Source organism: Cricetulus griseus (assembly GCF_003668045.3).
Source record: "Cricetulus griseus strain 17A/GY chromosome 1 unlocalized genomic scaffold, alternate assembly CriGri-PICRH-1.0 chr1_0, whole genome shotgun sequence".
NCBI classification, from domain to species: Eukaryota; Metazoa; Chordata; class Mammalia; order Rodentia; family Cricetidae; genus Cricetulus; species Cricetulus griseus.
The window spans coordinates 38,389,976-38,462,064 of NW_023276806.1; the positions used below are offsets into that span (position 1 = coordinate 38,389,976).

General features: G+C 39.7%; 1 pseudogene; it reads right to left on the bottom strand.

Moving 5' to 3' along the window:
* Positions 1-35,046: 35,046 nt before the first annotated feature.
* Positions 35,047-41,477, bottom strand: LOC100760365 (annotated as a pseudogene).
* Between the last annotated feature and the right edge of the window lie 30,612 nt (positions 41,478-72,089).

Below are 72,089 nucleotides of genomic sequence, written 5' to 3' on the forward strand. Positions count from 1 at the left end.
CTTTTTAATTGGATTGTTTGGTATTTTGGTGGCTAGCTTCTTGAGTTCATTGTATATTTTGGAAATCAGTCCTTTGTCAGAAGTGGGATTGGTGAAGACCATTTCCCATTCTGTGGGCTGCCGTTTTGTCTTGTTGACTGTGTCCTTTGCCTTATAGAAGCTTCTCAGTTTCAGGAGCTCCCATTTATTAGTTGTCGATCTCAGTGTCTGTGCTACTGGTGTTAGGTAACCATAAAAAATTTAGACTTACTAAATAAATATCTCTTCTAATTAAACATTTCTATAGAGAAAACAAGCAGCATCTATTGTTTCTTTGAGCTAATTAAGTCACAAAAAGACTTGGTTTGTGAAATCATGATGTAGCAAGATGACTCTATTACTTTTCTTGCTATGACAAAATATTTGACAAAAGCATCCTAAGGAAGAAAGAGTTGTTTCGGCCTCATGTTTGTGGATACAGTCCATCATGGTGTGAAGCCATAGCAGCAGGAGCTTGAGGCTGGTGGTTGCATTGCCTTCAAACCAGAAAGAAACTGAATGCTCAGCTGACTTTTTCCTTTTCATTAGGCTTGAGATACCAGCTCATGGAATGGGTCTCTCCCCTCTGAGACCTTCCTGGAAACATTCTCACTGGCATGTCTAGAGGTTTGTATCCTTTGTGATTCCCAAACCTACTTGAGTTGACAATCAAGATTAACTGCCACAGAGACCCTATACACTATCATAATCTCTCACAATGTTTCATCTCTCAATTAATCAAGACAGAAGTAATGTCATCGCAGCAAGAACCAGCTTTTAATTGGATGTATAAGCAATATGGTAGTTACAATGTAGAGTTATTACCCTAGATTGTTTATGTTTGCCATAATAGTTTCAGCTAGATGTCTCTATGAAAATGTCAAAATTATTTTTGATGTAACAAAATACTCCTCAATAACTAATAAAGTATTCATTAATATCTTATGCTGCCATCGTGCCATTATTGGTTCTAATAATACCTAATTGCAATAATAAATACCCAATTTTAGGGATTTGCTTGTTTTCTAATTAGACATTTTTCACATTTCTATTCTTTAATTATTCATGAGTAATTATTGTTATTCACAAAATAGAATTATCGCTAAGCTTTAAAAACTGCAGTCAGCTTCCTATTGGAAAAAGGAATTAAACTTTTTCTGTTTTATGTTCTAATTAACTTTTTTCACTATTTCGTAGAATTACTCAAAACATTGTTGAAGAGCAATATAAAGTAGAGGCTGATAACTCAAGACATTTTTATAATTACAAATATACTGTGGGGAAGTTTAAAGAATCATATAATTGGGTTTTTATTCCCATGTGCTTGTTTGGAATCTGCTAAGCCATTCTGGAAAGACTCCCGTTGCCAGGGTTTGCTGCTGGGCAACTTGAGTCCTTGTTATGATATGGTGAGGTGCTGTGCACACCATAGCAGCACTGAGCCTTGCTATGCCTGCCGAGGCTTCACCTCCTCTCTCCCTGGCTCACCCAGATGTGACTCCCATCCACAAAGCATGCCGACAAACTGCCAGCTGGCCTTCCACCTTCCTCTGTGTGTATTCTTCCCAGAATAACCTCCCTTCTCTTCACATTCAAGGAACTGTATTCTTCAGTTCAAGTGACTAGTTCTCCCTGAAACTGTCTTGGCATGTTTATGAAAACTCTTTTCTATTCTTCATGCATTATAAATGTACCTCTGCCACCTATAACACTGGGCTTCCTACCATGTCTTCATGAAATTATGTACTGAATTTTGAGCATACTAGTGGATGATATGTATGTGTATATATAATATACGTATATATATGTGTATGTGTACATACCATATATGTATATTCGTAAGTGAGAATGCATATGTTTACATATGTACATATTTTTCTCATGTGTGTGTATATGTTTACACATGTGTATGTGTGTGTGACAATATGTAGTTGTAGGTTTAAATGTATATTTATACAAACACACTTGAATACATCTAGAAAAATCCTCTCTTGAATATCTAGGAGTTAACTTTAATTTCAAGTTTAATAATGTCTCCAAAGTTCCATTTGCCACATAATGTAGCAGGTTCTGGAAACTGGGATGTAAATATCTTGGTGCTGGCAGGAGGAGGTCAGTTATGCAAGCTACTATATCTGGGGTTACATTCAAAATTAACTCAAACAGGTTATGAGTTTGGGAGCTTGGTCTTGGCTGGTGGTATCATTTAGGGAGTTCCTGAAAATTTTAGGAAGTGGGACCCAGATGGAGGAAATAGGTCACTGGGAAACTGGGAACAGGTCTTTGACAGTATCTTGTCCCTGGTCCTTTCCTCTTTCCTTCTCTCTGCTTCCTTTATTGCCTGAGGTAAAAATTCTCCTCCACCATACACTTCCACCACTCTGATGTTCTGTCTAAACTTATGGAGTAAAGCACTCTTGGACAAAGTTCACAGATAACATTAACAAAATAAAATAAAGCTTTTGTCCCTTTAAATTTTTTTCTTTCAGATGTGTCAAGCACAGAGAGGCAAAAATAATGAATCTGATAGCTCTGGTTTGTTTTTCAAAATCCCCAAATAATTCTTGTGTTCCTATGGATAGCCGTAGCTTAAGAACTACTGTCTAGTTCAACTTCTCATCGAGCAGATAGACAAACAGAGGTAGAGAAAGGCTGAATTAGAACCAAAGCATAGTGAGTACCTGGTTGAGGTGGGAGCAGAAACCACTTCTTAACTGCCCCCTGCAGTACTCCCTGCTGCACAGTGAATGCAGAAAAAAAATGGGGGAGACCTGTCTGCATTTAGAAGCAGTCCAGGTGATCCCAGGGAGTCAGTCAGTGAGAGATGACTGAGATGTGAATTCCCTGCTGGCTCCCATTTTCATCCCCTTGGGCAGTGTGTAGGAGAGGAATAACTGCATGAAGAGAGCATTGTCAAAGAAAATATCCTGGCTGATCTATTTTAGTTAAAACAGCATTTTCCCCCCCAGGTACTGTGAGACTGCTTGTCTGTCAGGGTGTTGGCCTTGAGCAGGAGCTGGGCACCAGGGAAGGTGTTTTCAGTGGATGCAGAAAATAGAAATAAAAGGAGAGTTGAGCCACAGGGTGCTGGGAGCAGAGGGAGTGAGTGCTGTGGGCTCAGTGGTGTGTTCTTCATTACAAATATCTCTGGGCTAAAGCAGAGCCTCGGCCCAAAGCAGCTCTGGTTGAAATTAGCATTTCTCACATCCCAGGATCCATCTACTCTTCCTCAAAGTATTGCACTAAATTCACTCAAGTTGTTCTTAATTTGGGGATGAGTTATTGTTCATTTTAAAATAGGCTGCTTTTAGGAGGAGGGAGTGAATCTGAACCAAATTCCAGATGTCTGACCAGGTCTCTAAGGGGGAGTGGTGGTGAGTAAGATACACAAAACACATCTGAATGTACCTAGAGGCACCTATGGCAGCGTGAAGCAGAGGTTCCACTGAGGAAAATAGAAAATCAGGGAGAATAGATATTTGAAAAAGAAAAATGTGTTAGTGAGCTATGTACAGTGGGATGTTTCCCCTGACTACCTGGAATTCTTACCCTGAAAAATGGCTCTACCCTCAAGTCAGCTAACTTCTCAGTATGGGACCAGCTATCTTGGGTACCAACATATAACTGAATTTCATGTTGTTTTTCGGTTAATGTAGAAGATATCCACAAATGCTGCCTACTCTAACTCTGAAACATCACTGGGCCCCTTCTTTTAGAAGAGTTGACTTCAGAATGTTAATGATCCTTTTCTTTTCTGGAAATAACCTATAGTCAAGTCATCCTTATCTACTTGATCTTGTCCCAAACAGTGTTTACCTATAACAACACAGAAGCAGAGTTTATTGATTAATTGTTTACCAGGGATGCTATGCATGCATGTACTTGGATCAATGGTTTCCCCATATGCTCTAGTTTTGGGGGCAGACCCTCCACTCCATGCACTATTTTCTTTTCTGTTTGCTTCTTCTGGATAAAGTGATATGAGAACTCACTGTCTACTATTCAGTGAAAATCTGGAGAAATACATTGTGTCTCTTGGAAAGAAGCTCATGTTAAGAGTTGAAGTAGAGATTCTCCATGTGTTTAAATCATGTGACAATGAAATGTCATATGCTATTTCTTGATTCTTTCATCAATGATTATTTCATATGTGTTCAGAAATTTGCTTTCTTTCCTATGTTCTTGGGTATTCTCTATCACATAAGAAGCACTTTAGAGTGTCTTAAAGTAACAAAAAGAAAGTGATTCTTTGAAGTGTCTGAGGCAAGAACTCTTTCTAGATGTTGCCAGTTGTGTGGGAAAAGTGTAGGAATCTGTCATTGCAATGTTGGAAAATAGAAAGGGTAATAAAAAGGGTGAGAATAATACCCTCGAGTTACTATGATCGAATCCCTGGCAAGAAGCAACTTAACAAAGGTTTGTTTTGGCTCATAGTTCAGGGGATACAGTCCAGCATGGTAAGAAAGGCATGAGGGTGGAACCAGCTCCTGCCAGTGACAGCAGGAAGTGCTTGGTCTCAGTGAACCAGGAAGTGAACAACAGGGAATGCTCTATGCAGCAGGTTTGTTCCCTCTTTCCCCTTTCAAGCAAGTCTGGGACTCCAGCCAATGGGATCATAGGATCGTGCTGCCTATGTCCAGGTAAGATCCATTAATCCTTCTGAGAATACCCTTACAGGCACAAAGTTATTTCTCATGAATGTCCTAGATGCTTATTGGTCTGGTCAAGTTGACAATCAAATGTGACTATAATAATAAATAACTTATAGGAGGCGAGGAGGGGAGGAGGGAAGAGAGAAACTGTGGTTGGCTTGTAAAATGAATAGAAAAATATAATTTAAAAAAAGAATGCAGATATCTACTGATTTAAAAACCTAAAGAGAATTAACAAATATCTAATGTATATGAAAGTAGCCTCCAGAAATGGTTAGGGAAAAATGAAAATATCAGAAAATATGGATTGTGGAATGAAAGGTCATATTCACACAGAGAGCAGTCCCCATCTATGTGCCAGGCCATGCTAGAATGTGTACCATGGTGTGCTCTTATGGCATACTGACATATGACTCCTGTACGTTAAGACAGCCATTTGAGGGCAAGTATGAGATCCTGAGTTCAAATCCCTAATACCCATGTAAAAAGCCAGGAATGCTAGTGTGCACTACTACTGAGGAAAGAATTAGAGACAGACGGATCTCCAAAGCTTGCTGGCAAGACAGTACAGCTTAACTGGTGGCATCCAGGTTCAGTGGGAAACTCTTTCAAGAAGAAAGATGAAGAATGGTTGAGGCACACACCCAACATTGAACTCCAATGTGAGCATATGCACCCCAGGACACATACACAGGCATATACCCACACACATACCCAGGCACACACACCCTCATACACTCACACACATAAAGAGAGAGAGAGAGAGAGAGAGAGAGAGAGAGATTTAATACCCTTCAAAACAAACTACTGAAATGTCAGTATGTGTTCAAGAAATATTTTGATCATGCAAACTCCAAACTGCCACTGACTTTGAGCACAGAACAATCTATAAACACACTTGCATGCACTTGTGTAACACTTAGATTTTAGAATTCTTCTCCCAGTGCCTATGAAAATAAAACTAGATCCTACTTGAAAGTGTGTTGTGTTGTTCTTATTTGTTTAAACCACAGCTAACAGTCCTGGGAGCTCTGAAACCATCACAGCCCTCTTGGGTTTCAACGGGCATCAACCTTTTCCAAATAAGAGTAATCAGACGTTGATCAGCATGTGGACTGAATCTTATGAAAGGAAGTTGTGTCCTTCTGCCTTGCACACCCATAGGTTTGCTCTTCTCATTTCAACCAGTAGATACTCAGCAGAAACAGTGATAGTGTACAAGGCATGAAATTCCACAACAGGGACACAGAAGACCAGACTATGCAATGGGGCAGCTTTGAGGGGAAGATACCCTTGACAAACTTATATGGGGGGCATTATACTTCCCAAATGCTTCCAGTCCCTTTTCCAGTTTTGCCCAGAATTTGAAATTCTGAACAGATGAATGACCTAGAAAGGTTAAGACATTAACCAGTGAGTATTCCTTTAGTTTTACAGACTCCATAACAACTGAATACCACTGTAAAGACCCTCTTCTGTCATTAATCCAACACACGTAACTTGATATGATACATAACTGGTCTCCAGATGTATCAGGATATGGTTGGAGAAAGCACAGGAACTTTACCAGGCATGGTGATGCAGGTCTGTGATTCCAAGCACTTGGAATGCTGATGCAGGGGGATCATGAGTTCAAGGTTGACCTGGGTTACCTATTGATACTTTGTCTCAAAACAATGGAACAAACAAATAAAACAACTCAGGAGCTAATTGCTGGAGTTTGAGGTTCAAGGTAAAGCTCTTGCCAGAGCCCTCCCTGTCTTAGCTTTCTTGCCTACTGCCTGGCAACAGTAGGACTCTGTATAAAAGTCTTTTCCACACCCATGTTCCAAAAGACAAAGGTTTGAGGTGACAACCTTCTATCCTCTCAACAGGGCTAGACCGTGACTATACCTGATACCTGATTCCTTCTTGTCAATCCCCATCTCCTCAGTACTGCTCTTTGAATGGTGCACACCCCAGATCTCTCATTCCAGTAACAAATACGTGGTCCCCAAATAATTTTTCAGTATTTTTATTATATTTTAACTTCAATATGTTTTCAATGAAATATACTTACATCACTTACCCCCTTTCCTCTCTCCAGCCCACCAGAGCTATTCTCCCTCAAACTCCTTCCATTCCCCCCACTATCAGGTTTCTTTTATTATTATAGTTATATACAAATATATATACATATATGTATATATAAATACTGAGTGTCTTGTTTTTGTTGGTGTGATTTTAAGGCTTATCACTCTTCATAAGACAATCCATAAAGGGCTCATCCACAAAAGAAGTTAACCCTCCTTGTCCTGTCAGTCTCACATTGCCTATAGCTCTTTGTCTAGGTCTGGGACCCCATGAAATGTTTCCTCTGGAAGGATTATTTTGAGATGATTGTTTTCAGAAGCTATAGGTGATAAAAGAGCATCTCTGACGAGTTACCTAGTCTTAAGAAAAAAATATATCTATAAAGAAAATCACAGCTTGTAAAGGCATTTTTCTCTCTATGCCAAGAAGAAAGGAAGGACTAAAATGCCAGAGATTCTTGGAGAATAAGGAGATGGCTCAGTGAGTATGAGTACTTGCTGTGTAAATATGAGGACCTAAGTTCAAATCCTCAGAGCCCATGTATCCACAGAGCCTATATAAAAAGGCAGGTTCACCTATTAAACCTGTCACTGTAGAAGTCTGAGCTAGGAGGATCTCTTGGCCTTGTAGGCCACCATCCTAGCTCCAGGTTGGGTGAAAAAGCCTGCCTCAAGGGAATAAGGTAGGGATTAGTAGAGGAAGGCACACAGCATCTTTCTCTGGCATTCTCTTTGCCTCAGTTGTTGTGCACATGTGCACAAACGTGCAACACACAGATACACACACATACAAATAAGTGAATAATACATAAACAAATACTACAGATTCCTAATAAGAAGATATTGGCTTCCAGCAGAATAACACACTTTATTTTTGTTTAATGATAATTAAGCTTATCACTTATTGACTCTTTTTAAAAATATTTTTCATTTATTTATGTATTTTGTGGGAAATTTGGTGCATGCCATGGTGGCATTGCTTGTATAGAAGAACAGGACAACTGAGTGAGTTAGTTCTCTTTCTATCTTGTGGATCAGAAGTATCACACTTATAGAAGCAAATGCCTTTATCCTCTGAGCCATCTCCCTGACAACCCTCATTGGCACTTTGTGCTAGAACAGTGCTGTTTAAGATGGAAGCATAAGACAATTCTCTAAGTTTTATTATTAGCATGTATTAACCAAATTGTATTTCACTATAGTACTGGACAATATATTTTGCTCATATTCACCAACCACCACCCTCTTTTGTTCTCCTTGCCTTCTCAGGGACTCCTTTCCCATTCCCAACTAGAAAAAGTAACTGTTAGAGATCTACTTCAGAGCCTCAAGGCTTGGTCCTGCAGTCACAGTACTCAGCAGGCTGAAGCAGGAGGACTGCAAGTTCAAAGCCCACCTCAACTATAGAATTGTTCAAGGTCAGCCTTCCCCCTGAGACTCTGCCTCTAGGGAAAAGGTCAAGAGAGGGCAGAATATATAGCTCAGGGAGAAGCACTTGCCAAGCACACACAAGGCCCTAGGCTGAGGCTCTAGGTTTCAGTCCCAGGACCAAAAGTAAATAAATAAACAAACAAACAAGCTTATAAAAACTCTACTCTGGAGATTTACTGCTTCTCCCACTAGGTTCTCATGGGTGTAGGAGTTGTATGTATTATTAAACCTCCATTTGTATTTCTTTTGTTAATTTGTGTTTTGCTACCGGGAGTCCCAGCTAATGACTCAGGAGGAATGGAGTAGAGAATTCTTTCTCCTCCCAGCCTGACAGCTCTATCTCCTCTAAAGTTCAGTCCAGTCTACTGGGGTCTCTGTGAATTGCAGCCCTGCTGTCAAAAGCTAGGAGAAGGAAGTTCTGGAATGCCCTGTCCTCCAGCCTAATGTCAAGCAATCTCCAGTCTCCAGTTTACAGAATTCTTTGCTGCTTTCTGTGCTCAGTCAGACATTAAACATATGGCCATTGTTTTATCCACAAATGATTCAACCAGACAGGGAAAAGGAATTGCCCTTTCATCTGCCAGTATAACCAAGTGCTGTCTAGAAACTGAAACTGAAATGCCATGAGGGTTGGGGTGGCCTTGGTTTCATTATGTGTGTCAGGAGGAGGCAAATACTATAGGAGATCCACAGCTAGGGCACTACACCCTGTGACTGGTACATGGTTAAATGCTCAATAAAGGGGAGGTGTAAATGCAAAGCAGAATTTCCACCCAACATCTGAGGTTCATGGCAGTCTCTGGCCTTGCCTCCCTACACTTAAATTAAATGTGAACTCGGTTGTCCTTTGGCTTCACAGTTTTACTAACCACTTTGGACCAGCTCTAGTATGACAGTGAGATTCCAGGGTGAAAGCTTCTAGAAGCTACACACCCTTGAGGGCAAAAAGAGTCAGTTATAATCATCAGCATGTCAGCCCAGTGGGATCCCTGCCTCTTGCATCTGCCTGAGTGTGCTACTCAGGACAGCATTAGACAAGTATCATTTTGTCAATTAACCTTTTCCCATTCATGGTTTATTAAGGCCCCAGCAAATACATTTACTAAGCAGAGTGGGGCTTTTTTTTTTTTTTGACACAGTAGTTGCAGCTTCAAATACAATGTACCTGCACTTTCCCCTTACAACAGACACACTGGCATTTCTCTGGCAAATTGGATGACCTTGTGTCATGCTACATAAGAAAATCATATTAATTTATAAAAAGCCTTGGTTTATTTAACATAAGGAGCAAAGGGCGCATGTGTTTGGCTCTGCTTTTCATATCCAATGGGTATGAGAAAGCTGAGGGTACTAGATGTTGCTAATGATCAATGACTGCTTACCCTCAATCCACTTGGCCTTCCTCACCAGCTGCCTGAAACATACATGTCACAATGCATTTATGACTAAGATGCTAGCTGACATAAAAAGTTAAATGGGTGGGGCTGGGTATTCTCAACACCCATGTAAAAACCCTTAGTAGGTCCATGTGCAACTGTAACTTCAGTGTTGTGATGGTGGAGACATTATTGTCCCTAAGGTTTGCTGGCCAGTAGCATAACACTGGGCTCAGTGAAAGACTCTGTCTCAGTGAAAGACCTTGTCTCGGTGGCACAAGGCAAGGAGTGCTAGAGCAGGATACTTGACATCCTTCGCTGGCCTCTAGAGTGGATCTTACACACACTCATTCACACACAGAGTGAGAGAGAGAGAGAGAGAGAGAGAGAGAGAGAGAGAGAGAGAGAGAGAGAGAGACTCCATATTTATAGATCACATATACAAATTTTTAAAGTCAAATAAACTATAATTTCTTACCTGTTTCTTCTGTCTCTTCTGTCTTACAAAATGCCCACAACACAGTCTTCTAATGAATACATAGCAATAAATACAGCTTTGCCCATATCTCATCCTTCAAATGTATTTCAATCATGATAACAATCAGCAGGTGAATCTATTTAAAACACAAGCAAGAAATGCAATGTAACTACATAACGTATTGGAAGTAAATAAGAAATGTGATGGGCAGCACTGGGGATAGTGCTAAAATCTTCAATACATTCACACATTTGCAAATATTGACATTACTTCATATGGATAATCTAAGGGGGGAAATGTTAAAATGAAGGCAAGCAGATAGATATTGGTTCAGTCTTCTTGATATGACAGAAGCATCAGCTCAAAATTCCTGTCCATGGTGGCCTGAGTTCTTATCCGCTCCCGCATTTCCTCTCTCCTGACTGAGAATCCCCTACCCCATTACTGTAATGATCCATCTCTTTCCACTTCTGTTCCCATTCTTTTTCATGGATTACTTATGGATTCCTGAAGCCACACTGAAACCCACTGATTCTGTCATGTACTGGACACTGCCTTCTCCTCTCCTAACCCCATGGCTTCCTCCCCTTTGTCTGGGGTCACACTTCTCCCTTAGGCATCCTGACGCCCTCACTGGTAGGTAGTTTCTTCTCTCATTCTTTCTGTTCTTAACACTATTGAATCAGAGCTTCAATTTTGAAATGATAAGATTTGACAGATGAGAAAGAAAGTACATGCTGATTTTCAAGTTCCCTGCTTCTTAATTTTAAAAAATAAGCTAATCACCGAAAATTTTGTAAAATTATGATCAATTATGCTGTTATCACAGAAAGAACATCAAAATGACGGTCTGGGGAATTTTGTGCTCTCTCTGGGGCTTCTGAAGGAACAGTTGACAAATGAATCAGCCTTCTCTCTCTACACTGACCTCATCAGTGACTCCAGTAAGACATACAAGAAGGTGAATGAAATGGCATTTAATTTTGAGGTCCACGAGGCAGAGAAACACACTCAAAAGTATTAATATTTGTCGAATGGACTAAATCAGACAGGAAATAGGAGCTACACTTGTTTTGCAGTTAGAAGAAGGATAAACTGTGTGCAATAAAAATGGAAACCATAGGAAAGGGGCACTTATAATCCTAGCTTTAGATGTTACTGCAAATGAGTCTAATCGCCATGTTATCATTATCAGGATTATTATTGTTATTACTGATAATAAACATGCACAGGCTGCCAACAGGATGCCAGGCTCCACACAAGAGAGAATTAAGATCAGTCCCTGCAGTGCAGGCTTACAGCAGATTATAATTGCCATAGAAAATAATATTAATAGCAACTCGATATTTTATTAGAAAAATAACATCATTTCTCTCTGCTCTCTGGGTCGTCTACCACCAAGTGGAGGCTTGACTCTGAGAATGATGGTCCTGGACTCTAACGCTTATAACTCCCTCACCCCCCAAATAGTGTCTCTTCTGCAATTTTCCAGCACCACACACTTCTTTGCATATGCTTTCACGGGATCAAGTAGGGCCATCTCACATCTGCCCAGATTTCCACCTCTCAGAAGAGAGATTCCCTGATTTAGTGTCAAGTTGGCTGATTTTAAAATGGCTATCTTAAAGAGTGATTTTTATTTTCGAACTGCAGGTTATAGTCCACTAGTGGGGCTATAAGATTTCCACCCGGATTTTATTTAAAAAATAAAAAGAACATAATTGAAAAGGGCACGAAAGACTCTACATATATTACATTTGGTAAGAGTAACATTTTCTGAAACTTATTTCCCTGTTATATGTGTGTATGTGTGACTTTGTGCATGCCTGGATAGTGTATGTGTATATGTGGTGTTTTGAATGTAATTAGCCCCCATAATTTCATTGGGAGGGGCACTACTAGGAGGTGCTGCTTTGTTGGAGTGGGTATGGCCTTGTTGGAGGAAGTGTGTCACTGTGGGAGCAGGGTGTGAGGTTTCCTATACTCAGGATACTTCCCAGTGTCTCAGTCGACTTCCTGTTGCCTGCAAGATGTAAGACTCTCAGCTACTTTGCCAGCACCATGTTTGCCTGCAAGTTGCCATACTCCCCACCATGATGATAATGGACTGTACCTCTGAAACTGTAAGTGAGGCCCCTCAGTTAAGTGTTTTCCTTATAAGAGTTGCCATGATCATGGTGTCTCTTCACAGCCATAGAAACCCTAACTAGGTGTATAAGTATGGATGTGGAGGTCAGAGGTCAATGTCGAGTATCTTGCTCAGTCTCTACCTTATTTTTCTCTCTTTCTTCTTTCTATCTATCATCTGACAGGATCCTCACAACACTCACAAGAACTCATCAATATAATAGGCTAAACTGACTGGCCAGGGAGCTCTTGTCTCTGCCTCAGTATGCTAGGGTTACAGACTCATGCAACTGTGCTCAGCGTTTTTATACAGATGCCAGGGATCTGAACGTAAATTCTTATGTCTTTGTGGCACTCATTTTACTGAATGAGTCATCCTCCTAGGAGCCCCCAGTGTGTATGACTTTAATGGGCTATAAAAGTAAATGTATTCACTACTATCAGCCACAGTGAAAAAAAAAGTTTTAAAAAACATAAAAGGTATAAAGACAGACTGTCTGCTTAATTTGGAGTTCAGTCTCCACTTAAACCGCAGTTGATGGCAGACCAAAAAAATGTAATTTTCAGCAGAATCCAATTACACTTTCACCACATGTAAAACCAACTAACATTTACCCGCCTTACAGGAAGAAGTTTACACCTAGTATGAGTTCTGAATTCTGCTATCCCTTTCCTTGGCCATCATAAATATATCCAGACTTGTAAAATGCCAAATCCTGCCTTTTAGTTTAGAAAACATGTGCACTACATGATGTCACTTTAAAGCCATTTTATGGGCCTTTCCTTCCAGGCAACTTTGCGGTGACCCGATCTTCTGACATGGCCCAAGCTGTCGAATGTACCTGCTGATGAGCTTACAATGGAGCTATCTCTTATTGATCACTAGTCTGCAACCTGGTCCACACCCACAAAGCAGGAAAGTTCTCAGTTTTGGATATAAAGACCAAGATAGGGCTCATGTGTTACTGAGTCCCCACCTGACTCAGCAGCAAGTCAGCAAATCCCACTTTGTTGAACACTGTCTTTCTTTGAATCTTATTGGAGCTGGACTGTGTGTACTTTCCCTGTAGCAATATTATTACAAAGAGTGGGGATACCCATCTAATTAAGTATTCTGGGTCCTGCTGGCTTTCTAGAGCCCCTTCTTCTCTTGGGAAGGCCAATGCTGCAAGAAACTGCCTTAAATGATTACCACAGCTATCCCTTCAAATCATAGATCCTGTTTGCCAAGGAAGGAATATTCTTAACTTCCAGCATCCAGTGTCAATGCCTGTAAAAATGTCTAAGCATGATGAAAATTTCCCTTGATGATCATGGCACTCAAAGACCATCTGCAGATGGTCAGGTAGACATGGATTTCAACACACTTTCCCAATCTATAAAAGCCATAGACATCCGGGCAGAGGTTGCACATGCCTTTAATCCCAACACTGGGGAGACAGAGGCAGGCAGATCTCTGTGAGTTTGAGGACAGCCTGTTCTACAGATTGAGTGCCAGGACAGGCTCCCAAGCTATACAGAGAAGCTCTATCTCAAAAAAACAAAAGAACAAAACAAACACAACTGTAGGTAACTGTGTCTAGAAGCTGGAATTTTGCAAGGCATTAGCTTAGGTTCAAACCCATGTGAATAAAGTTGAGTTCTTCCACTCACTGAGCACCTGCTTGATTCTTTGTTAATTAGAATTTCCACTACAATTTTGTTTGATTTGATTTGTTGACAAGGCTGTGGTTCAAACCTAATGCTTCATGTATGCTAGGCCATAAAGGTACACTGAGCTAAGATATTAGTAACATATTATTAGATCTTTTAAAATTGTGTATATTCAGGAGTGAATTGGTAATCCTTTCACAACTTTCTTTTCCTTTTTTTTTTTGAAAATGTATTCAAACAAAAAACGATTTGAACTGGAGGTGGAGGAGAATGCACAACTTATTGTCAAGGAAATGTCTCATCAAAGAGTCTGGGGGAGTGGAGAAGCCAGGAAAGCAAAATATGTAGCAAGCGCTGTTAGTAAGAAGACATTCACACAAAGATAAACGTGGCCTTGGAAGGGACTTTACAGGTCCACAATTCCCATGATGCTTCTAACTGTTACCTTGAAGTTCTGTTTTCTAGGGCTTATAGAAAAGTTCTCTTGATTTTTTTTTTATTCTAACCTTGCAAAAGTCTCGCAGTCATTCCAATGTTGGCCATAAATGGAAAACATCGTTATATTCTTGACTAGAAGGAAATCAACTGTGGATTCCTTTTATTTGCAATCTGTCCTCCCACCCAACATGAACAAGGACATAAATGAGCAATACACTGACTTCAACACAGGACCAAGTATTGAAAGATGAGGCAAAATTCTTCTCATGCAACAGAGATGCTTTTATTTATCTGATTACACTGATCAGAGCATCGGATGCTAACTCTGCTAGATGTAAATGTCCTAGCAACTGAATTCAAAGGGAAACAAAATTATCCAAGTGAACACAGTTTTCCTGAAAGTGAGCCCAAGCAGAAATATTGCATGTGGTCCTTATGTGAAGAGCACCTGGCCACCTCATGGCTCTGCCCCTAACATCTGCTCTCCTAGCAAATAGTCTCACATTTTGCTAATGGTTTGTCTATATGATGGGGCAGTTGAGGGGGAGCTTAGGTTTAGAGGGCTGCTAAAGTCCTGGTAAACACTGAAATTCTGATTCCATAAGACATGGATAGGTTTAAAGAATATGGATGCTTTAAACCCAGATCTGACTGAATGAAACAATACAAAAGTGGGAAATTCACCATTGCATGAAATTAACCATTGTGTAATTTAACCAGTCTGCAAAACTAGCCAGTTATTTTTCCATATGAAATGTTAGAGTCACCCTATGTATCTTAATCCCAGATTTCATTGCTAATTTCACTACAGCACAAGTACACTTCCAGCCCCCACCCCTACCCCCATCAATCCTGGATTCTCTTCTACCTCTTTCATTTATTCATTTCTCTCTTTTGACAGTCCATACCTACCTTCTCCTGCCTCAAGTGTCAACCTCCACCCCATACTATTTCAAGGGAGACTTTTATAAAGTAAGTATTTTTCATACAGAATGTGATTAAGATTCTCAGCATCACCATTCAAAGTCCCCAGCTGCTCCCAGCTTCTCTAGGATTACATCTCTCCAGACCTTCCTTGACCCCACTGTTTCAGTCTCCCATTCAGACCTATTCACATGTTCCAGGTTCCCGGGGACCCCAGCCCTATTGCCTCTGCACCTCCTGTTTCCTCCCAAGATACCATTCTTCTCCAAGTTCTCCCTTTCATTTAACAAAAGCTGCCTCATTCTTCAAGAATTCACTAAACTGATGCCTCTTTTATGGTGACCTAATGTTAGCTACTTGTCTATTTCTGCCCACACTGTGCCTTGTACACTTTCCATCATAACATCCGTGACATTCCATTGCTTTTTTTTTTTTTTTTTTTTGTCTGCCTCTCTCAGTCTCTAGCACCAGGAGGGTTGAAACACTTGATGTTTTATCCACGGTTCTCAGGGAATATTTGTGAAATGCATGAGTATCGAATTACTTTTCTAATTCCTAACTCTTAAAAGCCCAAACCAAGCCCCTCCTTGTCTGTTTTCAGTTATTGCTCAGTTCAGAGCTTTCCCACACTGACTCTCACACTAGCAGTATGTATTTCCTTTGCTCACTCAGTAGTAGTGGTAACCATGTGTTCTGTTGTATTTAATGCAGACTTCTCACCCCCTTCTTCACCCTTCTTATTTTTTAAACTTTGTTAATTTTCTCATTTGACAATTTCATACTTGTATCTAATATGTTCTGGTTACTCTACTTCCCCAACTTTTCTCATTCCCTCGCTACCATCACTATCAACACCACCCCTTCTCTCTCCAATATACTTTTCCATGACTCATGACTTTTGGTTTTCTTTTGGAGTCATTTGGTTTAACCAGGTCTATCTGTGTGACAATTGGACTGAAACTACCTACTGTTGCATAATAACGTCATCAGTGGGTACACCTCTGCAGGTAGTGATTTTGTTCTTTCTGAACCTATCTTCAGAAGTCCCTCCTCCATCCATGGCAGACTGGTGACATACTCATACTTTTTGTTTTTCTTGGTTTTTCGAGACAGGGTTTCTCTGTGTAGCTTTGAAGCCCATCCTGGCACTAGCTCTGGAGACCAGCCTGGCCTCGAACTCACAGAGATCCACCTGCCTCTGCCTCCCAAATGTTGGGATTAAAGGCATGCACCACCAACGCCCGGCAACATACTCATTCTTGTGTAAACCTGATACAGGCATCTGCACTTGCCATGAGTTTGTAAGATTTTGAGTGACCAGGTCTTGCCTATCAGATGTTATTTCACAAGCCTTCTTGTTTTCTTTCCACCCCTTCTCCCACAATCTTCCCTGAACCCTAGAGAGGGTGGTACAAAAAGATACATTCTTCCTTCTTTATCTAACACATCCATTCTCTGTGCTCCTCCTTCATATGCTTCTCACCAGTCATGCTCTTCTTGGCAGTGTTTTATGTGTGTGTGGAGCACTTTGTCCATTTTGAGCTTTCCATACGTGATAAAGTGCTTGTTGAAAGGCAGTGAAGCTCACTGGAGTGACAGTTGCTTCTAGGTCAAAAATACCTATAAGCATCCCCTTAAATCACAAAGCAGAGGCAGCAGCATGCAGTTAACAAAAGCAGTTTGGTTTAGCCAGTTATTTAATAGTCAAGGTCTTGGATTTGAGCCCTGCCTCCTGGTGTCACCTGCTAGGCTAACCTGGTGAAGGACTTAATTTTTGAATGGGATTGGTACTCATCTGTGAAAGAGGATTATCACAAATCTTTATGTAACTTGTTGAGGAGACCCAAGAAGGTAAGGCAGAAAACTGTGTAACAGGCAACAAATAACCAATCAATGATAACTTGTGAATGGTTATTATTAGTGATGATTAATATGAATTATCATCCTGATCTTATGTGTAGATGATGCTGTGGTGGAGAATTCCTAGAGACAGCTTTGCCTTTGGGTTTAGGGTACAAGCTTTCTGATCAGCAACTTTGCTGTCTGTTTGTTGCTTAATGAGGACTTCTGCTACTAGGGGGCTACTCCATAGACATCCCATCTGGAGTGGATGTGGAGCCCATCCTAAGTTGGGAAAGCCCAATGTAATCCTCCCATTCAAAGCCAAGCCAAAGACAGCAGCACAGTAGAAAGCAGCCTTTCTACGGGTCTGAGTTGTGTTACTGTGGCTGTTGTTTTTCATCATTATTCTCCTTTTATTTTCCAATAAAGAACTGAGAGCCATTACAGGCCAAAAAGATCTTGTGGCTCAATAATGTGGCAAGGTGTCACTGGCAGCTTGTGACTTTGTGTTGGACAAAGGAAATCACTCTTCACAATGGATGCTTCATGATGATTTTAGTTTCTGCTACTCCTCTCAGACAGCTACTGTAACAAAAGCCTGTAGGGAGAGCTCAAGCTTCACCTATTTCCGACATCCACATACTGGCTCTCTGTTTTAATTTAAAAATAAAAAAAAAAATCAGTCACTCTACTATTTAATACTTTATTTTTTTTTAAAAAAAAGGCTCCCATTTTGTTTTGCTTTTTAAAATTAAAATAGTGTTTTTCATGATGGGTAACAGAAAAATCAAAGAAAGTCAGAAGAATGGTGGTGCAGACAGGCTTTAAAGCATGAGCTCATTCCTTCTCCTTTTGAGGTAAAGAATGTGGTCCAGGATCAGCGCTTTCTGTTCCTGGCATGTCAGAGTGGCTGTAGCCCAAGAGTTGATGGAAACCATCCCTGTAAATCCCTGTAAGTATTTGGAAACACACACACACACACACACACACACAGAGAGAGAGAGAGAGAGAGAGAGACAGAGACAGAGACAGAGACAGAGACAAAGAGAATGTTTAAACTAAATAAATCCTATCATGAGACACTAGTCTGTTAAAAATGAATACACAAATGCTATATACGATGCTTACTGAGTTTTCCCTTTGAAGAGACAAATCAGAAGCCACCTGTGGATTCCAGACCACATTCCTACCCCTTCTGGCTCCTTTCCAAACTCAAAATTAGTAGCAGAATTGTTGTCCTGGGGTCAAGCTTTTCCAACCTCCTGGGTCAGTCCCCAACCCATGAAATGCTACACAAAAGCACCTGCAAACATGTCACTTGCTGCATCACTTCAAAATCTTTCCCTGGCTCTCGGCAGGCTTGGCCTCATGCTGCAGGCACAGCAAGCTGGTTGTGTACAGCCATTATGCAATGATGTTCTACGTTGCCAGTAAGCCATGGCTGTATGCCACTGTTCAGTATAGCAGCCCCATTTAGCTTTATTTATGGGATTTCTAAAAGATCCTTTTGTACAGTAAGTGTTGATCTCTTCTGAAGTTGTGCTGACTACTCTAACTATTGACACTTCAGTCACAGCCAACCCCGGCATCCTTTGCCCTTACACTGACACAAACTAGTAGCGCTGCCTACCGTGTAGCCTTCACCCTGACCCCTCACATGTTCTGGCATGAACAAAATGGGGAAATGTCTGTCGAGTCATTCATTTCCTTAGCACCTTGGAGGCCCATACTGACTTTCGTTATTGTGTTGCTTCCTGAAGGACTCAGAAGGGGCTCAAAGCTGTATTTCAATCTATAATTTGTCTCTTTTACATGCAATAATTTGTTTTCTGCCATCACCTGGCTGGGTCACAGGCTGTGGAGATGCTGAAATGATGATTTCAGTGAGAATTTTCTTGTCTCCCCTCCTCTGAATAGCTCCTGGAATCGCCCCTAAAAAATCTAAAGCACCCGGGGTTTGAATACCAACTTCAATGTGAAGTAATTATGTGATTTAAAAAAACAAACTCAGTTTCTTTTTATTTCAGGTCCCTCATTTAGACGATGCAGGTCCCTTATTTGGAGAGTGAAGAAACCACGATGTTTCTCTCAGCTTTATTATGCTGGTTAAATGGGAATCACACAGATGGATGTGAAATACGGTGGATTGTCAGTCCCCCTCATTTCACTTCCAGGGTTGCCCTTTGCTGTCTCAGGTTCACCACACCAATTATTGCCCATGAAAGACAAGACAATCATTTTGTCATATTCCTTCACCCTACTGTAGGTCAGATCAAGGAGTCTGACCTTGTCATCCTGCTCCCCTGACTTATGCTACTATGACTGGACTCTCTTAGGTGCCTGGGATTCTTCTAGCATTTACTGCTCTTGGTGCAAACATTGACACAGTGATATAATGAGTTGTAATAGGTTTCTAAACTCTTACTTAGTTAATCAAGTAATTTTCAATCCTTGCCTTTCTAATATATTGCTGAAAATAAGTTCAAAATCTTTGGAAAGTGGTTCTCGAAATATTTTTTTATTTAGAAACAATCATTTTACATATAATTCCCCCCATTACCTCTCCCTCCCATCCTCCCATGTCCACTACCAACCCCCCCAACCCAACCACATGCGCTCGACAAGGACTGTGGGGCTTTCCATGGGGCATCATCAAAGTCTGTCGCATCATTTGGCCTAGGCCCTCCTCTGTGTATCTGGGCTGAAATAGTATCCCTCCATAGGGAATGGACTCCCAAAGTGTATTTGTGCACTAGGGATAAATACTGGATCCACTTTTAGACTGCCCAGGCCTCCTAACTGGCATCCACATTCAAAGGATTTGGTTCAGTCTAATGCTGGTTCCCCAGCTTTACAACTGGGGTCCCTGTGATCTCACTAGATCAGGTCAGCTGGTTCTATAGGTTTCTCCAGCATGGTCTTGACTCCTTTGCTCATCTTTCCTCCCTGTCTGAAACTGGATTCCAGGAGTATGGCTCAGTGCTTAGCTGTGGGTGCCTGCTTCTGCTTCCCATCAGCTACTGGATGAAGACTCTAGGATTGGCAATTGAGGTAGTCATCAATCTAATTTTTACAGGAAGGGAATCAAAGGCGGCCTCTCCACTACTGCTTAGATTCTTAGCTGGGGACATCTTTGTGGCTTTCTGAACTTTTCCCTAGTGCCAGATTTCTCTTTAAACCTATACTGGCTTCCTATATTAAGGTATTTCTCTTCTTGCTCTCCTCTATTCCTCTCCTGTCTCAGTCTTCCTGATCCCTCTTGTTTTCCTCCCCAATCCTCTTCTCCCCTTCTCCCAATTTGCTCAGGAGTTCTTGCCCATTTCCCCTTCTTCAGGGGACCATGTATTTTTCTCTTAAGGTCCTGCTTGTTTCCTAGTTTCTCTGGTGGTGTGGATTGTAGGCTGGTAATCCTTTGCTCTATGTCTAATATCCATATATGAGTGAGTACATACCATGCTTGTCTTTCTGTGACTGTGTTTACTCAGTCAGGATGGTTTCTTCCAGTTCCATCCATTTGCCTGGAAATTTCAAGATTCCATTTTTTTTTTTTTTTTTGGCTGAGTAATACTCTATTGTGGAAATGTACCACATTTTCTCCATCTATTCTTCAGTTGAGGGACACCTGATTTGCTTCCAGGATCTGACTATTACAAACAATGCTGCTATGAACATAGTTGAACATATGTCCTTGTCATATGAATGTGCATTCTTTGGGTATATACCCAAGAGTGAAATTGCTGGATCATGAGGTAGACTGATTCCCATTTTCCTGAGAAACCACCATACTGATTTCCAACGTGGCCTCACAAGTTTGCACTCCCACCAGCAATGGAGGAGTGTTCCCCTTTCTCTGCATCTTCTCCAGCATAGACTGTCATTGGTGTTTTTGATTTTAGCCATTCTGGCCAGTGTAAGATAATATCTCAGAGTTGTTTTGATTTGCATTTCTCTGAGGGCTAGGATGTTGAGCACTTTCTTAAGTGTCTTTCAGCCGTTTTAGAGTCTTGTATTGAGAATTCTCTAGTTCTGAACCCCACTTTTTAATTAGATTGTTTGGTATTTTGGTGACTAGCTTCTTGAGTTCTTTGTATACTTTTGGAAATCAGCCCTCTGTCAGATGTGGGGTTGGTGAAGATCGTTTCCCATTCTGTGGTCTGCTGTTTTGTCTTGTGGACTATCTCCTTTGCCTTCCAGAAGCTTCTCAGTTTCAGGAGGTCCCATTTATTAATTGTCAATCTCATTGTCTGTGCTAGTGGAGTTATGTTCATGAAGTGATTTCTTGTAAGAATTCATTCAAGTGTACCTCCCACTTTCTACTCTAAGAGGATCAGTGTACCTGGATTTATGTTGAGATCTTTGATGCATTTGAACTTAAGTTTTGTGCATGATGATAGATATGGATCTATTTGCATTATTCTACATGTTAGCATTCAGTTATGCCAGCACCATTTGTTGAAAATGCTTTCTTTTTTCCATTGCATAATTTTAACTTCTTTCAAAAATCAGGTGTCCATAGGTGTGTGGGTTAATATCAGGCTCTTCAATTTGATTTCATTGGTCTACCTGTCTGTTTTTGTGCCAACGCCAAGCTGTTTTCACTACTATTGCTCTATATAACAGCATGAAGTCAGGGATGGCAATACCTCCAGAAGTTCCTTTATTGTTCAGGGTTGTTTTGGCTATCCTGGGTCTTTTGATTTTCCATATTAATTTGAGTATTATTCTTTCAAGGTCTGTGAAGAATTTTGCAGGTATTTAGATTGGGATTGCATTAAATCTGTAGAATGCTTTTGGCAAGATTGCCATTTTTACTATGTTGATCCTACCTATCCAGGAGCATGGGAGATCTTTTCATTTTCTGGTATCTTCTTTAATTTTTTTCTGTAAAGACTCAAAGTTCTTGTTACACAGGTCTTTCACTTGTTTGGTTAGCCTTACCACAAGATATTTTATGTTGTTTGTGGCTATCACACAGGCTGATGTTTCTCTGATACCTTTCTCAGCACATTTATGGTCTGTATATATTAGGGCTACTGATTTTTTTTAGTTAATCTTGTATCCAGCCACATAGCTGAAGGTGTTTTATCAGCTGTAGGAGTTCCCTGGTAGAATTTTTTGGGTCACTTATGTAAACTATCATATCATCTGCAAATAGTGAAAGTTTGACTTCTTCCTTTCTGATTTGTATCCCCTTGATCTCTTTTTGTTGCTTTATTGCTCCAGCTAGAACTTCAGGTACAATATTGACATGATTTGGAGAGAGTGAACAGCCTTGTTTTGTTCCTGATTTTGGAAGAATCGCGTTGAGTTTCTCTCCATTTAGTTTGATGTTGGCTGTTGGTTTGCTGTATATTGCCTTTATTATGTTCCTGTTACCCTTGATCTCTCCAGGACCTTTATCAAGAAGGGATTTTGGATTTTGTCAAATGCTTTTTCAGCATGTAGTGAGACAACATACCCAAACTTTTGGGACACTTTGAAACATTGCTAAGAGGAAAGTACATAGCACTAAATGCCTACATGAAGAAACTGGAGAATACTCACACTAGAGAATCAACAGAACAACTGAAAGCTCTAGAACAAACAGAAGTAAACTCACCCTAGAGGAGAAGACACTAAGAAATAATCAAATTGAGGGCTGAAATCAATAACAAAGAAATGTGGTTATCCTGATGTAAACATTCCACTATGTATAAATGTATGGAAATGTAACATGGTACTGCACTCATATATTCAGATTTTATGTTTGTATTCATGGCTTAAATAAATTTAAAATAACAAATGATGCTTAAAGCATCTTTAAAATAGGGGGTAAAAAATGCAATAAGTAACAAACTTCAAATAATTTGGTCCAGCACAACTGTAACACAGAAATTTCCTAGAGTGGTTGCTTGGAGACAAGAGGAAGAAATTGGGTTCTATGGTAATACTTTAAACAGACAATGAAGGTCAGAAGGAAGAGAGAGGAGATGACAAAGCAGAGTAGGGGTTTGACCACAGACAAATTTTGCCACAGATTATCCACAGGGAGTGAGGTAAAAGGCCAAAATGATGATTCCTAGTAAAAAATGTAGGGGGACATAATAGTGATGCCATTTAATGCATGCACCAGTTGCCTATCCTGGTAAGGATTTCTATTCCATAACTTCTAAGGGGATTTCTGAAAATTCAATAGAGGCTACTGATTAGAATATGGTTCATTGTTTCAATTTGTCTAAGTATATTCTATAGCTATTGAGATGATCCTTCCTGCTTCTAATGAGAATTATAATGATAAGGTGTGTTATAGTGGTTAAACTTATTAAAAGCAAACTCAGGGAACAGAGAGGTTCTCCCTGTCTCCTGGGGCAGGCAAGCCCCCTACATCTGTAGCAAGGGGAACAGATAACAGCATGAAGCTAAGGTATTTTAAGTACTGTGTTCTTGGAACAGCTGGAAGGTAAACTATCTCCAATCAAGATTACTATTGTTTATTCTATAATATAAAATTGCCCACAGCAGGAATGGAATGTTGGAAATTCATCCATAGGAAGTTTATCTACGGAGAGAGCAGAGGGGATCCTTTGACTTTTTAACTCAGGGAATCCAACTGACATCCTCAATGCCCCAGTGCTTGAGTTTCTATTGGATGTTGTGAGCATGTGATTCGATATTACCTATCTTCTGTTTGTTCTACAACTTGCAAGTCTCACCTGAGAAAGTCCTGGGCTTCATCCAGATATCAGAAAGGTGGTTGCCACATCATAGCTTCACAAAGTTATTTCTGCTGAATGTGAGATCCAGATCTGATGGTCTTACATTTTGTTTGCTCTCTCAATTGGATTACCCTAACTATCTCTACTAGATACAGTGAGGGCCCAGTTTGATGATGTTTTACTCTCTGCTGCTTTTCTATATATGCCACTTGCAATTCTTTCATTTTTTTTGCTATTAACTTAATAAAAGTATTTCACTCAAAACTGAAAACATCACCATCATAATCATTTTTAGAAACATACAGAGCAATGCTTTCTGATCTGAAATTTGACACTATCTGCTTTCTTATTGTGCTGTGTTATTATAATATTCCTTCTTATTTTGGACAAGACAATCCCTATGGAAACAGCCAGGAAAGTAAATAATAAGCAGTTAAAATGTAAGCAAGAAGCATTGAGTTATTAGGCAAGGCATTACAAAGATAAATGGTTGCTGAAGGAAAAATGTAATTAACAGGTTACACTGTATATGTTTGCAAAATGCCTATGATGCATGAAAATGTTTTTGTCTACTTAATTTTCCAATGATTGTGTGTGTATATTTAAATTAATTAGATGCAAACAGTCTTGCGCTTGAAATAATTTTGTCATAACTGCTATATGCAGCCAAATCAATGGACTGTAGCCATAAAAGACTAACCTTAAACTTGTGATCCAAGCAATCTTCTTCCTTGTGAGGACCTATGAAGAGTTGGGACAAAGAATAAGGATGTTTTTCTTAAGAGGAATGTATTGCAAAGCCTCCTTGAGCACCAGCCAGAAGCCTTCCTTTCAAAGGCAGATTTGCAGCATATTAAGGCTTTGCCAAGGAATCAGTGCCCAGAGAACAAAGATCTTCATCTATTTTGTTCCCTGACATACCCAAGTGCTTATAAAAGGCTAAATGTTCAATAAGCATTTGCTTAACTGGTGAATCATTGAGTCTGTTAATCAATACCTTGCCCCATCACTTTAACAGCATGATGTGAGAGCAAGAATTTGACATCAGAAATCCTAGGATTTCACCTTTATTGGTACTATGGTGTATGGCAATACACTGAGTATTCCTTTAGTCTTTTCATCAGTAAAATGTGGAGAGCAGTTATACAAACCAAGTTCCATGTCCCTATGAAAACTGTTAACATTGAAGGACCAGGCTCGGGAGATGTCTTGGTTGATAAAGTGCTTGCTGTGTGTGCAAACGTGATGACCTGAGTTTGATTCCCAGAAACCACTATAAAAATTCATCTATAATGTCTGAGTGTATGATCACAGCACTGGGGAAGTAGACAAAAGGGGATCCTTGGGACTAGCTGACCAAGGTCTAAGCTGAGAAGCCAGGTCCTGATGAGAAATCTTGTCTCAAACGGAGGGTAATGAAGGTGGGTGCAGCCTGAGGAATACCACCCAAGACACCAGCATTCACATAGCCATGCCTGCACAGACACATATACACAAACTGTTATTAAAGGACTGGTGAAATGGAATGGCAATCTGGAGTCAGGTCTAGACACAAAGGTAGTTTATTTAGGAAAATGCTACTCACTCAGATCAGCCTACCCAGTCAACAGGGAGCAAGGTAAGTAGAAGGGACCCCATATGTGTGTCCCTCACTCTTAAACCTTCCTCACATGCCCTGACCACACCCACCTGGAGACACCTGTCTCCATCCCCAAGCAGGCATGGCTAGCATTACCTGTAGCCAACCCCAAGCAGGTGTGGCTAGGGTATCCCCTACAGACTGGTGTGTTTAACTCCTTAAAGGTGGAGAGTCTCCTTGTGTGTTACTAATTAATTATCAATCCCAGCTCTCATGTATTATTTATTTTACAGTCCCATGACACACAATCAATCCCTAATAAATGTTGGTTATAAATATCTGGAATTCATGATGGCAAGTACATTTTACACTGGGGAGTGAAGAAAAAAAGAAACCAAGTTGGCCTGAATGATGAGAAGTTAATTCCAGGAAGCATCTGAGGTTAGTTTTGGGGGCTTCTAAGATCTAAGTTTCATCTCCAAACCGGAGGTCCTCTCTGCCAGCTTTCTATAACATGACTACTGTGCAACAGGAATAGTCTGTGTCTATTGATTATTACAATACAGCTCCATCCAGATCAAGTGGCTCTTAATTTGAAATTTTCCCATCTTATCAATACCATATGCATGTTTTATAGCTCCCCCAAAGCATCTCTTTATCTAAAAACTCATCTACTTTCCAAATTTCACCTGCAAGAATCTCATGTATGAATCTCTTTAACAAACCCAAGAAGTGTCATTGTTCTAGCACTTGTATGAAACTCTGAGAGCTAATGGTGTCCATGATGTCTTCTGCCATCTTTGGATCCCTCTTCCCATTCTCCAGATGCTGGAAGAACAAGGAGAAAGTTACTGGCTGTGGTGACATGAGCAAAAGATGCTTTGGTAGTATCTTTGGAGACAAGAGCTGGGAAATACATGGAAGACAGAATTATGAGAGTCATGTGATGGTCCCAGTGTGAGAGTAGGTAAGTAGGAATGTTCTTAGATTGCACTCTGAGTTTATGACTTCTGTGAGTGGGGAAATAGTTTGGTTGTTCATTCAATGAGAAGCCAACAGAGTGATCAGTTTAAAGGCAGGGAAGAATTGCTTTAACCATAAACAGCATTCAGTGAAACTCTGGAGATGAACACATGCACACCTTGCCATTGGCACCAAATATGAAGATAGTATCTTACCTGCATGTAGCCATAAGCACCCAATATGGCTAATAAAATAGTACCTGCTCTACTAGTTACTAGTTGTAGAGCTTTGGATACTTCATTTCTCTATTATAACTCTCGTGGTGGGAAGGGAATAGGGATAATAACTCCCAACTTTATCATTATTGGTTTTTAAACATAGAGTTATGACAGGAGCTGAAGGTAGAGCTCAGCTAGAGGATTACTTATCTTGCATGCATGAGGCCCTGGGCTTGACTTCCGGCCTGGCATGCCAAGCATAGATTGTGTTTAGGACAGACAATGGCAAGGGCATAGTAAGCTTTCAGTTAACAATGTCCACTTACATTCTTCCCCTCAGGGAATCTGTATCTGACACAGGACAACTGGGAAAAATAAACAGATGGAAATGATTCTTTTATTAATAACATGAGTTCCTTTGTAAGTAATGGTTGGCAGAGCCTCTGGTGACACAGAACACACAGCTGCATTTGATTTTGTAGGGACACAGAAACCTTATCAAGTGAGAATCTAACAGGAACCCCTGCCAAGACTCAACTCTCTATACCCAGTTTCTATATACCTTTCTTCCACAATATAGATAGATCAGTGGTAAAGGATGTGTTAAGAAGGAATCAATGCAAGAAAAAGCCAGAACTGAACCCCTCCAACCTACTTACTTAAACTTTAATATTGTGTATAAGGGTAGATCATACAGTTAACATAATTTCATGCACAGCACATGTGCATATGCAAAATCATGTAAATCACATCACTCTAAATGCAAATGTATGCATGGTCTTTTTTTTTGTTATCTATGCCACTTGGATATGACCCTCAGGATAACCTTAATAGAAACTACTGCCCTAGGTACCATACTTTAACTGAATCACTGACCTGAGATTTTTTTTCATGAAATTCGGGAATGAAAAATAAATCTGTTTTACAGTTCATATCTGTGTGGGTTTTAACCACCTGCTATAATTCTACATATTGTGTTTCTTTTACTGGTTTGTTCTATTGGTTAGCTTTTTTTATGTGTACATATTTTTCCTACTTTCCTCAATTCCAGATTTCAAGTTCCTTGAAAGAAGGTGTAGTTTTATAATTGAGATGTTCCCACCAAGTCTTGGACCTTTGACACTCCAGTTGGCAGCTATTTGGAAAGGATTTAGAAATTATACTTTGTTAGAAGAGTTGTGTCACTGGGGATGGGCTTGAGATTGAAAAGCCCCACTGCACTCTATTTCCTGCTTATGGTTTGAGATGTGAACTCCCGGATACTCTATGCTGCCATGCCTTTGCCCTGAAATAAGGCTCTCTAACTCTCTGAAACCATAATCCCAAATAAATACTTTCCTTTATAAGGTACTTTACTCATGGTGTCTTATCACAATAGAAAAGTAACTATTACATTATATTACTATAATGTGTTGCATGTGTTATAATTATATATATATATGTTATATATAATTATATATATGTTATAATTATATATATATACATATATATGTATATATATATATATATCTTTATTTTCCTTTGTAACCCTGGCAACCATGTCTTCATTAAACTAGATATTTCAGAATTTTAGTTCAGGTGGTATGGCTCCAAAGGTCTCCATAAACCAGATCCAGACATCAGGCCCAAGAAGCATTGACACTGCAACTATATTAATGGTGCTAAAACAAAGAATTTATTTCAATATGACCTAAACTGAAATGCATAAGGGACTAAATGTCCTACAGATGGCCTTCAGTATACTAACAGTATTCTAAGATTATATAAGGGAAGAACATGGGACATTGGCTGAGGAGCACATGTAGTTAATCAACTGGACAGATTTAGCACACTTATTAACTCAGGTTGGATTGTATGGTGTCCCTCAAGCAAAGGAGAAGTCACTACTATGCCACAGGGGTAGTTCCATTTCCCACCCTGTTATGTTTGCCTGGAAGGTTCCTATAGTGGGAAATTACCAATACGGAGTCAGGTAGAAATATAAGGGTATTTAATAGGGAAAAGCCTTACTTACAGAGCAACCTAGCCAGCTGGCGTGGTAGAGGTCTGTATCGCTAGCAGCAAAGAGAAACCGAAACTGAAAATGCAGTCCCCCTAAGTCACTCTGACCACGCCCTCACAAGCCTGGTCAGGCACACCTGTAGCCAGCCCCTAAGAAGGCGTGGCTACAGCTTTCCCTACAGGTTCCCTCTTCCTGGCATCTGAGGTAAACTGAAGAAAAAATCACTCACAGGGAGAACAGGCCAGCAAACAATCAGAGTCTGCAAAGATAACTATTGAGCATCTTCTGAAAAGGGGAAGAGAGGGTAATTCCACAGAAATCCCTTTTGTAGATAGAATGAGCCAGCACATGAATTAAGATTGTTGAAATTGTTTCTCACCTGCCTTTCCATTCTCTCTTCCATCGTTCTATCTCCTGCTCACCTTTTGAGTCCTTCTTGGTCTCCTACCTTCTTTCTTCTGGACTATGTGTGTCTATACTCCTTGGCTCAGCATACTCAGGAATGCTCTGCACTATAGCCACTGTTTCCATGGCCTGGGTCTCCAGAACTGCACACCCTGTGCCCTTCCATCAGTTCTTCCCTAGTCTGTTACTGCAAATTATTCATCCATCATTTTTCAGCTTCTGTTTTGGATTCTATTCATATATATAATGCCTATATAACAAAATCACTCAGACACTTACAGATTTCAGATTTGGACACTTCCATCTCCTTTAGAGATATTGTTTCATGAGACAAAATGATGTGCTTTCTCCTCGACATAACTTAGCTACAGAGATCATTAGAACACATCCTCACAACTTGTCTCATTCTGTGTCAGGATGAGCTCTAGTCCTATAAGCAATTAAAAAAAAAAAAAACATTGACAAACCAAATGCCTTGTCCTATGGCTCCTTAAGTTACTTCTTGGTTGTCACTGCTCTAACTTCTTTTCTTTTTTTTTTCTTACTATTGTTTCCAGAGTCTTCAATTCATTTAAGAACTCCTTGCACTTAAGTTTACTGACTTCATTCCCATGCACCTGCTCAAATCCCAGGTCCGTCTGCACTCAATATTTCAAGGGTTTTCATTGGGCTTAAGGGTATACTTCTTGCTCAAATAGCTTCTAAGTTCCATGGGGAAATGAGCGGTTCATTGTTACCTTGTCAGGATAAATCTATAGAGAACCACTCGGGGCCCTGTGGATGCTTTTTAGGGAAATGACTCTTTTAAGGAATAGCGCTGTACCAGGTGCCAGGGAAGATGACTGTGGTCTTTGTTCCTATAAAAATAAAGCCAAGAGAATTTTGAAGCAGGTTTTTTTTTAGGAGAAAGGGAAAGTTAAATACCTGTTTATCTGTACTTTTTGTTTGCTTGTCTGTCTGGGCACCCTTTGCTTTGTTTCTCTTTTTCTTATACAGTGGAGCAGAAGATGTTTTACTGTAAAGAGTTGGATACCAACAATATAGACTCTGCTCTCTATTCATTCTCTGTCCCCACTGATCAGTTCTGTCAATTTTGTCAGCAAGATCATCCACATGCAATCTCAAGAAGACTGGGTGTGACTGTGCTGAAATACAAGAGCAGAAAAGAGAGAGAAGGCAGGGAGGGAGAAAAGGAGGCAAAGAGCCTTTTTCTCTCATCTAGCAGCAAGTTCCTGGCGTGGTGATACTTTGATCACCAAAAGTAACTCATTTTCTTCTGTGTATGTATCAAGGCAACATGGAGGAATGAATGACAGAATGCTTCCTTCTTTCATCAGCAGGAACTCATCCAGCCCTTCACTCATAGGCTGAGTCATGCTCACTACTTACATCATCAGCAGGAACTCATCCAGCCCTTCACTCATAGGCTGAGTCAAGCTCACTTCTGACATCATCAGCAGGAACTCATCCAGCCCTTCATTCATAGGCTGAGTCAAGCTCACTTCTGACATCATCAGCAGGAACTCATCCAGCCCTTCACTCATAGGCTGAGTCAAGCTCACTTCTGACATCATCAGCAGGAACTCATCCAGCCCTTCATTCATAGGCTGAGTCAAGCTCACTTCTGACATCATCAGCAGGAACTCATCCAGCCCTTCATTCATAGACTGTGTGGTTTAGACACACTTCATTATAATAATAATACCTGCATTCTGAGCTGAAAAAAATAACAAAACACATCCTAATCTTGAAGGGACGTGCCAGATGCATGTTTTTTCTTGTTAATAACATCTAAATTTTTTTTTTTTTTTTTTTTTTTTTTTTTGGTTTTTCAAGACAGGGTTTCTCTGTGGCTTTGGAGGCTGTCCGGGAACTAGTTCTTGTAAACCAGGCTGGTCTCGAACTCACAGAGTTCCGCCTGCCTCTGCCTCCCGAGTGATGGGATTAAAGGCGTGAGCCACCAACGCCTGGCAACATTTAAAAATTTTTAAATCACCAATAAAAGATCAGATTAATGAAACAATCACCTGGGACAATGTAAGGACTAATAGTGTTTGTCCACTTCCCGGGTCCAGAATCACCTAGGGGACAGACCTCTGTTTATACATGTGAGGATTACCTGGTTAGGTTAATTGAGTGGGAAGGTCCACCCACAATGAGAGAAGGACCACTCCATGGGCTGAGTTCCTGGACTGACTAAAACAGAGGCAGGGCACTAACAGCACCATCTATATCCCTGTTTTCCAGACTATGGATGCCTTAATGTCACCATGACTGTCCACCATGTTGGACTATATGCTGGAACTATGAGCCAAAATGAACCTTTATATTAAATTACTTTAGTCGGTCATTTTGTCACAGCAATAAGACAAGTGCTAGCACAGTTAGCAAAACAAAGAATCTGACCCAATTCTGCAATTTAAGAAAGTTAGTTATTGTGGCATTAAAGCCCTCAATCTTTTTTCTTCCTGGTCCCGGGATGCTGTTTAAAATGTCCCATTGTTGGGTGACAGGGCCTTGTTATATCTCAGGTAATAAAATCAGAGGGCTAAAGTAAGCTTTTCTTGTATTTATGAAAAGATCTGTTCATTTTTATTTGTTTTGAATTCTAGGAAAATAAAGACAATGCCTAAAGAAGACAGTTAAGACTACATTTATAGTAAGATACAAATATAATGATTTTAATATTTCTATATTTGTATAAATATATATGTGGATACATATAGTTTTACCTTTATGCTTTATGTAAAATCTTTATGCTTTGTGATTTATGTAAAAATCTAGGATTCAATATGAGAGAAAAATATGCTATTTGCCTTTCTGAATACAATTTATTTTATTTAATCTGATTTTCTCCAGTTGTGTCCCTTTTAAGCAAAAGACATGACTTCATTCTTCTTTGGGGATATATAACATAGCCTTATGTATGTATACTACATTTTCATTGCTCATTCCTCTGCTGATGGACATGTAGGCTGATTCCATAACTTAGCTATTGTGAATGGTGCTGAGATAAATATGGATGCTCACATGTCTCTACAGTCAACGAATTAGAATCCTGTTGGCTTATAGGAATGTATAGTTGGAAGTCACCTGAGAATCAATCCTATTTTTAGCTCTTTTAAAAACCTCCTTAATGCTTGGGGTTTTTTGTTTGTTTGCTTGCTTTTGTATCTTTGTCAAAAATTAGGTACTTAAACCTAGGTTCATAGGGCTCACAGAGACTGAACCGTCAACCAGGGAGCCTGAATGGAACTGACATAACCCCTCTGCTTATATTTTACAGCTTGGTCTTTTGGGACTAACAGTGGGAGTTGGCCTGCTTTACAGACCCTTTCCTTTTACTGGGTTGCTTTCTCCAGCCTTAATAGAAGAGGAGTTGGCTAGTCTCACTGGAACTTGATATTCAGTTGCTGGTTGATTTCAGTGGGAGGCCACCCTTTTCTGAAGAGAAATGGAAGAGAAGTGGATAGGGCAGGGGAGAGGGGAGCTGGTGGAAGGGACTGGGTAGAGAGGAGGAGGTAATTACAGCTGTGTGGGTTTTACTTTCTGTGTTTTTCATGTTGCTGTTTTGACATGTGTCTGGTTTATGTTACTTAGCTCTGTAGCAAGATTTGAAGTCTGGTATTGTGAGCCGGGTGTGGTGGTACACACCTTTAATCCCAGCATTGAGGAAGCAGGGGCAGAAGGATCTCTGAGTTCAAGGCCAGCCTGGTACAGAGTTAGTTCCAGCACAAACAGAGCTACACAGAGAAACCCTCCCTGTCTCAAAAAAAAAAAAAAAAAAAAAAAAAAAAAAGGAAGGAAGGAAGGAAGGAAGGAAGGAAGGAAGGGAAAAACAGAGGTGGGGGGGCAGAGACAGAGACAAAGAAGAGACAAGAAATCTGGGAAATACAAAGAATGGTATTAGAAATTTTTATGAAGATTGCATATAATCCGCAGATCACTTTTACTATTGAAGACATTTTCAAAATACATATATACATTAAGCCAGTTAGTTAGTAACCGTGGATGTTCTTTCTCTAGTTCTTTGTTTTGGTCTTATTTTTTTCAATTTCTTTATTTAGTGTTTTAAAAATTGTATTGTAGAGGTCTTTCACCTCCTTGGTTAGGATTTTGCAAAGGTATTTTATTTTTTGAGGCATTGTGAGTGGAGTTGTTTTCAGGGTCTCTTCCTTGGCATGTTAGTTATTTAGATATTGGAAGGCTACTAATTTTTAATGCTGATTTCATATTCTGTCACTTTTGTTGAAAATGTTTAACAGATCTGAGATTTTTCCACTGCAGTGCTCAGTTTTGTCTGGTTACTGATTTTAGTAGAACACTTCAAGTTTTTCCACATTTAGTTTGTTGTATATAGCTTTGTGTTGGAGGGCATCCTTTCTATGCCTAGTTTCTTAGAGACTTTGATAATAAGATGTTGAAAATCTTATGATTTCTAGCCTTCCACCTCCTCCCGAAGTCTATTAATGTGCTGTATTACATTTATTCAGTGACATATGTTGGACCATTTTCTCTTCCCTAGAATGAAGCTCACTTTGTCATAGTGAATCTTTTTATATGCATTTGAATTTGGTTTGTGATTATTTTACTGAAGATATCTTCATCCATGTTCATTGGGAAATTGGGCTGTAATACCATAATTGCCTTTTTCTGTTGTTCTGTCCTTCTCTGAGAAGTTCTATCATTGCAATGGAAGTATCCTTCCCTTTTTCTTATTGTAGGGATTTTCTTGAGGAACTTATGTTTGTTCATTTTTAAAGGTTTACTCCAATTCAGCAGTGAAACCATTTGACTAGAAATTGGGGTACTTCCCACTGTTGATTCAATCTCATTGTTTGTCCTTGTTTAGTTTATGTTGTTTGTATGCTTTAAGTTTAATTTTAGTAGGGGGTACTTGTTTAGAAATTCATCCATTTTTCTTGATTTTTAATTTATTAGAGTTTAGGTTTCCAAAACATGCACCAGTGGTCCTCTGATTTTCATTTTTGTCTCTTGAAATATACCATTTTTCTTTTCTAATTTTATTCACTTGAGTCTTCTATTTGTTTTGATTAATTTGACCAAGGGTTTGTCAATTTTATTTATCAATACCAAAAAACCTCTTAGTGCGATTGATTCTTCCTGTTCTTATTTCCATTTGATTAATTTCTACTGTGATCTTTATTATTTCTCTCCATTTACTAATTTTAGATTTAGCTTTTCCTTACTTGTCTAAAACCTTGAGGTGTTTCAAGTTATTTACTTGATATTTCTATGTTTTTTAAAGATTATTAACTAAATTTTTCATACTGACTAATCTCACCCCTGCTACCTCATTACCTTTGTTCTTTCTGATTTTATTTTATTCTATTATTTCATTATATGTTGCTGACTGGTCTGGAACTTGCTTTGTAGATCAGGCTGGCCTTGAATACATAGAGATCTACAAATCTTTGCTTTTCCACTCTGATTTTCTTTAACGTGGGCATCTATAAATACGAACTATCCTCTTAACACCACCTTCATAGTATCCCATGAATTTTTGTATGTCATTTTAAAAGAACTTTTAGTGTCTCTCCTGGTTTCTTTGATGATTCACTCATCACTCAGAAATGTGATGTTCAACCTTCATAAGTTTATGTAGTTTTTACAGTTTTTCTCTCAGTTGAGTTCTAGATTTTTCTTTATTTTGTTTAGAAAAATTGAATGGACTGCTAGTAGTTTGAATGCAGGATTCTGTAGATGATTGTTAGTCAAATTCTTCTGTCATTCCTTCTGATTAATTCTGGTTTAAAGTCTATTTTATCAGATAATAATATGACTATACCTATTCTTTTCTTTGGAATGTCTCTTTTCATTCTTTCATCCTAAGGCTGTCTTTGTCTTTGCTAATTAGACATGCAGACAACAATTATATTGGTCTTCATTTCTAATCTCGTTTCCTAGCTTGTGCATTTTGATTGGAAAGTTGAGACCATTATCATTTAGAGTCATTATTAAAGGTATGTAGCCATTCTCTTGTTTTGTTATTTTCCAATGTTTGGGTTTGGTTTTTTGTTTGTTTGTTTATTTTTTGATACTCATTTTATTACTTTTCTGGTGTGTTTTTCCCTTTCTGCAACCTCATGGAACTATATGTCATTATTTTTGTTGTTGTTAAGCCTCAAAATAATAGCACATCTTCAGTTCATTTAGACATCAGCCTCCAAGGTAAAAGAATTCTCTATTGCACTCAGCCTCCCTCCCACCCTCTAAGAGTCACCTGCTCTCTTCCCAAAGAAGTTACTCTTCCCTTCCCTGGATAGATTCTTTGTGAAGTCAAATGGATTTTCTACTCTGAAAACCATTAAAACTCAGAGCCAGCAGAAGCAAGTCTGCCACAAATTCAGTGCACTGCTTCATTAAAGAGCAATTCAACCCAGTGAGCTTCACAGCAAAGGCATCCAGGAGGAACCTCTGTTCCATTCTAACAGCACTGATAATTATTCCTTTTACTCTTTGCTCTGAGGCTTTGTATACCAGGTGTTTGGACATCAGGCAGCTGAAGTCACAGTGCAAACCCTAGTCTCTGCTAATAAGCTCTTTGGAAAATCTGCGGCTGGGCATCAGTCCTTGTTTCTTGAGCCAGAACACTGATATGAAAGAACCAGAAAAGAAGATTCCTCTCACAGTGGCAAGAGCTACAATATGTTCTCCATAGCCTAATCTTCAATTGCTTGTTTGCTGTTCTAGTTCTTTCATGTCTCCCAACCTAGTACAGTCTGTCTTCGTCTCATACAAGGCTCCATTTAAGTGGCATTGAAGAGAAATTTCCTTTTTCTTTTAGAGTATTGTGTGAGTGATGAGACTATACATTTCTGAAAGTATGTTTTCTGTAGCAGATTGGAAGCCATTGAAACAGTAAGCTTTTTTATTTAAGCTTCTTGGCTAAATCACCTCCCCAAATTTTTATTTATTCTACTGACTAAAAAGAAAGCCAGAACATAAAATATGTTAAAATTTATGTCATAACACAAATAATTTTATATTAACCTTTTCTCAAAATTGTCATGGCTGCTCTTGTACAGCAATGATCATAGCATTATTTTGGGTCAGTAAAACTAAAAAAAAAAAAATATTACCCCAGTACTGAAGTACAAAAAGAACTATATGTAGGGAAGTCTATAACAGTAGAAGGTTCAACCAATCACAGTGATTTGCAGAGACATCAATAACCTTGAGGATATGACCTGAACTGAACTAGGTAATATATCATGGCAGAGGTGCATAGCAGTGAAAGCTGTTCACAAAATGGTGGCAGGAAAAGAGAGATAGAGTGAGAAATTTATCAGGTCCCACCATTCTCTTTGGAAACACAACCTAAAACTTAAATCTTCTATGAGGCTCTATTTTTATAGTCTCACCATGTGACAGTGCCAAGGCAAGGACTAAACATCCAAGCCTGGGGGAACATCCTACACATAAAGGGTAACAAAATTCTACTCTTCTCCCTGTGACTATTTGGAGGTGAGGACACAGAAAAAAATACAGTTAAATAAGATCACAAGGCTAAGACCCTATAAGAGGAAAAGATATCTCAATTGTTAGCGTATATATATATTCCTCCAAATTGAAACATTTCTTCCTGAAGGGAAGACAGAGACTTACAAGAATCTGGAAATAAACACAACTCCAAAATCTCAGAAAGTTCCTGAAATTCATGAGACCCACAGGTTCCCTTCCCAAGATTACAAAAGCAGTCACAATTTCCCAAAGAAAGGAAACTCCCTCAGCCAAACTTCCTGAACAGCCATTCAGGGAGCTACAGGATATAGTTTCCATGATTTATCACTCACTCTGGGGTGGGCTTTTCTGTGGTGCTGCTACCCTTGAGTCATCCATGGTTCTGTAAATAAGCCTTCAAATATGTTCTTATAAGTAACTCTAACAAACTCAGTGGTTCACTAGGCTAGAATCATTTCTTTGCTTTGTCCTTAGTGCTATATCTGGGATAAATAGATATTTGTTAATATACAGCAAGAAAAGTTATACAACAATGCATAATGAAAAGTTCACATGAGGCAGGACAAAAAGGATGATGGTATCTGAAAACTTGGAAGAGAAGTGATGCCATCACCTTGATTTGGGACTATGAGATAAGTCATTTAATCACCTGTCCATCAATATTTTGCCTTGGCTGTGAGAGCAAATGGATCTCTGCTCTCCCTTGCTTCATTTCTTCCTTCCTTTCTTCTACCCTTCCTTTATTTTCTTTTTTAAAACCAAAACTACTATTATTGCAACATTTATTTATTCTCTTTCATCTCCCCTTTTCACGTCCTTTCTTTCCTCTAAAAGAAACTATTTCATTTGCTTTGGGGGGAAATATTTGCTTGTGTTTCTTTGAAATAATTAACTGTATGCCTGTGTTGTTTGTCAACATAAATGCTATTGTGTGTAAAAAAAAAAACTTTATTCTGTCTTGGTTTTATATTACTCCACATAATATTTTTATATCTATCAGGATTAATGAGAATACCTGCCTACACTTTTCATATCTATCAGGATTAATGAGAATATCTGTCTATACATTAATCTGGAGTGATGTGTCTATCTGTAGCATGCAGCCATAACACTAATGTAACCTTCCCCCCAGCAGAAGATAACTGCCTCAAGCCTTTCTCTACCATTGCCAACAATTATTTAAGAAATTGCCCCATTCATTTTCAACTATGGTTTTGTATAGAGTAGAATCTCAATAACAATAGATGCTTTCATTTTTGTTAGGTATTAGCAGATTGCTTTAGAATTATTACATTCTTCTATAATCCAACCAGCCAAGCCAGAGTGTACCCATAATCTTTCCTCCCACCAGCATTTATTAGCTACTGTTTTATCCATCTGACAGGTCTTTGGGGATTCATCATTGTTACTTTAATTTGCATTTACCTAATTACTAATGATTTTGAGCATCTCTTTGTAAGTTTATTAGTCCTTTGAGTTTCCACTTCTATGAATTTCCTTTACATATATCTTTGGACCATTTTTCTCCTGGGATTCATATTCACTTCTTGTTTATTATTGTAGGAGACTCATGTATATTCTAGATATGGGTCTCAATGGTGCTCAATAGTGAATAAAAACTTTAATGTATTATAATCAATTATAGTCATTGTCTACCTCATGATTCTAAGGTGTTGTGCTCCTCCACAATTAGAAGACTATTCTTCTGTGTTATTTTCAATTAGCTTTATGGCTTTCACATCTAGATATATATGCCATCTGGAGTCTTCTTTATAGCATTATCTGTTTTATTTTTATGTAGTAAAAATGTTTTCTCTAACCACACCTATGAAATAAACTCTCTGCTTTCTATAATTCCTTGGGCCCTTTTAATATTTATCAACTGTTCAAATACATACATGATCAAACATATATATGGATGTGTATATCTTTTTTTTATTCTTTTAAGTTTCAGTTTACATTTGAACCACAATTCTCCCCCCACAAACTCCTCCTCTTCCCCAGATGTGTATATCTTTTTAAAAATCTCTAGGCTTCTATTGATTGATTTTTATGTCAGATTATATAATTCTAGATAAAGCATAGACAATATCTAATAAAATAAGTATCTCCTAAGATTCTTTTGAAGTAAATTTTACTTCCCATCAGCACTCAAATTTTGAAATGATTTGGATTCATTCCTTTTCTGTTAAGTTTGTTCTAGGAATAACCTAGATTTTGTTTCTAAAATAATTAATGCTTCATTTATATTACAATTCAGATTATTGATAATATATTAAAACATTATTACTTTTATGTGTTGATTTTATATTTGACATTCATTGAATTTTCTCAAATGTAGGGGATAATTTTTATTCCCAGCATGATAGCTATACCTGTACTCCCAGCATGGGGGAGTTTACCATGGATTAAGACCAGCCTAGGCAATATCCTGAACTCTAGGTCATCCCGAAGGACAAAATAAGATAAAGAAGGAAGAGGAGGAGAAGAAGAAGAAGAGGAAGAAGAAGAAGAGGAGGAGGAGGAAGAGGAGGAGGAGGAGGAGGAGGAGAAGAAGAAGAAGAAGAGGAAGAAGAAGAAGAAGAAGAAGAAGAAGAAGAAGAAGAAGAAGAAGAAGAAGAAGAAGAAGAAGAAGAAGAAGAGATTCCCACAGGCTAAGAACACATGTCATATGTAAACTGCTCATTTGTGCTGTCTGTATATCTGGATTCTTTTTCTAGACATGTAACATTGCCTCGAGTTACTGTTCAATCTGGAAATGCAGACAATTTCAAAGGGCATTTTTGCATTTGTTGTCCCTAAGGAATGGCTCAGAAACTCATTCATTAAGCATGATAAATACTTTGTAACATATCAGAGTATTGATCAAGATTAATTTTCTGAGTTATTATTATGGAATAAATAGATCCCGGGCAATGTCAAATGTGTTTTTATCATTTATGTGTCACAGCAGTCTTCCTCATTTCACTTCACAATTTCATTGCTAATGAATTTCCTATTATAGAGACAACCTTCTATTTCAAAGGTTTAATTTAATATGACTTAGTAAAGTTCAATGTAACTAATAAACTCAATTTATTGTTATATATTATGTTTAGAACCTTCTGCAATTTTGATGAGAAGTTTTACTTTTATATTTTATTAAGGTGGTTATGTAAATTCAATCAATAATTTAAATTACATCTTAAAGTGTTTCAGGATTTTAATTGTAAAAACATTCAGACTTGATTTATTTCTGGGGATACTAGTGACCACTTTCAAATTTTTAATGAACTAAGTTCTCCATTCATTAAAGCAATTTATTAATTTATTTAATTCTACCATTACACATTCAGCAAATTCTCACATTTAGGTCCTCAATCATAGCTTGGATTTATTTGATAAAATTTTCCAGTATTGCTGTGGTTTGATTCAGAATACCCAATAGGCTCATGTGTTTGAATACTTAGTCCCCAGTTGGTGGAACTGTTTGAGAAGAATTAGGAGCTGTGGCCTTGTTGGAGGAGGTGTGTCTCTGGAGGTGAGCCTGGAGGTTTCAAAGCATCCCCAGGGTGCTCTCTGCCTTCACTTGAGTATGAAAACATGAAGATGTGAGTTCTCAACTGTTCCTGCCACTGTGTCTTTGCTCCTCTGTCATGGACTCTAACCCTCTGGAACTACAAGCCTTATTAAAACATTCTCTTTTGTAAGATGTCTTGGACCTTGCATTTTGTAACAGTGATAGAAAAGAAACTACTACACATGCCTTTCACAAGTCCTCCTCTGAATTTGTTGTACTCCATTTCTGATTTGAAAATATGGAGATCTTTCTCATTATAAACATTTAATTTTTAAAAACCAGCCCTGTATATATGTTCCTACTCTCAGAATTCTGCACTGTATTTAACAGCTACAGCTTTCACTTTGTTGATTTCTTTCTCTTTAATTTCACAGTATTTCTTAAGTTTTGTCAATTAAATGTTTAGATCAAATATTTTCATCCATTCTTACTTAATAATGTATGAGTTGAAATTGGTAGGTGCCCATAATTGCAGTTCTGACTGGATCCCTTGTTTTGCCATGTGTCTCCTTCTCCCTATCCCTATGTCTAAGCATCAAATCTGCAGCTTTGATTCCCACCTCAACCCAGCAGTTTTCTAGAAAAATTACAGTGGCTTTGAATTCTCATGTGAGTGGAGAGAGTTCTTCTACATATTTATAATTAACTCCTTGCAGCATGGCGAGACAATAAACTACAAGCATATTTCTCCTTTTTTCTACTTTGTAATTTAAGATTTCCTTTTTCTAATACACTTCAAAATTTAAAGGATATCAGTTGCCTATATGAAAAGTAATATTATCTGTGTTTCCAGAAACAAAATGTTAATCAGATCTGGAAGGTCATCTGTTTTTGAAACCATTTAATTCTTTACACAGTTATTTGTCTTTTGCTGTTAATATTTCAGACAGAGAACTATGTCTAAAACACCACAGTGCTGACCAGCTTTAAGTCATTGCTGTTATTTTTCAATATGAGATTACTGTTTACCCCATTTAAGGCTGCTTTCCACTAAGATCTACTTAGTGGTAGTGTTCCGTGTGCTTTCCTTTAATTTAAAAATTATTGTCTTTCTTATTACTTTTAAATTTTCTGAGTTGCTTGGGGTACAAAGACACCAGTCTTGTAACTGATACAGAATTCTGATATTGTTCTATTTTCATTTGAAGTTGAACTTTTTATAAATAATGAAATTCAAATGTGTCCCATTTGTTTTATAATTATGATGCTTAGTCTTAATTATTTTGTAGTGTTACATTTTGAACCTTTTTGATTCCTTGCTGTTTTCTTGTATCATTTTACATTTCCTTTTATTTTTCTCTTTTCATTAGGTTTGTTGGAAACATTATTCTGTAAAATGAGGCTATAATATCTCCATCATAAATGCATTATGAGGTTTTAATTACCTACTCTGAAGAAAGCATACTGAACAGTATCTGCTGCATTAGATATGCTCAGGATGTACTTGTCATTTTTCTTAATTTACCATCCATCATCATCACCATCATAGTTACTGTGTGGAGAAAATTCATAGGCCTGCTCAACTTTGATTCTTCTGGAAATGTCTGACGAGATGACCATGGAAACTGTTAAATTCTCCAATAATGTGTCTAGCTGTTCTGACTCACCTTGTCAGCCATGTGGGCAGGACTTTAATTCTACCCTGTTTCCTCTGAAGTCTCTAAATGTCACTGTGATTTTGGCCTTTGATTGATGTTTTCCTTTTGCAAAATGATAAAACAAGCACTTGTTAGAACAGCTTCCTCTTCCCCAAATGCACTGCTTTCCCTCTTTTAAGGTTCTAAGGTTACCCCAGATTGCTGCCTTCATCTGCCTTATTCTTCTTGAAGCTTCTGGTGCACTTCTTTGCATCTTGTTAGTTGTGTACATAAGACAGCTCTCATCCTAGCTCCTGTCTCTTGTCCTATCGTTTATATTTCATTTCCATATAGTCCATGTTCTTTAGAATTTTATGAGGTGTACAAAGTTGATGGAATGCATCTATTTCTGCTTCATTTAAAACAGTTTACATTTCTTCCATATATTCTTAAGTTCTGCGTTTTTCATATTCTTTATGGAAAAAGTCTCACAGCCCCTTATTATTAAGTGTCTCCGAGTGAAACATTGGTGCTGCTTCTGTTGTATCTGCCTAGGAAAAGAAGCACAGATGCTTTTCCAATCCCCATTTATCTCCATGGTTAGTAATCATTTTCTAGACCTCGGGCTACAAGGCAGATGGAAGCACTGCCCATTAGGATCTGATTTCCAGAGGAACGGTGAGACAGAGCACATGCCATCTCTAAACAGATGGACAGCAGAGCCGCCGTCAGCAGAGCCACCGTGTTTCACAGATCCTACTTTCCATTTTTCCCCTTCTCCACACTATGCATCCTGAAGCATTATTCAAGCCCCTTTTCTGTGACTTCATTGCAGGGAAAGGTCACTGGTGTTCAGCAAGAAGCCATTCCTTGCTGCACTCCAGTTTAGAGTGCCCTGTGTACATAAACCTCCTAAACCCCCAGTCTAGCCACAACCAAGAGAACCAAATTTAGAAGAAGAAAAAATTAAGGAAAGTGTTTCTATCTCTCTCGTGGGCCATGCCACTGGGTAGGTGTCATTTGGCTTCATCAGATCTTCACTCTTTCTCAGAATACTTTGTAACCAATCATAGAGGAGAGCTGTATGTCACCAACCCACTATGTTATGTCAGTAACTCCTTTCTATTGCATTTCAAGTGTATCATGGGTCAAGCAACTGATGGGGAATATCATGGATCCATGATTTTCAGAATAGATGATTTTTTTTTCTGATATTTTTGGGAGATGGGTGTTAGAATTGTTTGACTAAGCTTCTCAATTCCAAGTGAGGGGCCAGCTACAGTGAAAGCCTCATGCTCTGGCTTTGGTTGTTACAAAGTCTAACATCACAGACAGTCAAATATTGACTTCCTCTGTTGCAAACATCTAGAAGCTCCTGACAGCCATTAAGAATTACATAATGAACAGAATTCACAACCCTGAAATATACAGTTACATTAACAGAGATCATCCTGTTCCAAATATGAAAAGTACAACTATCTTTTTTATTTATTTATTAGCTCAAATTAGAAACAAGCCTGCTTCACATGTCAATCCCAGCTCCCCCTCCCTCCCTTCCTCCCCCACCCCTGCTCCCCAGGGCGGGTAAGGCCCTCCATGGGGGATCCCCAAAGTTTATCATATCATCTGAGATAGGGCCTAGGCCTTCCCCCATGTGTCCAGGCTGAGAGAGCATCCCTCCACTTGGGATGGGCTCCCAAAGTCCTTTCCTATGCCAGAGATAAATACTGATCTACTACCAGAAGCTCCATAGAGTGCCGAGGCCTCTTCACTGACATCCACATTCAGGGGTCTGGATCAGCTCCTTGCTGGCCTCCCAGCCATCAGTCTGGGGTCCATGTGTTCCCCCTTGTTCAGGTCAGCTGTTTCTGTGGGTTTTACCAGCCCAGTCTTGACCTCTTTGCTCATCACCCCTCCCTCTCTGCTATTATCTTAAGAGTACTTAGGAATATTGTGGGAAAAAAAATCTTGAAAAAAGGATACAGTGAAACAAGTCATGTGTCATTGGAGAGTTTTGCCTCCTAATCATGATAAACAAGCCTTGGGTTTAAGTCCTACTCAGTCTGTCCATGGGAAGATGTGGGAAGATTCTGCAGCCTCTTTTTGCACAGAAATCGTAACTGGCCAAGAATGCCAGATGGGAGTCAATATCGGTTCTGCTCTATCACTCGGTAAAGATACCAACCAAGAGTGCAAGGCCACCACACACTTCTTGGGATAAGAATGAGTCCACAGATGGTATCCCCAGAAGCTGCATCCGAATGCACATGCATGGCCTCTGTAAAGAGCTGACTTTGGATTACCCACACCAGAGCAGTCTTCCTGTACAGCACAAGCCTGGGTAACAAATACTTTGAGGACTTCTCAGTGAATTCCATCTTACAACCAAACACTCTCTTCAAAGTTTCAAAGATTTGTTTGCTCTATTGTCATATTTTTTTTAAATAATTCAAGCATGTAACTTAAAATGAGGTTCTTGGCGCCGAGTGGGTAAAATGACTGACAGATAAGCATGACTCAACTCACTAGTTCTGACTTGAAAGCAGGGCACTATGATGTGTCTGTAATCCAGCAGTGCAAAGGGCTTCTTAGGGTCACTGCCCAGATAGTGTCACCAAATTAATGACCTCTAGGTTTAGGGAGAAACCAATTTCAAATAAATAAATAAATAAAGTAGGAGGCCAGCAACATGCCTCAGCCTTCTACATAATCTGCGACAGATTGTCCAAGACTCAAACAGTAGAAGGAGAAAACCAACTTCTATAAGTTGCCCTCTGATGTACCCTTCACACACAAATGGATAAATAGATGTAATAAAAATTAATCTGAAACTAGGGTAGAGTGTGATAGTAAATGCTGACATCTGGACTTCACAGTCGCATATACATGCAAGCATGCATGAACACACACATCCACACTCAAAAGTGAATAAATGGCTAAAAAGCAAAATAAGTAAATAATAAATGAAAACTCAATTCTTTGGATACTCAGAAACAGATGTTTGGAACCAAGTATAAACACTTTTGACTATATTAGACAAAAAAAAGAGGGAGAGAATATTCCAAACTTATAAAACCTAACACCTCTCTCCACAAGGCCAGAGAGTAACTTCCTTTCCTGGCTGAAGTGGGTCTAGACATTTCAGGCAAGTATTCAAAAATGCTACATTGTTGATACACAGCAATTCTTCAACCTCATCCTCCTCCGTAGAAGTCTTTAGAATCATGAAGAGAACAAGCTGAATGATATGCGCAGATCTTATAAATAGATCTACAATTCTAAAATATACCCAAGGCTGAATGTTTCCAATGGCTGCACTCTCATTAGTTACTCTCCTTCCTCCCTCAGACGTATTACAGCCTTGCAATCCTTTCCACACCATCTATTATCTTACTTTTTGTTGATGTGAAATTACCTTTGTAGAGTTCAACACTTGAACCCTCTAGTTTGCTGACAGGTGGAATGCACTTGCTGGCTGGAGGATTAAATGTGTTGTCTATTGCAAACTTTTTCTGTCTGCACGATGTCAATATGTTGAATGCATAGAGACCTTGACTGACTCTGTTATTTGAGTGCCTCCCCCAGCTCTGCCCCACCAAAGCCAAGCAAAACCAAACTAAAAAGGAAATCATTCCCTTATTTTCTGCCACAAAATTGGCTGAAAGAGGGTAGACAGAAGCCTCATCTCATTCTATTTCTCTCTAGTTTTTAATTTTTGACAGTGTCCTAACAATTGTGTACTGACATATCCATAGAATAAAGGAGGGGGCATACTCTGTTTTCTCGGTCTCAGTGAGCAGGCTGCTAGGTTACTAGACATCTTTGAAATTGTTAGCATCGTTATCTCACTGGATCCTCAGAGTCATTCAGTACAGTCAGTTCTGCTTCTATTATTATTCTACAGTTCTATCGGATTCAATAATGTATCCGAGGCCAAATAGATCATCAATGAGTAGTGCTGGCCTCAAACCAAAGTCATCAGGCAGGAACTCTTAACTCCTCAGACACACTGTGATGCCACTCCCTCTAGGTGCCCTACTGCATAGAAGTTGCACAAATCTACAGACGCTAACAGCTGGTTCAGAGCATAGCTTTCGTTGTGTCTTTCTCCTTGCATTGTTCTTGATCTGTCTGTAGTTAAGTGTTATTCACACTTCTCACACTTCTAGTCTCATCCACCTGTGTGCCCAAGACCTAGCCCTCTCACTTCCCTGGCATCGCTAGCAGGCATCTGACTGACACACTCTCTGGACTTTGGAAGCACATAAGTTCTTGATCAGCATCTTGCTCTAAATTGGGGGCCTCCTGGATCAGGCTATGAAGTATTTTACTGAACTCTGTGGCTCAGTATTTTATTCAGTCTCCCTAAACTGAACTCCAGTGTAATCCGCTCTATCTATTGTCTCTGTGCTTCTGACACCCCAGCCTCCTGCCCTCAACTGTCACTAGCTAATCTTGTTTCTTTTCTATTTTGTCTTTCCTATCTTTCCTCCTAATCCTTTTCAAATTGCTGTTTTCTCAGGCCCTTAACCCCAGCTCAACTCCTCCCTGTTCTTTAAGCCTCTTTCTCATTTCTCTCTGTCAACACCAAGAGCTCTCTCTCTCTCTCTCCCTTTCTAACTGGGCTTCAGCAACCCGCTGACATCCGACCAGTGAGAGCATTCCATTGTCTCTCCTCTTGCCCCAGCAGGAGCTACATATCTCCCTTTCAGGAATTCCTGTCACTTCATAAATATCCCTAGGCATGTTGAAAGGCAGCCACCATCTGGCTGTGCTGAGGCCCATCAACAAACATCCTCAGAACTCTTCAAATCATGTATATTTAATAACACTGCCTCCACCTTCCCAACCTTCTAATCCAAACTTGCTTTGCTTTTTTTTTGGGGGGGAGGGGTATTGATGCTACTCCATTTATTTGTTCTGGAACAAGCCTACAGTGTAAGTAGCTCCTCATCTGAAACATCCTTGCAGACAATCTCAGTTTGGATGCTGTGGAGATGGCTCACAGAGTAAAATGCTGCTTAGCAATCAGAAAGAATGCCTTGCTAATGTGGATTCCCCAGCACCCACATAAATCTGGACATGGTGCCTGCCCTGCGTCTGTAACTCCAGTGCTGGAGGATAGAGACAGGCAAATCTCTGGGGCTCACTGGGCAGTCAGTCTAGCTAAATTGAACTTCGGGCTCAGTGACAGATTCTATCTCAGAAAATAAGGTGGAGGGGCTGGAAAGATCATTTAATAGTTAAGGACATATACTACTCTTACACAGAACCTGGGTTCAGTTCCTATCACCCACACCAGGTGCTTCTTAACTGTAACTTCAGTCCCAGGTGTTGATATCCTGGCATTATGCTGACCATGCCACCTGATATCTGGCAGGTACACACCGGCATTCAGGCAGATACTTAGACAGCTCAAAGGGCCCTGTATTCCATGTCTGCATCACACATTACATGGCTGCATAAGGACTGCATATATGTGCAAGCTTTTCCTTTTAAATGGGCATCTCTCACCTGTTTGCCCCTTCTGCCCCCTACTCCTCCTCTGTTGCCAGTTGGCCAACACCTGCCCCTCCCTTTGCTCCCTTTCATTAATAAACTCTATGTGGGTTTTGTTGAGTTTTGTGGTTCTTGTTTCATTGCCTGAAGCTGCAGCAAACATCATGGCACCAATGTTATTATAAAGCTTGAAGGGAACCTTGCATGGATTCCATGGTGGGCAAGGGTGACCAAGGTGGGGGACAAACACACCAGGAAGATAGAGCTTAAGTGAGAAGTTTTATTAGAAAGGGCATGGAGGGGGAAAGAAAGAGAAAAGAGGTGAAGAGACATAGAGAGAGGGGAGGAGAGAATAAGGAGACAGGAAAAGTCCTGTCTGCTCCAGGGGAACCATGGGGAGAACAGCAAGAATGAGAAGGGAGCATAAAGAGAGTGTACGTGGGCACAGGTCTTTCTTTTAAAGGGGTCCTTTGCACCTGTGTGCAGACTATGCAATCATGGAGACTTGGCCTGACAAGGGTATTGCCTGAGTGCATTCTGCCAGGTGACAGGGGCAGGCAAGTATAATTCAACACTTGCTTCTAGCATCCATAAGCACCCACACTCACAGGCACATTACATACACACATAATTAAAAACAAAGTAAAACAGGGTTGGGCATGGTGGCTCATGCCTTTAATCCCAGAACTCGGGAAACAGAGGACATTGGATCTGTGAGTTCCAAGCCTCATCTACATAGCAAGTTTCAGGCTAGACAGGGCTGTGTACTAAGACTCTGTCTCATAAAATAAAAATCTTTCAAAAAAAAAAAAAAGGTGGAGAGAACTAGAATGACACACATTGACAGAATGCCCATGCATGCACAAGGACACACATAGACACCATACACACACACACACACACACACACACACACACACACAGAGAGAGAGAGATAGAGATAGAGAGAGAGAGAGAGAGAGAGATACAGATTTGTATCTATTTGCCTTGTGGTAGCATGTATCATAAGCAGTATATGGCACAGACAAAACTGAGTAGAGACTAGAAGAAATTAAGCTTATATCCTGGTTCTTGGAAGTTTTGTTTATTTGTCCATATCAAACTATACTCTGATAGTTACAGATACTAAGGATGGGGACACATTCCCAGCAGCAGGAAATAATTCAGAGAAGGTCTGGGCAGATGGCGAATCTTCATCAGGGGAGAATCGGCAGCAAGCAACAGGTGTGCTGGCAGAGAAGCCAGAGCCAGCATCAGGAGCTAAGTTGGCAGCAAGCAGAGTCAATATCAGGGAAATCTGGCAATGAGTTAAGGGAGCCAAGTATGAGCATTAAAGTTCAGATCTATAAAATGAATCAAGTGGCAAAATAGCATCATGGTACTGGAAGACTGTAGGATAATAGACAAGGACAAGGATTTCTTCAAGTCATTGGAATCGGAATTCAAGATAGAGTTTTATCCCCAAAGAAGATGACAGATAGAGTAGAAAGGCAAGTGAACTGAACAGATGTTGAAATAGTGAATCATTCCCTCCTATTCAGGTTCTCCCTGCCTGGGATCAGTAATGACACAAGTTGAAATGGAGTCCAGTTGCCAAATGGGACCTAAGCAGCTCAACTTTCTAATTCAAGACAGAACAGCCCTTCCTCTGGTTGCCCAGGTGAACCCTAGTGATCAAAGATGATAAAGGGAGAAGGACCAACAGAGTATGTAGAGTGGGTAAGCTGACAAGAAGGCACATTTCCCAGCAGAGTTTGTCTGGATCAGAGTCCAGTGTCCTAATAGCTAACTCCCTACTTCCCTGTCCACAAATGTGCTACGTCCCAGAGATGGCTAATCCACAGACCCTTAAGTCCAAGGAGAACAACTCCCATTTGATCATATGGGCCCTAGAGAGAAGCAAACTGACACTTGAAATCTTTTTCTTAGGATTTATTCGTGTGTGTGTGTGTGTGTGTGTGTGTGTGTGTGTGTGTGTGTGTGTGTGTGTGTGTGCGTAAATGTCCACTTGATGTGGGTGCCAGAAACTAAACTCAGGTCCTCTGCAAGAGCAATGTGTACTGCTCTTAACCACTGAGCCATTTTTTCTAGCCCCAAGAAACTAGCAATCTTACTGAGAGCATGCTAATAACTATAACTTTCTCTGAAAACATCCTGTACCTTGCCTTTGACAGAACAGGAAAGTCAATGCTGGCAAACAACTTTTGCATGGAGGCCAGGAGAACATTGTGGCTTCTAGAACATGTTTTGGACACTTGATAGATATTTGGAGATTGGCTGATCCTGATATTCTTTTTATGTTTCCAAAGAAATAGAAACTTGATTCAAACCATGTCCTTTGCCATTCTACTTTATCCAATAGGAAAAAATATGAGCCACTTTGACCTCAACATATTGTTTGGTAATAGTCAAAGGTAAAGCCACAAGGGAATAATTCCTGGAAAGCTAGGAAACCTGCCTAAGAGTTTCTATGACTATAATGTCTACAACTTAAAATGCAAAATTATCTACTCTCTGGGAAATTGTCCAGATTTTCAGTGTTGGCAAGTTTCTGAGTTGCCCTGGGGGAAAAAATGCTTTTGCTTAAATAGCAAGAATGGTATGTATAGGTGTTCACTGTCTGTTTCAATGTTGATTGTTCAGAATTTAAATGAACTTTTAATGACTATTATTTATATGAGTCTCAATGAGGTCACTCTTGCCAAACAAATCATGCTTTATTTGAGCATAGAAGAAACTTGTACTTTCTGCTGCTGTGGGCATTTTTGGAGACTTTTCTTTCCTCTACCACAAAGCAAATACCAATAGCCCTCTGCCTTTTGTGCATAAACAGGGTGAGCAGCAAATGCCTGATGTGTCTCTGCTTTGACTGTCTGAGCCGGGATTGGGGTGGGGTAGAAAGGAGCAATCCATTTCATTTAGAGCTATGAGTGTCATCCTGGCATCAAGATGACAAACGATCCCTCTCCATGTGCGAAGCATGCTGGAGTTAGTGGGCTATGTACCAGGGCTATAAAAACCTGGAAATGTCACTGGCATTCCAAGCATCTGTTCTCTCTAGCCCCACATTTCTGGGCAACTACAAAAAATTCTTCAGGATGATGCATTCAAGCCCCAGTCCTTTGACATAATCTGTCAGGAGAAATTTTAAATTTACATCAAAGAAATTAGGTGAATCATCCGACTCTCCACCGTTACTGCTCCATGGGGGTCTGTGGGATGAAATGAAATTGTGGTTACATTTCCAAATGGGTTATAAACCCAATACAATACTCCTCAGAGACTCACAACTTATACTTCCCTATTTCCTGATACAGTACCACATCTCTAAACCTATGCCAGGCATACTAGATAAAGCAGAGGGCCTTGGGGAAAGAAGAAAGTAGGGGAGAGACAATGTGTGATTGAAAGCTTAGTGGACCTTATCAAACACACACACACACACACACACACACACACACACACACACACACACACACACACACGGGCACACACATTTACACTTCTCTAGCCCTGCATCCCTGATCGCTGCTTCCTGGATAACTCTGTTCCATTATTTGCCAATATAATAGCACACGGGCAAATAGCTAAATAACAGTTCTCCGCCCAGACAGGGCATTTACACCCTGTGAAACCTCCTTTATATTTTTGACTACTGAGCTCTAAATGGGCCTTCCCTGCCAAATCTTTCTAAGAGTGTTGGTTAGTTTATATGTTTTCTTATTTTTCTGTTTTTCTTTTGGCTTGTGTGTGGTTGTTGGAGTATGTATGCATGTATGTGTTTGTACACTAGCAAACACTGAGACTATAGATGTATGCCACCACTGTTTTCTCATGAGGCCTGGAATCCTAGCCTAGATGTTCATGCTTGCAAAGCAAGCTCTTTACTTCCTTAACTATCATCCCTGCTTCTACTTATTTTTGTCCAAAAAGTTTTTACTGTATACTCAGGTGAAGCACAGAATGGTTCCTGGAGGAAGTTACAGTCCACCTGGGTGAGACCTATTCCTTGTATAATCCCAGAAATGATGGTTAAAACCCCCAAATGGCAAATTTTGGCAACATTTATCATGATCAGGGAATTACCAAGAAACACATAGCCTGTGTCTAGGTATTTTTAGAAAACAGGCAATAACCAAGAAATAAACACATTGACTAAGTGCACACGTCTCTGAGATGATTGCTAATTTAAAAACACACTTCCAGCGACTCATTTTCTCCTACTGTTTCTAGGCACAGTACCAGCAAGAAATTAATTGCCTAAGAGAAGGAGGAAAATGTAAGTAAAATAAAATCAAATAAACCCTCTTTAAAAATAATAGCACATATGGATTTTTAAGAATATTTGAAGATTTCCCCATGAACAGAGTTGTGAGGCTTCACTTCAGCAATCTGAGACCAAGTCAATACATCCAGCGTGGCACCCAGCCTCTGTCAGGCAGCCTCTGTGATATATGCACACTTCTACTTATAATGAAGCTTTTGATTAATGTTCAGTTGATCTTTCTTCTTGCTAATAGTCCAAAATATTTCTTATCAAGGAATAAATGATCAGACCACTATTACAAGTGGCTTTTGAAGAGTCCATTTATAATATAGCACCTTCAGTAAAAATTCTTGATTAAGGAAAAGAAAGGGAGAAACAAAAATTAATATGTTTAGACTTTTACAACTCTCTTCCATGCCTTCTTTCAGACGGGATTTTTGTGTAGACTCATAAAATTGTCAAGAAGAGGCAAAGAGACAGGTAATGGCCATGCCATGCTAAATAGCATTTCCCAGGGACTCACAAGGTGGAAGTCCCCCCCATAAGGGACAATGAATTATATACTATCTTACTCGAATATCACAGCAACATTCCATATGGAGCCCTATTATGCCAATTTTCCTAATGAATAAAATGTATTGATGTATGATCCATGCAGCTAGCAAGGGCATAGAACCAGCTTCCAATCCTAAACATCTAACCATAAAAGCTATGCTGTTAGTGCTCCCATAGAATTTGTGATGGTTATTGTTGATTGTAAGTTTAACAAATTGTGGAATTACCTGGGGGACAGACTCGGCTTGCACGTGGAAGATTTTATCTTGATTATAATAAATGATATGAGAGGATACATCTTGTGGGTGGCATCACTCCTTGCCAAGGACCCTGGACCACATGAATGGAAAAAGTGAACGGATTATCTCTCTGTTTCCCAGGCATGGGTGCAATGTCATGTCCACCTCCTTGAAGCTTCTGCTGCCTTTAGTCCCTACCATGATGAACTCTCCCTTGAACTGTGATATAAACAAATCCTTTCTCCCACCAGTTGCTTGTGACAGGGTATTATACCACAGCAACAGATAAAAGAAACTGAGATAGTATTAAACATGTACATATTTAGGACAGAGAAATCATGTGATTCTGCCATTAGAGATGCTAATTCTCTACCAAATATTACAAATATATATGTAATTTACAATAATAAATAATATAATATATAATACACTGAATTAGCTGAATGAAGGTGCTAAGTAATCCCATAGATATTTCCAAAAGAAAGTTCTCACCTAAGATGTGTCCCTCCACAAGACACTAGAGGCTCTAAAGAACAGACCAATCATTAGCCAGGGAGCCAGAAGTTCCCAACTTATAGTACAGAATCTGGCATTTAATAGACCACTTAGAAAACTGTTGCTTAGATCCAGTTCATTCCATAGTTAGGCGTTATCACTATGTCTTCATTAGCTAAAACCGCTTGGTACAGAGGCCTCAAATGGGAGCCAAGGTGGGGAAAACAGGAAAGGACAGCCCAGCCTTGGAAATGCATACTTTAAGAGGCAGGCAGGTGCACAGAAACGATGCAGAATTAAGTCAGGATACGCAAAGTCTGGGTCTAGTTCTCATTTGTATAAAGATTCCAAACATGCCACTTAACTTCTCGGTGTTTCGGTCTCTTAAATAGAGATCCTAAATTAACTATCTCTAGAGTTCCCAGCAGACCATTTTATGCTTTTAAGTTTGTATTCAACAAAGTGGAACAAGGAGAGAGATTAAAGTTAGAACAAGACTATATTGAAGTTTAGTTTGTTGAGTTACAACAAAGAATGGGGACAAAACACAAAACTCTTCATGTTCCATGTGAAGGGATCAAAACGAAGAGGAACCCAAACACAACAGAACAAGGCCCTGGCAGTAAGACAGATGTAAAGGAGCACTCACTGAGCTTAAATCCCGGGCTCTTCCTAAGAAAAGTAAACCAGCCACTACTAACAAGAGCTGAACTGAAGAAGGTGAAAAGAGGTGGTGGACGGGACTAGTTACCGTGTGCCACATCCAGAATGAAAAAGTCTTGTGGTACTCTTATTGTTTCCAAACACAGCCTTGACAAGAATGTCCTAACACTTCACTTTGGCTTCAGTCCTCTTAGCAGCTCCTATATTCTTAAAGAAGCAGAACTAAAAAAGATCAATAAACCACACAGACATTTTAATAACATCCTTCTAAGAAAGGAACTTAGGTCCTTAGGTTATTTCCCCCTGAGGGAGACTATTTTAATAGTAATAATGGTTTGAGACATGAAGACTTTTTTTTTAATTTGCACTGTTTTTTAAATCAATTTTGCTAATAGCTACCATCCTCACTTGCCCATCTTGAAGTAACATACCCTGTCTATGTGTGGTTTTTAAAGATTTAAATAATTTAAATAATTAAATAATTTAAATAAATAAATTATTTAAAAATAATTTATTTTATGATTGCAATGGATATGGCAGATGATTTTGGGGCTGTATACGTATTATATGCCGTGAATGTATTACCTGTGTGTCTATTCATGTCAGCCCATGTGCTTTGATACTGAAATTAAGAGTCAAATAGGAAATTCTGGCTTGTGCTATGGTTCATCTTAATAAATATCCAGAAGCACTTACCTAAATCCTTCCCACAATTTTAAATACAACTTGATTATGCTGTTGTTCAACCTTCAAGCAAGTACTGTAAAGCTGTTACATTACAGAGGTAGACTTGTGTGTGTGTGTGTGGACATGAAAAGAGTTGTATGGACTCTGTGAGGGTCCAAGCTGAGGGAGCATGACAGTGGATCTGCATCCTGTGTTAGTACAGAAACACAGGAAAGCATCCAATGTTAGCAGTTGCATCTAGGAATTAAACTTTCATTTTCTGTATGATATTTTTCTTTTAAAAAAAAAAAAACAAACTACTTGGTGATATTTATTAGCCAGGAAAAAATAAATCACAAGAAAGGTAAGGTGTAAGCAAACTTCCCATAGGCCTGTGTGCTTCTCTCTCAGTGTTGTCATGGAAGCTAAGCATTAGGCTCAACTTGGCAGTGTTCGCTTTAGTGTCTTATTCATGGGACTAATTGTGTTTTAACTTTTTATGTAAAGTATCTGACATGCATGTCACTTGTGATAATTGACAGTGATGACGGTGGCTGATGTTGGGAATGATCTTGGCTTTTAAAACTCTATGCTGAGCATAATCCATCAGAGAGGAGTCAAACTAGGATGCTTGATTGATACAATCTTGTGTGTTTTGAATCTCCGAACAATCCCCAATAGTGCTGGACTTGTTACTCAAACCATTGCAATCTTCATTTTATTGATAGATGCAAATCAAAGAGTACAGTAGCTACTAAAAACCTATATGGCCACTGGGAACGAGATGGTAATCAAACAACCACTTCACACAGCATTTCCAGGTCAATCAAAATAGGCATCTGTGTTCCAGGCACTGCCCTGGGCATTGCACATCAGAAACCATTGCTGACTTGGTTACTTTTAACCAGTCCTACAAGTGGGAAAGAGCAAACTGGCAGGTCACAGTCATGAGCCCTTAGAACCTACACTGCCTGTGACAGATAAGCTCTGTGAATCTGGTCAATGCATTTCCCACCTTCTCTGTGTTTCTGTTTCCTTTTTAGGCTTCCCTTTGTCTGCATTTTCTTTGATGGAGTGAATCTACCTCACACCACAAATAACTAGTATGAACTGTCTTCATAGCTGAAGGCCGTATCTCTAGCTTCTAGAAAGGTTCCGCTCCAGGGCCAGTGCTTAATACATATTGTTTCACATGGATAAACTCCTTAGCAATTTTTTTTTTTTTTTTTTTTGCTTGGGGCATAGGTTTAAGTAAAATGAGAGAGCACAGAATAAAGATCAGGTCTTGTTACTGGGGCAAGAGAACTTACTTGCCTAAAAATTAAAACCAAATCGGCAAAAACAAAAACAAACAAACAAAAAACCCTATGGCCAAGCCCTTCCCTAAAGCTCATTATGATTTCAAACAGCTTTGCCAACCCTGCCGAGCAGAGTGCCTGCTGGGAAGGCTACACACACAAAGCAGAGCCCACTCAGCCAGGCCCACTCAGAGCTCAAATAATTGGCCCCCTCCCCCTTCCTTTCCTCCCGCTCTTACTGTCTCGGAAGCCTGCCCTATAAATCAGATTTAATTATCTATAAAATTTGGTGTAGAAAAGGATTTACTCATTAAAAATGTTCATCAGCTTGCTACCCACGTTCCAGACTAATAGAAGCGGAAAAGGAACACCATGGAAACACCAGACGGGCTGGAGAGATAAGCAGGCTTTGAAATACCTGAACCTCAATTAAATAGCAAGTTCCTGCTTCTGTATTTGCCTTTTAAAATATCATGTCGGAATAAGTAAATGTCACCAAATAATCAACCTGGCTCCCCCTCCTTTCTGTTTTGGTTACTTGCTTCAACAGGTTTTAAGAAATGGTTTTTCTCTAAGTTTACCTCCTTTGCCTGTGTGTTACCCAAGATCTTCAGCTCTCTCTCTCTCTCTCTCTCTCTCTCTCTCTCTCTCTCTCTCTCTCTCTCTCTCTCTCTCGTGTGTGTGTGTGTGTGTGTGTGTGTGTGTGTGTGTGTGTGTGTGTGTTTGCAAAATGTCATAATCCTCTCTATAGCCAAACACAACGGCTCTGGTTTAGTCACACAGCAAGGAGCAGTTAATTAATGAGTGCCAAGGGAGGCACGGAGGAAACATTGGAGAAGAATGCAGCCAGTGGAAGAGCAGAGGGGAACGTCTGAAGTGAGGCCAAGATAAATCTTCAGTCCTAGGAGAAAGCTCTGGGAGAGAGGAAGGAAATGCTAGCTGCTAGATGAGATGGATTTGGGGGCGGTGGGGGAGGATTGTTTGTTCTCACTGTTTGTGCAAGTGATAGAAGCCAGAAGTGCAGGAACTTGGAGAGAATGTTGGAGCTTCTTTAACGAGGCAAAGCCCGTAAAATCTAAAATCTCCTATCAGTTTCTAGGAAAGGTTTCCATGGGAAGAGTCAAAAAATCGAAAACTTTTTTTCTGTTTTCAGGCACATGAGGGGATTGTTGTCATGACTCTCCTAAATCCTCTTTGTGCTAGGAAAGAGAGAAAGTGCCCACAGGAGTGGGAGGGACAAGATGCACATGGTAACATCCAGGAAACTTGCCTGAGAAGCCAGCTCTCCTTCTGTCCCTGTCTGCCTTCTAGAGACAGCACCTCTCCTGACAATGCCTACCTCTTGTGCTTCATCCCATCTCACAGCCCAACCTTGGGGCTGGGATTTTCTTCTTGAAGAAAAGTTTCTGAAGAGAAAAGTAGAAATGAGTAACCTAAGGGGAATGGTACCCAGGGTTCTGTGATATTTTCATTGTGTTAGTTGGAAGGCCGATTTATCTTATATTTAATACAAGAGACTGCCTCACTGACTTTGTGTACATTCCATGTTTCTCGTCCTAAGGGATTGGTTCTTTTGTTGTTTGTCCCTAGAATTCTTGCTGAGCCTTCCATTCAATACCTTTAATCTCATGAACTCACAAAACTCACCCAGTTAAAGGTCTGGTATCTTTTAATTAAGTTTAGAAAAACAAGTACTCCAGTTAGCATTCACTCATCCATAGGAGGGCCCCACAGGTCTCTGAAGACTCCTGTCCTTGATCACTCAACTATGAGAGATTGTATCATCAAAATATCCTGACCAAGTAAGAGATTTGATCCTGACCCAGCATTTGCCTCAAAAGACAGAAGAGGGACCAAAAAGCAAATGATAAATTCTGTTTTGTGATGTGGTTGTCCCTATGAGCCATTGATTTGTTAATGTAATGCAACTATTTACACATATGGCTCAGCTAGACCCAGTGACTCATTGACAAAGATCGCCTCACTTCACATTATCAATGGCTAAGGCTGTGCCTGCCATATGGAGGGGTTACAATAATCGAAAAGGAACTAATGAACAAATGATCTTCTGGTGTTCGAGCTACAGTACCATCTGATTCAGACACAAAAGCTAATATTTTAAAATCATTATCATTTTGCCTTTGGGTCCTCAATTACTTAGAGTGCAGGTAGCAGGAGTGATGGCCCTGGTAGTTTCCAAGAATGTTTTATCCATCCTTTGCTGTTCTTATTCTGTCGTTATCTTCACTCCTGTTCCAAATGGCTAGAATAGCACACCTACTCAAATCCCTGTACAGTCAGTAAAGGGAGACTTTGGGTTTCGTTGAAATGAATACATAATGAATCTGAAACTCTGTACCACTCACCTCGCCCTGATGGCAGGAATACAAAGCACAAATCAGAGAGGGGGAGCGATGGGAAATGGAGATCCAGAAAATGGGAAAACCTTGTAATTCCACCAAACACTATTTAACATTTACTTCCTTAGACCAGGAATTGAGCTGCTTTCCTATAAAACAATGATAAACAAAGCGCAGTACTAGTTTTCAAAGAGTTAAAAGTCCAGTGGGGGCAGTTAAGCATGACCATAGTACTCCTACTGATTGCACTGCTCTGATAATCATACCTTGTAAGTGGTTGTTAGGCCTCAGGCTGTGCTACTGTTGCCTGTAACTGATAATGGGTGAATAACCCTGAGCCTGAGCTATGAGCTTGATCATTAGCTCTGCACTGTTGAACACTATGATCATTCTTCCATGCCAATAGGCTTGCTACCACCATCTGAGTGAATAGCAGAATGGGCTCCTTAGGCAATGGGAGCAGCCAATGAAATCCAACGTATGGACAGTTAGAAACAGGAGATGGCCTCCCCTGACTTTCTTTATTATGCAAATATGGTGGCTATGAGTCATAGACAGAGGAAACTGATGCTCCCCTGAAAGATTGAAAGATCCACACAGATCTTCCCTTTTCTAGAAATAGTCTCCTCAAACGAGCCACAAAATTCTTTATGTCCCCGTGAGAAAGGCACTCAGCAGATTATGTCATCGTGTGCCTGGAAAAAGAGAAAATACATGAGCAGATCTTGCCTGATACCATGAATCACCTTATTAGTTAATCCATTACTTTCTCTCTGTTGACCCCTTGTCACATCCCAACCCATGCTCACATCCATCTTTGTTCAGTTAGCCCAAGTCCAAGCCCAGAGAAGAGAATGTTTAATCCTTTATGGAGAAAAGACCTCCGTTTATCTCAGAAGGCCTACAGCAAGGAGCCCTGCTTTTGCTCCTGTGACCCACAAAGAAAGCTTTCGCATATCACAACTTGGTTAGGTGTACTGTGAAAGCAGTAGCTCCCCCACCCCATTCAAATCTCAACTCTGATACCGAGCTCTCTAAGATGTCTGCTGCGGACACAAAATCCCCATTAAGATGCTCGGCAATCTAACCCATGCCATTCTTCTCTCTGAGGCAGCTACACTAAATGACATCCACACATCAGTAATGAGGAGACATCTACATACACACTGGTTTTCAAACATAAAGCACTGGAGGACTTCAGAACTGTCAATCACTGTAACTGTCCTGGCCCTGTGTTTATTCAGAAGTAATTTTCAAGGCTGCAGGAAGTGTTGCTCCTAACTGATGAGCAAGTCTGAACACTAAAAATGAAGAATGATTGATGCCCCTGTAAGTAAGCTGAGAAAGTCTTCATCCACTGGAGGCAGCCACCACTCAGGATACTGATAAGGCCCTGACGTGGTATGTGAGTGATGAGTGGTGTGCAATATCTACTGAAAAACAAAAACCTACAGCGTTGAAGAATTCTTTGGAGAGGAATCCTGCAGCTCCACACAACAGCTAGTGGTTCTGATAGCTTGACTTGATCCACAACCAAAGCTCCTGTAGGATCACTTTTACTTTTCTGATGGGACAAACTATAAAAGCCGAGAGTCACTAACTGGTTACAAACTCTTCTTTGATCTACTAATTGATAGGTAATTGTGAAACGTTCTAGTCTGAATGCTTAATTCAGTGTATTTTCCATCCTGTCATGTTTTGGTATGAATGGCTGGAATAAAAGATAGAAATATTAAACATTAGGAACATTGAAATCATGAGAACTAATCTGGGAACTCGTGTCATAAAATCAACAGACCTACAGAATCTCCCATAGTATCCTTCCTTGAACCCTGAGTGAAGGATTCAGAATGCCATTCTAATACAAATCTTTGCTGTCTGGGAAGCACAGAACATCCTTTTGATCCTTGACCTATGAATTGCCTTGCTCACAAGTTAAGGCACGTCCAAATCATTGTTCTATTCAAACCCCAGATCATAGTTGCCACCCCACCCTTACCCACAGCATCTGGAATACATGCCCATTCGGTGATGTGCAGTGGGACACGTTCTAGACAAGACACAATATAGGTGCCAAGGACACAGTGGTGCATGAAATCAAATTCTCTCTCTCTCTCCAGAGCCACCCAGTGAAAAATACATATTTCAACAAGCTCCATGAAGGATAAGTGTCCATTGGTATGAAAGAGAATGATGGGTTTCTGCAATGAATGACTTTCTGAAGGCATTGCATTCAGGCTGAAACATGGAGATAAAATGGGGAAAGACCAAGTCATGGACAAAGGTGTCCTGGAAAGGGGGACTGCAAGCAACCTAGGCAGACAAAATAGCATGTACTAAATCTGAGGAGGGAACTGTGGACTAATATGACCTGTCTTTAGGCAATGGAGACGATTGTAATTCATAAATACATTCTTTGTCTTAAAGGATTCTGCCTCTAACTTGATTATCCTTTAGGATTTATTGTGTGTCTCACTTAACTCTGAGTTCTCAATCCCGTACTTATTCACTGGCATCTTTTGACTCCCTTCTCTGGCTTTATCTTCAGTCCTTCAAACTTTTTCTATCATTTTCAGCGGCCCTGAGAATAAGACAGATAATCTGTTGGAATATTGACTTGTGGCTTTTACCTGTGATAGTGCTGGGGAAAGCCTGACAGATTGAAAAGGCTTTCGGATCTCCCCTATACTGGAAGAAGAGACAGCCTCAAACATCTGAAATCTCTTTGCTACCTGTTTGCAATGAGTAACTTCCTTCTCTGTGAGAAGCCCCCTGGAGGTCTGCTGTTAATGCAAAATGTTGTCCCATCAAGAAAGAGGACTTGACTTAAGATAGAGCCTGTGAGCCATCTTGCTGACAGATGATTAGCATGTCCTTGTCATTTTTCTACTCAGGAGTCCACAAAAGTCTATAAGAGTCAGTCAAATCTGGATTTCAAGGGCTGGGATGTATCTTGGTTGGCAGAGTGCTGGCCTAGCATATACCAGGCCATAAATTTGAACTCCTGGTACCACATAAATGGTCTTGAGACACATGCCTCTAACCTCAGGAGTCAAGAGATAGAATTTGGGAGGAACTGGAGTTCAAAAATCCTCCTCAGCTATATGAGCAGGCCAGCTTCAGCTACATGAGACCCTGTCTCAAAAACAAGAACTTGTACAGATGCAACGCTATATGTGCCTTCCATCTCCTCATGAACTAGCCCCACCACTTCAAATCCATGCCAATATTAAGTCCTGCTCTACCAGTTTGTCCTATAATCCATCTCAAATCTCTCTCACTCGTGTGTTTCTCAAATCCTGTTCTCCATTTCAACCTCATTTTGATTATTCATTTTTCTGATCTCCTACAGAACTTACTGCCTATACTGTGCATATGGCTATTAATTATATCCTCTCGAGAACAAAACAACTACAGAACAATGTATGTACTTTTTCTCCTTGACTATATTGTAGAATGCTTGATTACTGAGGTAAAGCCTCTCACCTACTGAATTGCATTCAATTCCCACTGCAAAGCTAAATTTGTGGCAGGCACTGAACACATTAAATTTACCAGATAATAAATATATAAATAAGTAAATAAATCTCTTGGAACCAGTTTATATATAGTGTCATTTTTGGTACTGTGAGGGTATACAAATGACGTTTCAGCCTGTCTCACTCCTCTTCATCTCTCCAGGCTCAGTTTATACACGTGGCTTTTCTTTTGCTGGTTCTTGACTCTCTATATAGCTTCACCTTCCCCTGGGTGCTGCTAAAGTTCCCAGTACAACTCAGAACACACTATTTTATACAGGAGCCTGTCCTTGGTCTCTTCCTCCATGCTAAAGGTTGCTTGAGGATAGGGATCATGTTTGACTCAATTATTACTGAGCTCAATGCCCAGCTGTCCCCCTGCAATCATTGTAGAAAATATTTACCAGATAAATCATTGAAACATTTACTGATTTTAATACACAAATTATATAATTATTGAAATAGGAGATCTGTACATCTATAGTTGCTAAACATATCCACATTTACTAAAGCATCTGTTTACTCATTTACTCTAAGGCCAAATAGTATAGTTTGAATACACCTCAGGGATGGTAAGGATGCCATTCCATGGCAAGCAGTAAGCCGTATGTCTGAAAGCAGTCATTATTAACACAGCATGCCAATATATGAATTTGTAGCTTTGCCATAGATAATAGAAGATCACAGAAGCACACCAGATATTCATCTCAGGCGCTCACACATTCTGTGTGGTAGTTAATATTGATTGTAAGCTTGTCAAGATCCAGAATCACCTGGAAAACAAACAAACAAGCATAAAGCTTCTGGGCATGTCTATGAGAGATCATCCAGATTAGGTTACCTCTGGCCATGCCTTGAAGGATTATCTAGATTGGAATAATGTAGGTGGGAAAGCCCACCCAAACTTGCAGACAAATAAAAAGGAGAGCCAGAGCTGAGCATTCTTGGCCTTCGGTTCCTCAACTGTAGACACTGTCTCTGGGATTATCTAGGTTGGGATAACTGAGGTGGGAAGACACATGCAGATTCTGGAAACAGGCAATCAAGATAGCTGCGGTTTTTAGGAGCTGCAGTATCCTTGTTTTGTGAGCCACGCCTAACTAAATTCCACATTCTGAAAGTGTGTACCAAATACAACATAAAGGGCTTGAAGTGATTTAACATTCCTGAAACGCTGCCTGCCTTTAACTCTCATGCTCAGACACTTTCTTCTTCATACCTGGATCATAGATGCCAGTCATTACTGAAAACCACTCAGCATGTCCTAGGTGCCTATCAAGATTGGATATCCTTTGAAGATTATTAATTTCTGCCTTGAGGTTTTGCGAATAGTTCGAGATTTTAGCAGACTATCAATTCACCTGTGTTTTTCTGCATTGAGCAAGCATCTACTATGCATTAGGTACTGTATCAGTAGATGGGAAGTTAAGAGTGGGTGAAAAGAATCCCTTACATTTTTCTTAAGTTTTCCACTCCAAAACTGAGGGACAAATACAAGCATTCAGCATTTCCACACAAGTTTCCCCACTGTGTGTGACTATGAAGTTTCCATGACAAACTAAAATGCTATCATTATGTCTAGATTCCTCTAACTTTCTTTCCATATGATACTTTTGGCTATTTCCCCTCCTATCTTACTATTAGGTATATGTTTTCCTTTTGTTTGATCTGCCTAAAAACATGATTAAATCACAAAGGGTGTGGCATCATTGTGTCACCAGAAGCAGTGTGCTTCCAGTGTTTTGACTTTGCAGAATTTTCTTCTTTCCTTCCTTTCTGAGCTTACTTTGAAACTCTCTGCTATAACTAATACATCAACAGAGGCTACTTGACTGAGAGAGGGTTTTGTGTATGTGAACCATAAAAATTAAATTTTTTTTTAAAAAATGCTATTTTCAACTGATCTGATTAAATCTGAACTCCTGGATTTTTTACACATTTCAACAGCAAATGCAAGCTATACATCTCATGACTGCCAGAGAAGAATCGTCCAAAAGAAAAGGGACACTGAAAAGTTGTCATAATTACATTGAAAAATGACAGGATCGGGATTTGAGAAATATGTTATTCAGAGATAAAACATCAGAAACTCCACCAGCTCATTTTGCATGGCCCAGCACCAAGCCAAAGGTAGACCAGGAGGGCTTCACCTTGTGAGAGCAGCAGGGCGTGGTCATTGTGACAGCACTGCCCTCACTGGTGCACATGTGCTGTGAGATCAAGGGATCCTCCACACTCTGCAGTTTTCATTGAGGAGATAGTGGTATGTCTTTTGTTATGTTTTTTAACTGTGATGTATACCACATTCTCAGCAATGCCTTGATTGAAAATGGGCTGAAGCAAGCTTTCATTGTAAATACTGGTCTATCGAAATGACTTTTGTTACTGGTCATTCTTTTCTCTTCTTTTTTTTTTTTTTCTGTGAAAGAACTATTAAATGCTATTCCAGAACATGAATATTTAAAGTTGTCCTTTTAACACTGCTCCTGGGAGACTTAAAATGTTACAAATATGACTGTCCCCCTATGAGCCCTGTGGAGTATCACGTAGCTTTAGTGCCATGGCTGACACACCAGTCTTGACACACCCTCTTCAACTTGAGGGACTCTAATACCATTGTTGTGTAAAATTTAGAGTATGGTATGAATGAGGTTTTTCTTTGGGAAAAGGGGATGGATTTTGCTTTGACTTAAGTGTATAAACTAGTGGCTGAACAAACAAAAGAGCTGTGGTATAAGCACATGATTTTTACCTATTTCTATTTGAGAAACATACTGGATTTCAATGACATACATCTTTGGATATGTCATTGTATCGAAAGTTTGTTTTTGTTTGGCCTGTATTTATGCAAGTTAGTGTCATAAAGATTACTTCTATAGTGGGTCAGGCTCCAAGTGATACTGTAGAATAAATATTAAGGAAACACAAAGTTACTTGTCAAAACAGCTTAATATTGTTCTGTACTTTTCTCCATGAAGGTCCGGTGAAACTGGGCATCACTGTCAAGTGCTACTTTCTCACCTTGGAAGCAGAGCCCACACTGAAGCAAAACGTATACCAATTCTGACAGGATGCCGAAAAAGAGAGTGTTTATGTAAGATTAAATATGTGCTCATTTCCAAAGGCAGCTTGAAATGCAACAAGACTAAAAGGCTACACAATTAATCATTCGAATTCTATTTTTAATTTATTATTTTAATTGATAAGACAACATGTATGGATCCTGTATAATCAGATACTCCGACGTATATGTGCATTGCTGATGAAGTAAATCCAGCTAATTAACTCAGAATCAGCTCTCATGGCTTTAGTTCTTGTGAAAAGAACATATCCTCTCCTTTCTGCATTTTTCAAGAGTACTGTGTGTTGTTAACAACAATTACCATATTGTACATTATCTGAATTCTCTCGTGTGTTTTCACATCCTCCCAGTGCCCACTGTGAGCCATTGCTATGGGGAAATTTAGATGTGTAATTCCCATTAACAATGTGACAGAAACAGCAACTGTATAACTAATGCCCCACATTGTATGGTGTCTTCTGCTCACACTACATTGAACACATTTCTTCATGAGTCTGACAGGAAGTAAATGGCATACCACCCCTTTGAAAAGCGGAAAGATTCCAGCAAGTCCTGCAATTGTTCTGGGTACCAGAAAGAGTCTAGCCTTGGATGTTATGTGTGCTCTCTGTGCTGAGGCCATTATCTCTTTGTACACATGGGATACTAACATCTAATTAGCATTCTGAAACTGATGAACTCTCAATGTGGTCACCACAAAGCATAGAAATACATCTTGATGCAGTCTATTAGGTCATTTATTTAATAAATTAAAATACTTGAGGAAGGAAAAAATCAGCCTGGCTTTTTCTGCAATCTGTTCTTTTTCTGGCAAATGACTGGATTGCAGAGCAAATTCTAAGAGAGTGGAGGCAACACTACATTAAAAGCTCCGTAATCAAAACAGAGAGCATAAAAACACTTGAGCATTGGCTAATGGACAGTTTATCATCCAAACAGATGCATTCATTAAGGGAAAAATTACCTTCAAATATCAGTAAAATAAATTGGGTCTCCTCTGGTTTCTCATTTCTGCAGCAAGTGTTTGGAACTACAGAAACAAGAATATAAAAGATGTTCCTATGCAAAGGCAGGACAGTTTGGGCATTTAAGTTTATTGGGCAAAGCTGTTTGAACTGCTTGAAGATGGTAAATCAAGCAAATATGGAACATTCCAGCTGATAATGTCTTTCTGGGCCAATTACTTCTCTTCTATATTTCAAACACAGAGACTGTTTTGTTACTTCATGGCTATTGTTATTATTAATGCTACAGATAATGCTAATAAGAAATCACTTTCAGCTTTGCCTTAGCAGTGTGTACTCCAATCAGTCACTGCAGTATCCCATCCATGTCAGGGTGACATTCCTCTCCAGCACAGAACTAGAAGACTGGCCTCCTGCACTGTGAACTCACAGTCGGATGGCAGAGGGAATCACTCTGTGCAGCTGGTGGCCTGGGATGAGAGCTCTCCCATTTTGCCACATCATTCTGAAATTAACACCAAGAAGCAGGGCTCCTATGTGCCCCACGGCTGCAATCCAGCCACTAAATGCTATAAAGAACTTTCATAAATAAACAGGCTAACCAGTAGCTCACTGTGCCATGGCCCTTGGGCACATGCAAAGCTTTTCGTTGCCCTGTGAGCGAGACTGCAGATTCTCTAGACTTTCTAGTGCTGTGTCAGTCTCAATCTGTATGGTGGTTGTTTACAAAGCACCTAGTGTATGATGATCACTCACAATTGCTCTTGCATTTTCTTTCCCAAGAATCCTGTCTATGTATATCATTGTTGCTGAGAGAGTAAGGAAGTTGAGGTTCAATACCAGCTAAAAGTCTTATGTGTGAAGAAAGTGCCCTATGATCCTGAATCTTGACCATCACAAACATCTAAATGCTGATAACAGGCTAAAAGGTAGCTGGGTCTTTTTATTTTGCATAGGATGAAATGAAGGAAACAGCAGCTAAAGTGAGCACCACCAATTGAATATCTCACCTGTGGTCTCAGTGTGTGGAGCTGCCCACCTCTATGCAAAGAGGGAGGCAATACCATGCTATAGGAAAAGACTGATGTTGATCTGATGAGGGTGTGGCTGACTGTGTCATTTTTAGGATGCTAGCAAATTCTTGTGACTCTTCTTTATTTGTGAAATACTAACAATAATAACTGCTTGCACAGTAGTCAAACTTTATTGAGCACTTACTATGTATGAAGCACTTTTCTAAGTCTTCAGCAATACCTTAACTAACTTAATCCCCAAAGCAATGGTGCTATTAATTTGTAATGGTAAAACTAGGTTATAGAGAGGTTGTAAAATTTGCCCTGGGAGAAATAGCAAGAAATGTCACAATGGATGTTGCAACTCATGTATTCACCCCCCAAATTCTACGGTTGTGCTGTCACTATCTTATTCTTGCCTGCCTCACTTGGCTGCTTTTAAGATCAGGGAGCACATATGTTATCGCACACATACCCATACTTATACATATACATATACACACACCCCACATATATGTATATATAATGCTTATATATATATCATATATATTTTATATGATACTATGTAAATTAAATGTCAGTAAACCACACATAATGGTGATAACTACATTATTCAGTAAATACTGACTTCCTGAAGTTAAGTATATTCCACAAACACAGCATGCTATTAAAGACAGGCAGGCTCCCTTGGATAAATCTTCAATCACAGTGTATACGTAAATGAGATAGAATGGTGTGGTCTTGGAGGAGGAAGGAGAGCCTTAGCCATTACATTAGCCTAGAAAACAATACTTTGCATGTAGAAAATGTTCCATCAAATTGACTCAAATTGTGAGTACAATTGGGAAATGTAAGCTTCATCATTGTGTTTCTATTGCAGGTGAGTCTTCATTTAATTGGGCACTAAAGCCTAACGATGACTGTGATGATGCTGTAATATGATTCTCTGGACTCCTGTATCTGAAGAATCAGCAATCTGTTGGTCATAGAAATGCAGATAAAGTAAACATCACACCCCTACGTAATATCTCTGTAGAAGTACATGCTACAGTGTAGGAAAGTTATACAGTAATGGGTGGCTTACTCCATCTACAGATAGAGCTTCAAGGAGGAATATTTTAAGAACCATCACAAAGGATGACTAAGAAATGTCCAGTTAGGCAAAGCAGACTGATTGTATGTATAACATCCATCTAGAGTTAGTGCAGCTCAAAATGTCAAAGAAAGTTTAGACAGTAAGAAGCTGCATTTAGGGCACTTTCAAATATATATATGTAATATATATACATACATACACACACACATATATATATACATATATATACATATATATACACATATATACACATATATACATATATATACATATATATATACAAATATATATATATATTTGTGGAAGCCACTATGAAATTATGAAATTCAAGAACTGAGGCTAAGAAAGAAAACCATGTTTAAGTTTAGAAAAACTTCTGTGCTATGTTATGCTTCAACTGTATGGATTAGGAACACAGTGACTATTCCAATTAGGAGACTCATATGGTAAGATTTATGTTTTGTTTTGACATTCATTCAGTGTGCGTGCACGTCCATGTGTGAGTACAGAGGCTATAGAGTGAGTCATCATGTTTCTGTGCTGAAAATACTTGATTTCTTGGTGCCAAACCCCACATGTAGAGGTCAGAGGACACCTTGTGGGAGTGAGTGCTCTCCTTCCAACTTGGTGCTTCTAGCCACCAAGCCATCTTTTGCCCACAGATTTTTGTTGTATCGAAATAACTGGCAAGAGTATCAGCTAAAGAAGCTACCATGGAAAATAAAAATAGAGACCTGCACTCAAGACAGGCAGGGACATACAGAGATGTGCCAGGCCATCATTGCCTGTGGGGACAGGAGAAGTTAAGCTTCTCATGTAGAAACTTGGTAGGAGATGATCAATTCAAGACTTCATGAAGATGCAAAAGTAAAGCCCACAGGAGCAAGAGGGTTGGCTTGAGATCACATAGCCTGCATCTGTTTAAACCAGAGGCAACACTTCAGCTGTATGAGAAAAAAAAATCAGTCCTTTTAAAACAATTTACTTATTTTTTTAATTTTATGTGCATTGGTGTTTGCCTACATGTGTGTCTGTGTGAAGATGTTGGATTCCCCAGGAACTGGAGTTACAGACAGTTGTGAGCTACCATATGGGTGCCGGAAATTGAACCAAAGTCCTCTGGAAGAGCAGCCAGTGCTCTTAACCATCTCTCCAGCCCCAACAAGACTATTCGTGAATGCTTTCAGTTTGGAAATGTGATAGCCCATGAACACATGTATCACCCAAACCAAGTCATTTTCAAGGCAGTTCTTGTCTTCATAGCAAAGATCATTTCATATCTTTGGGCTTCTGGTCTACAAGATGTCTATGCCTCAGGATAAATGGGACATGAGTCCAGGGTAAGAACCCTGATGAAAGGTCTGTGCTGAGTGTGGGTCATATATCCATATTATTACTATTTTCACAGATTTTTCTTAATGCTGAAATTTAATATAGAAATATAAACAAGTAAATACAAGATTTAAGAGTCTTGAAATAGAACCAGAAAGAACTCATTCACTTGTGGAGAACAGAGAGGAGCTTTATCTCTGGTCAAGGCCTAATCAGACTTCCTGGGTTTTTTATTTTGTGACACCATCATTTCTTATGAATTCCGTGGTTCTACCTTCAACAACCACCTACATATACACATTGGTGACCAAATCTTTATCAGCTGGTCTCCATTTCCATGAGCTGAAGTGGGTGTTTTGTAGCTGAATTTTCCACCAGCATATCAAGAGCCGAGCATTGGTAGCCAAACCCTTTATCTGCTCTCCAGCAGCTGTGCATCCTCCACTGTCCCCTGCTTTCAATCACAGTACACCATTAATGCAAAATGCCATTATCTGGACACCAAGCCTCTACTACGGAGGTATCATTCAAACCATAGCACACGAGCATCAAATTTCCTAAGTAATTCTGCAAATTCAAAATATCAATGCCTTCACAAACACACAGGAAGCTTTTTATTTCCCACTCAGCTGCATGTGTCTTGTGGATTGGCTTTGAAGATTCTGCTACCATGATCACTAAAGCCAAAGCCAGCGTTGACTTCACACTCTTGCTGTTTTCTCTCTCGAACATGTGGTCATCCCTTTCCATAAAGGGGAGAGAGGGTCTGAAAAGTTTGGAGCTCAGTGCTTGGGTGTGACAGTGCTTTGGCCCTTTTCACTGAGAACTCACTTCCCTAAAGCTCTGCAGTATATTGTCCTGCAAGAACACCAGGGAGGAAGTGATTTCTGTCTGTGCCCAGCAATAAATGGGGACTTGAACCCACAAGTATGTGGGACAAACAAGCAAAACAAAATCGGAGTATTCCCAATATCTGTGCTCCTCGCCTTTGGTGGAGAGTCTGTAAATGAGAACAATAGCAGCTCATCGGCAGCATAAAAGGAATCTGTTTATTCTCCATTTCTCCACAGCCCTCTTGAGGGGAAAAAAATCTAGATCTTCTGGAATAATTATAGTCGAAGCCCTTGGTTTGAAGAGCACACTGCCAGAATTTATTTGCTTTGTTTCAGGGAGGTTCATTCTTTAAAACAAGTAGGTAATTTCCACTGAGCAAGGCTTTTTGTTTTGGTTCCTTATAACTAAAGTCCATTTGTAAACTTGAAGGTTTTCTGCAGTGGGCGAGTGAACTCGCATTTTAGCAAAAGCCACGTTGCATAACATGGAGTGCTTTGATTTTTCCCATCTAAGTTGAAAAAGTTGTCACAAAACACCAGCAGATTCAAAACAGCTCTCGAAATGACTTTTGTTAAAGGCAGATTCCTGAACTATTCATCTGTGTTAAAATGCATTTTGCCTTGAATCATATGTCATGTTGCCAGCAAAGGCTCGTTTCCATGCCAACTCGTTTGCAACACAGGGGGAAAAAATCAAAGCTGGTAACATCTGGAAGATGTCAGTACTGATATCAGCCACTTACAATGAAAAACACGGGACCATGAGTGTCTGCCAAAGACACCCTATATATGGGGGTAAATTTTTACAATATAATTGCCTAACAATGCAAGACACTTTATTTGAGGGGAGCATTGTTTTCTTGATCTAAACCCTATTCCAGAAAAGGCTTGCAGAAAGAAAGAATTAATATGCTTCTTATGCAGTGTTGTTCCTAGAGAAACTAGCACATTTTATGACATGAGCCTTTTAGCAAGCTGTTAATTTCCTGCATAGGCATCAGATTGAGACAGGAGCCTATCCCTTCACTCTCTGATAGTCCCTTTCACCTGTGGTCCTGCAAAGCCCCACTTTAAATGAAGGTGCTATAGCTGAGATCAGTGAGAGAGACCCCACATCTCAAACAACGGATGCCATCATCACCAGATCCAAAATACTCTTCTTTCCACATATTTCTGGCTTTTATATTTTCCTTAAGTTATAAAGAATAACACAGGCCAGGTGGTTTCTTGGAAATAACATCCTATGGGCAATGAGCCTAAAGATACTAACTTTCGAGGTGCTGTGAATGCTGTCAGAACAGCTCAGGTCTAACACAGTAACAAGGACACGCTGAGTGCTCTTGACTGATAGAAGAAGAGCATCTACAGAACAGAAGTGGCTCCTAAGCTTTAAGAACTTGTAAGCATCCGAAAGGTCATGAGAACAGTAACCATCTGTGGTCCTCACCCCTGCCTACTCAAGCATGAGTTTAGTCTTCTCCTGGGGTCCTGATATATTCCAGTATTCCTGTCTGTAGAAGATGCCTCATCTAAGCACATACCACAACTCTGCTTAGAGGCATTGTTAGCTGGCCTTCTGCTACACCCTAACTCTATAGCTCTGACCACCTTCAACCAAAGTAGGGCAGTCTCTCACCAGACAGAAGACCACCACCAAATGTTTCTGCCTTTTACCATCAAGTCCAGTTTTCAATATGTCAAAACTGTACTGGTGTTTCCGATAAGGTAAGAAGACCTTTGCTAATGTCTTCTAGCACTGCTCAGAATATTTGATGGCATGGTTTAAGGATTTTAAATTCAAAATTGCTTTCAGTGTGACTTACCCATGATTCTTTTGGGACCTGGGTCATTTCAAATCAAGATAAACTCCAAGTGACATTCACTGTACAATCTTTTCACCCTGATCCTGACCCTCTGTCATAGTTCAGATTGCCTTGCTGAGTCAACCCACCCTTTTGGGGCTTATCTTCATTTTAAGTGTATTCTTTTTTTTTTTCCAAGAAGTTCATTGACCACTTTTGCAAAGAGGTCATCTGACAGGTCCTCCCAGGCTAAAGGTCTAAAGGATAGCTGAATCATATACTGTCTTTGGGTATCTCTTGGTTTTTAAAAGGACCAGATCTTTGGACAAACTTTCAGAAAGGACTTTTCCCTAAGAAGAGTCCAATTTGTTCCTCCAAGTCCTCATCCCTGTAAGTTCATCTTCAGGGCAAATGGACTGTATTCATAGTTCTCTGTACCTTATCAACATGAATGTGTTCTCTTGCTATAAAGACAGATCAGCTCTCTTGACATAATGGCTTTCCTGATCTCTACTTTACCAATGATGTCCAGCCAGAGCTCTGGTTTGTTCTAGTTTCTTCTCTATTGCAGATGCATATCCACACTTTGGGCTTTGGGGTTGAGCCTGTTCATATTGCTGAATGAGAGACCTGGATCGCTAACCTGGGAGACTCTACAATATGCTGTTGATTTGTTTATTACTTTTGTGTGTCTGTGCATATGTATAGACATGTGTGTGTGTGTGTGTGTGTGTGTGTGGTGTGTGGGCACATGTGCCATGGAGTTTATATGGAGATTGGAGGACAACTATGTGGAGTCAGTTCTCTCCTTACACCTTTGTATGAGTTCTGGAGCTGAAATTCAGGGCTGTAGGAATGCACAGCTAGCATTTTGCCCACTGATCTATCTTGCCATTCCCATGTTGTCTGTTCT